A 61,654-nucleotide genomic window follows, 5' to 3' on the forward strand; every position below is an offset into this window, starting at 1 on the left:
TCGTTTATCAACTTTCAAGGCCGATCCTAAGTAATATCTTCATGCCAAGCTTAATTTCACTTCAATGACTTCATAGTTCATACATTATACCGAACTTGTTAGTAGGATTGATATTTTTTCTGGTGTCTTCTGATGTCTCATTTTATATTAGATCTCTCGTTCAAGTTAGACAACTTTATTTCCTTATTTAGGATTATATCATATAATATATATTTTTTAAATTTTTTATTTCTAAACTTACAAATTAAACCAAATATTTACCACTTTCACGTGAACAAATTCAATCCTAATTCTTCTTTATACTCATATCACTTGAACTCGCTATTATTATCTTTAAAAAGGAGCAATATGATCGTGTTATATATAATTTGCTAATATTATGTATAAGAAAAATCGTAGGTGACACTACCACACCTCATTATTTACATATTTATCAAACACATTAGTAGATATAAAAGTTTCTCTTGTATCTAAATCAAAACTTATCATATGCTACAACTCATTTCATTCAAAAGTTTGACATTTCATATCATAGAATTATCTTTTTTCTTTTGGTCGCAATTTTCATTGCTATAATCTAGAAAGTTTTTGGTATCCTACATCATCTTTATTTGTTCAATCATTTGTTGAACTGAATTTTTATGTACATAACATATATGAATGTGCTACGTCTTGTAGAGGATAATAACATTTGAAGACTCATAAAATAAAATAAAAAATCAAAGAAGTAAACAATTTGGTGTTATATAGTATGATATTGGTCTTCTTCTTGGTGCCTACTTGCGCTGCAACATGTTTTATACTAATGAGAAGAGTTTGGTACTACAGTTTCTATATATGGTTTAAGTAATCCTCCCTAAGTGAAAATATATTATTCGAAAAATTATGAACATCATCGGAAATGTAATATAATAAATGTTAATCTCAATTGGATTACATTGTAAAATTTTAAAACTAAATTGACTCAACTGAAATATCAATGACTAAAAATTAATGTTAAAATTAAATAATAAAATATAAACAATCTGAATTTGTGAGATTAAATTTTTTTTTTTTGAATTTTGAATTTTGAATTTTTAAATATCAAACCGCTCCTCTCATGTAGTATTGCAGTGAACTTTTTAGGCCCATCTGGCTTTTAAATGGCCCAGAAATCTAAATTGGTAACTTCATAAAGCATATAGGCCACTATGGCCTATCGTCTGTCAAGTCAACATAGTCATATTGGCGCAGCGCTGCAACGATATCAACGGCTGAAAACAAAGTGACACCGAATCTTTGAGCTGAGAGAATGACGTTTGTAAAGACTAGAAGGGTCATTATGTTGGAATATTTTGAAAGCCAGCATCAACATGATGATGTCTGGCCCCCAGCCATGTCACTTCTGAATGGTGAATGCTTTTCACAATCTAAATGGCTCAGAACCAAATCAAACTAATAGCAAACATATATAAATGACGGTCCTTGCTGGATGGACAACATTACCTTGATGACTCAGAAAAGAGGAATGGAATGGTGTCTGTTGGTTTCAGGTACAAGCAAAGAAAAGCGAAACAGCGCGTCTTCAATGGAGTACCCCACCAAAGGCTGCATATTTCTTTGGAAAAGCCTAAAGGGTGGCAAAAAGTCGGGTTGGCATGGCATTCACCTGTTTTCGAAGAATTTGGGCACAGGAGGAGCTTTTATCACTTCATAATGGTGTGATAATGGTTCATGTATTTCATTCGACTGGACACAATTCAATGGTTGAAAACACACCTACATGCTGTGTTCAATGTTCATTGCAATTAGTCTAATTATAATGATCTGAAGTAATAAAGTTATACTTTCTTCACCCATAAAAAGCACGGCTAAATGCAAACAGTAGAGCACTGAGGTATGTCTGCCTTTCTAAAGGCAAACAGCATGATCGGTTTGTCTTTGCTATCTTTAACACTTGATAACTTCTACAAAGATAGAAATGTGATGTGTTATATGTGCTATATCCAATTCTCAATTATTTCAATTCAGGTATTTCCATTAACAACTATACGAAAGAAGCTTGTACAGTACTAATTACATATGTTGATTTCAATCATGCTTCAACCTTACCAGCTGAAGTTCCAGTTTATGACACACCATACAACTATAAAGTTTTTAAAATCGAGAGATTACTTGTCATACTTTACATTTTCTTTTTCCTTGATTACAGCCGCCTATTAATGATAAAAGGCATCCTCTTGTCCTCTGATCTTGTGTTTGCCTGAATTAAAAACAAATGGGAAATCATTTCAAGTATATAAAGATGAAGTACCTGACTATATCATTAATGTCTGTATTATCTATGAGATACACCGGTGTCTCTGGAAATTCATTATTGAATTCATAGGTATAAATTATAGCACTTACAATGACTTGGATAACATTTTATCTGTAACTCAAGGAATCTTACTAAGTTCTTTGAGGTGAAGGCAGGAATATTACTAACCATTACCAAGTCACAAGATTCTGCTTTTACGGTCAAACAGCATATAGCCTCACAACCTGGTTAATTTTGGCACGGCAAACAGGGCAACCCCATTTTTTGGCTTTGACCTGATTCAAACAAGACATACATCCAGCCATGTGACCACAAGGTACACAAACCCCCTCAACTGGAGCATCCAAACATATCACACATGATCCACCTTCTTTATCTTCTTTCGTTTCACTTTTGCTTGCAGGCAATTCTTCAACCGGGGGGGAAGATATGTCAACAGGACCTAAGTCAATAGATGGGTATTGGATTGGACCATCTTCTATAATCTCATCTGTAACTGGAGGAGCTGACGGGTTTGCATCAGGGACATGAAATGTCTGGGTAACAGGCATGTTATTATTCTGGTTATGGGCCTGCTGAGATAAGTTGCTACTAGAGCTGGCTTCATGTTTTGCCCATTGATCACCACTTGCTTTTTGAGGGAAAGGAGTCACTGGTGTAACCAGACCATTTTGAGTATTAGCATTCATACTGTTATTCCAATTGGTGGATGAACTTGCTCCGTTACTGGGGTGGGGATCAAAATTTGGTGTCTCTCCAATAGCTGACTGGATGGAGGCATTGATTGCCATTGCTAATTCCATGTCTTCTGAATGTGGTGGAGCAGTTGCTTGAACAACAGGAGTCTCAGAATTATGCAGAAATGTGGGGCTCACCTAACGTTCCAGAAATTCAGGTCAAAAGCATTCTTAACAATGGAAAAGTAAATGCAAGGCAATTATACAGTAGGTAGGTTTAAAAAAAAAAAAAAAGAGAGAGAAAGAAAGAGATTGTAGGGTGAAAATGAGAAAAGAAACAGGAAATAAATTGAAGAGTTAGAAGGGGAGAGAATCAGGAAGTGGGGATAGAGAAAATAGATAGAATTGAAGGAAATAGTCAATATTCAATAACCTATTTGTGCAGTAGCCCAAACCTAAACAAAATAGGAAATATAATTCTACTTCAAACACCATAAAACCTACTCAAATAAGAAACCCTAATTAGGAAATGCAAATCTGACTTAGACAAGTAATTAATCAAACTCAAATAACATAAGGCAATATTATCTATTCACAGGTACACCAAGCTCTCTAAGTAAAAGATATTACTAATGCTGCCAATAGCTGAAATTTATGATTTCACTGAAGAAAACCCACATGAGTAAGTTCACCCATAATGTATTGAATTCAGCAACTGCTCTATAGTCTATACACAAGAAAAAGAAGAATAAAACTGTACCATAAAACACGTGCTCTACCTGTGGTATTCCTTTGCATGCATCACAAAAGCGCTGAAGTTGCTGCTTGTCACTTTCGTTTGCAGGTGCAAGTTTAAGACGTGTTTCTGGTAAGAAAGTACATTGAATTCAAGCAGACCACAAAATATATATTGATTCTCTAAGGAGTAAAATAAACATATTTCAGCTAATTCTGAGGATAAAGATGAAAGTTAACCCCCCCTCCCAACCATCTAAGTCTACTTTAACATAAAGGCAGGAGCATGGCGACGGTACAATTCAAATGTTACTAATTTCTTGTATTTACACGATAATTGAACTAATTTCATGACTATTTGTAATTGAAAGAATTCAACAGTTATTATACTTACGCCTAAGTGTTTGAGGCCTACACCTTCGTCTCCGTCTCCTACCTCTTGGGACTATGCATAAACATAACATTCAATTAAAAACTAATAGAGACTAGAATTGAGGGAATATCGACTTCCAAAATGCAGAATAAGCAGTTGCAAAATAAACATTCTAGCATCAAGAAATTACTGTTGGAGTTATCAACAATTATCACTGAAGGATCAGACTGATGAAACTTTGGTCCTTCCAAATTGGCTTTCCATAATGCAATAACTGTCCGTGGTTGGGGATCCTGCTCATTTATCAATTGCAGAATATAAGAAAAACAGAGGTCCATAATTCTAATTTTGGCAAAATGAGCCTGTTAGTTTAAGATTAAAAGAAAAACAATTCAAAACACAACATTTATATTTGTAAATGCAAGCAGGTCATAGTTAGATCAATTTAGAGCTATATCTGTAAACCCTCATAAGTATAATGGACAGAAAAACACTCTATACGACAGCTAACTAAGACGATTATTGTGGTATGATAACGATCACAAACTGTGACAATTTGCACAGACCATAAATGCTTTGTTCAAAACACCATAGAGTATTTTCAATATGTACGCACAGTAAGAATATAGGATGTCAAAGTCTTCGATACTACATGGCCCCAAGTGGCAATTCAAGCCAACAAATACAAATTAATATGTAGTAAATCATTGAACTGCCATTAAGTCATTGAATTGGTAGTAAGTTATTGAATTGCCACAATCATGTAGTAGCACTAGCTCTGTTGTTGCTAAATTCTGTATTGTTTTTTACAAATAAACTGCCTTGAAGAGGATGACGAGGAAGAGCATGAATGAAAAAAATGAAATATTACAAACTCAACAGAGGTTGGCACCAAGTACCGATCCTGAGAAGTGCACCTTGTGCAACAAAGAAAATTTGAAGTAAACAGTAATACAAAGCACCACACAACAATAAGCTACTTTCCTTATTTGTGGCACCAAGAAAGAACCCTAAGAATATGCATCAGTGAAATTCTGCAATAGAATGTAGTAATATAGAAAGAAACCCTGATCAATTCCTGTACATAAAGTACGGAGCAGATTGCACATACAGTCGATGAGCTAGATTCATTTAAAAATCTCATCTGACGAAAAGAATAAAATAAAATTTCAATACTTCAAACCCTCCATTCTAAATATGTAGAAACAAATGAAAATAACCATAGATAAGAAGTTAAACTCTAGATTGATTTTGGTTAACTCAACAACTGTCCTCTGGTAACAAAAGCCTAAACCCAAGCATCATAGTTCACAGCAATGAAGAAGTGGAGGTGGTTAAGTGAAGAAATTACAAAAAGAAAAGAAAAGAAAAAAGAAGACAAATCTGAATCTCAACAGTGATAATGTTAGATAAAAATCAAGCATTTCTGTAAGGCCATAAATATCTGTTGTCAAAAAAGTAGAGAGACGAATAATAAGATCTCTGACATGGAATTTAAATTCAATTTTCAAACAGCGAAGGACAAGCCTACGATTGTAATACCTGCAAACTAGGATATATGGCGAGCTCCAACCTGAAAGGCTTGGTGGGATTGCGAGAACCAGTAGGATAAATGACAACCCATCTGCAAACAATGCAATATTAAATACTACTTTGCAAGAAAATTCCTTGCTTAAGACAAAATATCAGGATTAAAAGTTTTGCATTAGTTTCATCAATGCAACCTATCCAGATATATTGTTCATATAGACAAAATCCTACTATAAAGATAAATAAGAAAGGAACATTGTTTCTACAATAGATTCTAAGAACTTGATACTCACACATTTCTTGAAAGCAACTGAGGAACAAGTATTTCCAGAAATCCTGGCCCATAGAACTCCCGCAACCAACCAGAGAATAAGCAGATATGACTCTATAAATCATCAGATAAAAATGTAGATTCAATTATCATCTTCTTCAACAAAAAAAACAGAAGGGAGAAATGCCCTGGAATAGCAGTGGACATAGAACAACAAAACATAGAAACTTTTTTCAAGCATACCTCAATTGCATGTACAACATTGATGTACCCTTTTCCCCTAGCAACTTCAAGAGGACTTTGACAGTCATCATTCATAAGTAATGCATTTGCTGAAAATTTGAACATATTACTTATTAACCTACTGAAGCAAAGGAAAACAGACATTTTTTGGCTCTAAGTTCAATTTTTAGAACACATTGCACAGCGCACCTCCATTTGAAAGAAGTAATTTAACAGTACTTTCAAGGCCTCTTTTCACCGCATGATGTAAAGGAGTCCCACCATGACGACCTAAAAACAGATCATAAATAAGAAGAAAAAAACAAAAAAAAAAAAAAAAAGGAATAGCAGAAGAAACCAAATACAAAATGAGAAAGCCTTCATCAAGAAAACTTAATAAGCTTACCATTTTGCATCTAAGGATTGTCTCTTTAAATAAATCTAGCACAAAATGAAAAGAATTTCCAACCATTTAAAGCCAAATCCTAGTAAGATGAAATTCAATTCCAGTTCTATAATAATTACAAAGCAAATTTACTAGTTATGTTACATTTAGGTGAAAAAAGAAAGAAAAATTCTCAACTTTTAAAACTCTGGTAAAGGCATGATATATAGTCCCAGATCAAAACAAAATGATATTATAGAACCTTAGTAAGCATGAGCAAAATCCCAAAATCTCTACTAAGATACTACGAGAAATTACAAACTAAACTAAGTAGAAAAAGTAAAAACGAACTCCTGTTCTAAATCTGTAAATTAAAGAGTACTCTTGAAAGCCAATATCATATATTTTTACAACATCAAACAGTTCATTTGTTGATTTTGCGTTCTACACTATACAGCTCAACTATCAATTGTTTCTTTTCTTTTACCATTCCACAATGGGGAATGCAGTCTATTATTGGTCGGATATTGGCCTCACAGATATTTCCAACAGTGAATGTTAAATTAGTAATTAAAAAAAAAAAAAATGAAAAGTTAATGTCAGACACAATCAATTTAGACTATTTAGTAACCTAAAACCATTACTTACAGTTTTCATCTTGTGTCCAATAACATAAAATCCACTTCCACAATAAATTCAGTAAAAATTCAAATAAACTAAAACAAACAATTAACACAATTTCGCACGAAACCAATAATTATAAAGCCGTACCAGGACGATAAGCATTAACATTAGCTCCAAGCTCAATCAAAGTTTTCGCCACATTATAAAGCTCAGGGTTCATACAAGCCACGATCAATGGAGTTTTACATTCTTTATCGATCCACTGCATATAATCATAAGTTTCTTATTAGAAAAACCTAAAAATTTAATTCAGCACCCATCGTTCAATTTGTAAAATTAAAATAAAAAAAAAAATATTAAACCTCTAAGCCTGCGCCGTCTCTGGCAAGAGCTTTGATGCCTTCGACGTTTCCATAATTCACTTGTTGATACAGCAACTCGTCCTTGGATTGCTGTTGCCCCATTCGGTTTGTTTCCAAGGAAAACTCCTCCGCGAAAGCTAGACTTAGCGGTTAAAAATGCAGAGAAAAATAATTAAAAAGAAAGAATAAATTATAAAATTTGATAAAATCTAGAATAGGAATAGATATCTTTTCTTAGCGAAGAAGGATTGATATTGAGTCAATGAATGAAATTTGTCTAATAATTAATTTGAGTGTGTGTAAGTTCTCTGGAGTTTAATTTGGGTGGGCTACCAGGTGAGGTGAGGTCTGACGTCGCTTTCTGGTGGGGTCAACCTACGACTTTATTAGTAGTGGTTGGCTGTGGCCTGTGTAAGAGAGGACTGAATTTAAATGTACGCGCAATCTACCGTATTTGCTACGGTAGAGATATACTATACTATACTATACTATATTACCCGATATTTTCATTTTATTAAATTAAATAATTATTTTATTTATTGAATACGAGAATATTTCAGAATAAGCTTCTCTATTAATATCCATTACAATAATAGTGTGATTTCTTGATAATTTCTTAGATAGTTCGTGGAATAGAAGGTATATATTTTTATAAAAATACTATATTTACAACTCAATCTTACGATCTTCTCTTACAACCTTAACGTGATTGTAGAGTTGATAATATCACATCAATTGACTACTTTGATTAAACATGGGCATTCCTTAAAGACGAATGATCGTTCCTTAAGGACAAACATTATTTTATTTATTGAATACGAGAATATTTCAGAATAAGCTTCTCTATTAATATCCATTACAATAATAGTGTGATTTCTTGATAATTTCTTAGATAGTTCGTGGAATAGAAGGTATATATTTTTATAAAAATACTATATTTACAACTCAATCTTACGATCTTCTCTTACAACCTTAACGTGATTGTAGAGTTGATAATATCACATCAATTGACTACTTTGATTAAACATGGGCATTCCTTAAAGACGAATGATCGTTCCTTAAGGACAAACATTATTTTATTTATTGAATACGAGAATATTTCAGAATAAGCTTCTCTATTAATATCCATTACAATAATAGTGTGATTTCTTGATAATTTCTTAGATAGTTCGTGGAATAGAAGGTATATATTTTTATAAAAATACTATATTTACAACTCAATCTTATGATCTTCTCTTACAACCTTAACGTGATTGTAGAGTTGATAATATCACATCAATTGACTACTTTGATTAAACATGGGCATTCCTTAAAGACGAATGATCGTTCCTTAAGGACAAACCGTATTTTATTTATTGAATACGAGAATATTTCAGAATAAGCTTCTCTATTAATATCCATTACAATAATAGTGTGATTTCTTGATAATTTCTTAGATAGTTCGTGGAATAGAAGGTATATATTTTTATAAAAATACTATATTTACAACTCAATCTTATGATCTTCTCTTACAACCTTAACGTGATTGTAGAGTTGATAATATCACATCAATTGACTACTTTGATTAAACATGGGCATTCCTTAAAGACGAATGATCGTTCCTTAAGGACAAACCGTTCATTCATAAGGAATGAATGTTCCTTGTGAAAGAACAACCATTCCTTATAAATAAACGATTGTTTTTTCGTAAAGAACACTCATTCTCGTTCGTATTTAATCAAAGTCATTTAGTGTTTTAGGTGTGGTGGGAGCTGACATGACAGTTACCAACTCAGTTGCTACATTGAGGTTGTAAGAGAAAGTTGTGATATTAGGTTGTGGACGTAGTATTACTCGTATTTTTAATGTTAACAAAATTGGATTAAACAATAATAACTAACTGCTATCTTAGAAAGTTCATATAATTGATTTTTTATTATTTTTAAAACAAAATAAAAATGTTCAAAGTATCATGAATTCCTTATTGCTAAACTACCTTCGAGTGGTTCGATAGGAATTTTTTGGTGTATTATTCAAGAGGTCTTGAATTCAAGTCTCTCATCAGATGCTAATAGGAGTAGTCACTATAACTCTTACTTGACTGATATTCCTTATTGCTTAGAGCTAAAATAATAAATGTGAGCAATCTTTATTCAATTTATCATATAGTTGAACATAAAAGTTTATTTTATTTTTCCTTATGAGAATTGTTCACAAAGAAATAAAAACCCCCCTTAATAATATCAAACAATCCTTTAATAAATTATCAAAAACCGCTGATAGGAGGTATTTAATACAGGATAGTAATACTATGTTTACAGGAGAAAAAAATAAATAAATCCAAACATAAGTGTTTAACTTCACACACAAGAATTACAAGTTTTCGAAGACATGGTCACATGGGATGAGAGAGACATTTCACCACAAAAGAATACCAACTAAAAACAACAATCACAGTAACTCATGCATGTTTAAGAAGATTTCTATTGTAAGAGACGAGAGATAAAGCTTTTAAACCCACCCCAAAAGAACGGGCAGCTGAAATATGGCAATGAATTTTATATATAAATTTCAAGAAGATAAACTATTTATTAAAAAAGAATGCCAAGGTATCATATGTCCTAATAAGTTTATCTAATGTACACCTACCAAGGTTGAGGTATAGAATTTCTGCTACTACAAGTCCCTCTCCCCTGAGAATGTGAAGTTTCTTCACCCCTTTTTTCTTCTCTGTTGATTACGTCAAGTTAGAATCTTCTATACCATTTTTCTTTATTTTGTGATAAGATCATCATTTCTCAATATTAATACAGATGTATGCGCGAGTAGTTGATTATGTATACTGTGCCGATGGAGAGCGACTGCTTGATCCTACTTACCAACTTTCTACATTAGATAGCAAGAGACTAAATTGTAAACTAAGGTTGAGAAGAAGATGGTGATGCATTTTCTGTATCCTCGGTAGGAACTGGATTAGAGGGCGACACATTGGGGGGTGTTGGATTAGAGGATGATGCAGTTGAAGCAGTTGCATTGCTGCTCGAATGATTGTACCTCTTAAGCACCCTGTCTTTGTTTCTACTCCACCACTCTTCTGCTTGTTGGGAGTCGAATCTTCTTTTACTGCATAAAAGTTTAAGAAAATATGTTAAATGAAATACAATCAAGTTTAGGACTGCTGTGCAATGTAACCAAGAAATGACAGGGCCGGGTGAGGTGATTGTGGGAACAACTATTGCCTCCAGAAGTCTCAAATCTTATTTGAATTTTTTCACCAAAGTTAGGTCCAGCTAGATAATATTGCTACTGAAATATATAGCAGGCTTATGTTGATCCATGCATGTATTTGCAGATGGACTATTGATTTTCAGCTTGATAAACCGTTTACTTAAATACCTGAATCTGACTCGTTTGAAGACTGCAGAACCATCTTGACGTTGAACAAAAGTGATATAAACACCAGGTTCAAATTGCTCTATACTTTCTCTTTCTCCAGGTGTTCCTGATGGTCTGGATTTATGAGGTAAAACCTCTCTTCCAGCATAATGGGACACATCTACTCTGTCTACTGTGTGGTTGCCTAGCATGCTAGAAGTCGCACTTTCCGAGGGATTTCCGTCGGGTGTATTATGGTGGTCATAGTCTGCATTGGATGGCAAATCAGAAGAGATTTCAGATGTTGGATTTGCTTCTACAAAAGCATTAGCTTGAGCACAGATTGCCTTCAATGATTCCTTATGATTAACATCAGCAGGCAAGTTGTCCATCATCTCTTTCAACTGGTTAAAAAGAAAGACAGCAAGTTCATGAACTAATTAGCATGTCATATTATAACTTACTAATGGTAAAACAAACTCAAAAAATTTAATGTGGTATCAAGAGTAATAATTTGGTAAATTGTTTTTGACAAATGTAAATACCAGATCTCTTTTATTAACCTTGTAGAAGGAATAAAATAGTAAGGATTTAATTTATGATTTATGCATAATGATGTAGTGGAAATTAGCAAGATGAGGATTCTAAGCTAGGGGGAGTAGGAATATATTTTTATGCTAAACTATAAAAAATAGAGTTATATAAACTACCTATAAATATTAATATATATCATAATATCTGTAGTTTTATGCTTGTATATCATAAAAAGGTTTTAAGTTTTCCATCATGTATTACAAGTTATTATACTTTATTATATTATTAAAATCTATGACGCACCTTAGTTATTGAGTAAATACATTTTGAATATTTAACTTTAATTTACCACGCATAATTAATTACCTGGTAATGAAACTACTAGATCAGTCTTAAACCATGCAATGGTTTTAGGAGTGTCTACCTGATCTGAGATGGAACTGACTAATTCCTTGGCAGATCTAAACTTGGAAGTTTCCCCTGTGGCAAATATAGTAGCATCATGAGCATTTTTGTGCAGCTTCTTATCTCCACGTCTTGAGTATCACACGCGCTTTAAACTTTTAATCTGAAGTCAGGGAGGAAATATAAAAGACATCAGGTTCATGGAAGGACAGATAAAGTATTGGTGGATGCTGAAATTTCAAGAGTAAAATTCTTACTTGGCTTGCAGTTTTGATACGTCTTGGTTAAGACCTCATTTGATTTCTTGAGTCTTTCAATACACTCCTAAAATCCAGCACGAGGAGGGCTTGGTCTTCTTGAGTATGGTGAAGCAGGTCTTGAGTTAACACCAGGCTGCTGCATCGTTGCCTGTTGTGGTGGCGTGACTACTGAGGTCGGCGGTATCACCATGGGCCACCAACCATTATTTAATCCACTCAATGTACTGGGAAATGCGACATCCTTCAGTTGTGTATGGTGGAACTTGGGATGCTCGAACTTGAAGAATCAGTTCTAGCCCCAGGCTTTCCTGACTTGATCTCAAGGTATTTGACTGCTTCTGTAAGAGGAGAAAACAGAACCCTTGAAGACCTTAATTGCTCTCCCCCTCTATTCTCTCTCGGCCATCAACTGAACGTCGTGGGGCAGTAATTTTCCTGCTAATATTGGACGTATTACCTGCCTCAGCAGCTAATTTTTGCATAACAAGCATCACACACACGATGTGGTTTTCCCGGTTGGAGCTAATGCTGCTCTCAGGCCTTTTTGGAACTACAAGCAGACAATTCACCAGCCCACAATTATAACAGTTGTGCCTCTTCTAGTAAAACCAAATGCTTGCCGGCAACCAGAGCAAACTGATTGGTCAGCTCCTGAGACCCACTATGTATGCATATACAAGAAGTAAAATTTGAGCCACACATGTTCTTCACATGTCTTCTTTCAGTGCTTCGATTACTGTGGGTTTTTCGTCATCTGTGTCCCCTGTCCCATCTTCCTTCGCACCTCTTCCCCAAGTCAATACTTCACTTCTCGATGTCAAACAGCAACATGATGTGCCCCACAAGAGTTCTTCAACAAATTCACCAACCAATTTTCTTGTACCGCAAGGCAGTTTTCCATCAGAATTTGGATTGCCTAGCTGACCATATGCAGTACTACCCATGATAAAGACATGGCCTGATGTAGTGAGGGCATGGTCATTGTATGTCCACATGTTAGCTGTGGAAATTGTAGTCATAAGGGATGAAAAACAGGTGGGAAGCAGATAAGTATCCTTGCTTCCAGTGCCCAATCTGTATTTGTCACCATCCCCCCATGAGACAATTTTCTAGACGACATATTTGCACCGAATGCCCTGTAACCTCTACAATAGCTCAGTATGCCATACTCCACAACAACTTTGATAGTTTTTAGTCCACTCAATATTGGACTTCTTTTGGGTATGTGAAACTTCTCCGATTTCCATGTCCTAAGAACCAAATGACCATCTCCAAACGTACAATTTCCATTGGCAGTGGCCAAGGCTGTATGCCATGTTCCACATGCAATAGATAAAACTTGTAGTCCTTCTAAAGGTCCACAAACTCTTTTTGGTATCCAGTGGCTAACATCAGTGCCATGACCAAGAAGTCCAACATTATGGGTACCATCACCCCAGTGAATAAATCACCAGCTATAGATCAGCACATGAATGATGCTCACCACATGCAACAAATCCACATTATTAACTGCCAGGAAGTCCACAAGTCGAGGACGACTAAAGTCCCTTTCAATTCCATGACCAAGTCCCCACCAGATTCCTCTCCCCAAGTGAAAACCTCACCTTGCCTTGTTACAAGAGCAACATGTCGCACACCACAAGCAATCTGCTGAACATCAAGAACTACATTTGATTCCAGGGCTTAGGAATCAGCACATCAATCTTCGTAGCTGTCAGCTAAGAGAACCATCAGAAGAACCCCATCAGACCAAACCTCACCCCATACACATCCCCTAGTGATTCTATGTCATCTGGACCGGATCCTCCACTTGAACAGCTAGGTGTGCTTGAAACACTAATCCGAAAACCATCTCCACCACTTGTTTCTAGTTGCATATTTGGATGTTCTGAAGCCACATCTGCACTTGCAAAATTTGAAAAAGAATGACGAATCAACGGATGATCTACCGCGAATACTATTACTTAAATCTAGAGGGAGCAAATGGCCGTCCACTTTGAATGATATCACCATGGTATCTGAAATAGAAACATAACTGCTTAAGTTAAATGTTTCAAAACTAATATCACCACAAGATACTTCAAATAATACGGGACAAGAGTATATTGCTCATATTCCGCAATTTTATATTGATAAAAGGATACAATAATATCTGTATAAAGAATCATCAGACTCAATTTAATTTCAAGCAAAATCTTGCTTAATCGGTACTCTTTACAGGCAGAATGTACAATACAACTTATTTGGTTCAAAGGTTGGTCGCTAAGCATACATTAAGCGAATTGTTCTTTCATTAACAATGTATTTTTCAGTTAAACAATCTAAGAACAGAAGACAATGGATCCAATGCTGAGTTTCATGGTATATTTCTAGACAAACCATATGCCTGTTCACTTATTAGTTAAAGCTCTCTGTATGATGCCAACTCAGGATTGTTTAGATTGTTGATATCAAAAGTTCTCTACACTCATTTTTTTTAATACAACAGTTTAGAAGTTGACTTAACTTCTTATGCATCAAAACATTAATGCAACTGAATGCCAAGTACTGATTAGATGATTGAAGATGAACTAACAATGCATGGTAATTATAGACCTATCACCAAGATGCTAATACTCTCCTTAGGGTTAAATTTGCGGATGGCATAGCATCTAGTATAAGTAGACCTCATTGCAGTGAATAATGAATCCAGCTGCCAATCATATTACTAAAAATTACGTTAAGTACTAATTTCACCCAACATTTTAGCAACAGTGAGAGGGTTACAATACAACCTTGCTTCTGACAATTATTTTAGCTAAGCCATCCAATTTTTATTTTTATTTTTTTCAATTTTTTAAGAAATAAATAGAGAAAATTATGTTGGGGATCAAATTTACAATTTCTTGGTGGAAAAACAAATAACAAACCTAGTGCCCGTGCATGCTATGCATCTCTATAATTCAAGAGTTGAAAGTAGAAGCCTTGCCTTCATCAACATTAATCAAACAAAACAGAACTTTCCAATTATAACACGAATAAAATACTCTTGCTGAAATGAAAACTCACTTCAGAAAGGTCACCCCTGGTACGTTTATTAGAATTGCTTCCAATTAATACCTTAAGGCCTACAAACCACCCCTGTCTCAGCTTTGTCCTTGCAGATCTGTGGATGGGAACAATAAGAGATAATCATTGAATTTCGACTTATCATCAAGCTGCAGAAGAAACGATAACTAAAAGTAATATTGTTTGTAGCACTAACCAGATCAAGAGATCTTTCACCGTTATTATATAAAGTGAAAATGACAAGTAATCTTTTTCAGGGCCAAATATCTTTTGAATACAGCCTGTCAAAATACAGTAAAGCATTGGCTATTATTGACATGTTACCTGTAAGTAACAAAAATCTTGGTAATTTAGCGCACAAAAGAAGGTAAACTGAAACAGAACATATATCTTCAATTAGCTTCAAAGAAAGGTGATTAACTCACGGTTCTCTGTCCAGGTATTATCCTTGAGACTGTTGATAACTTCAGAGTTTTTTCTTCTCCATGTATAACCAGATAAGAGTTGTTTCGTCCTGTTAAAACCACTAAAATTGAAATCATTATATACTTGAGAGTATTGACAGATTCATCGTCATAATTTGAGACAAACTGTGAAGATAGATGAAAAGTTAACTTTGCTTAAGCAGAACTCTGTCAATTATATGTAACTGCACGCACATAAACATATACCTACAAGCCTGATTTATCTGTAACCAAAAATGCAACAATGGAGCCAAATTTCATTAAAGATGCAATGTAGGTGTCCAAACATTTCAAAAATTAGGCGGTTAATACTGAATGGTTACTAATAGAAAATGACATTTAAATATATCCTGATAGCATCTATAGAACATATATATTTGTCATCAAGATTTTAATGATGGTTAACTGAAAAAGAATTAGGTTGCTTCTGAAAACCTATGTTTGTAAGAGTTGCAACATAAAATTTAAAAACGTAATGATACTAACAGCTGCGAGCAGTTATTTTGTATTAGCAATGTCATACCATCAATGCCTGAAAATTCCTCCTCATACTAAGGGAGGCTAAAACCGCCAGCATCCAGTCTAGAATTCTTCTATAGCACCACAACAATCTGATAAACATCAATTTGATGTCCTTTCAAGTTGTCTCACTTCAAGTTAAATTCTTCCCAGCAAATCTTTCTACACTCCATTAAAAAAGGCATGGCAGTCTCCCATGTATGTTTAATCCAATGTCCACTCAGGAATAAGTTTGATGGACAAGGGTAGATGTTAACAACATAATCTATTTAAACATCTAAGTAAATAAAACAAAAAAAAAAGAGTGTTTAAGAATCTCCTTCCTTTGTAGAACACTTTATCAGGAAACAGTTCAATGTTTTGTACAAACATGGTGATCCCAGAAGTGGCTGCAACGTCACTGTATTTATTGTTATCTCACTTTGAAAAAAAAAAAATAACTCACCGGAGAAAGTCTGAATGCACGAAATTTAGGTTTCCCTTTCCGGCTGTACTTGACTAACTGTGAACCTTTTTCAAAGCAATGAGAGCCTCAAAGAGAAAAAAAAAAAAAAAAAAAAATCAAAACTATATAGGAATACTCAAAATCATAATCTTAGGTAACAGCGAATACTCAAACTTCTTAAAGGTACAATTTCAGTCTCAATAACATAGAGAACAGGAAGATTTCTCTACCATCCAATATATTATAATTCACATTTTCTTCATGGTTACTTAACAAACTCTCAAGTGCATGTGCAATTAAAATTGTCAGAGACTAGTTATTGACAATGCAAGGCATGTGGATAGTGCTACACTAAGAGACAGCTCCACGGTTGAGGAATGGATAACTTAACATCAATAACTATTTCACTTCAAACAGAGTTTCCTGTTCTTATTTCCTTTTTTTTTTTTCTGACTTTTCAGTTAGACTTTTTCTCATTCATACCTAAGGCTCTCTATTTCAAGCATCTTGTCTCTCAAATTCCTTTTGTTCTTTTATTTGACAATGTATGTAAACCTATTCTGATTAAATCCTGCATTCCGACCATTATTTGTTTTCATCAAAATAATTCCATCATAATTTCCAGCCACTGTTCACCAATTAATCTGACTCTTTACAAGATTACATAATACTATCACAAATAGCTTAATTATCTAAATTCATCCATGAGCGAACTAAAATATTGAATAAAATAGGGACAGAATCTAATAAAATAAAAAAAAAAAAAAAAAAGAGAGAACTAACTTGCTCGATGTTACGCTCAGAATTTGCATAACTAACAAGATCTTCCATCCATGTGAAAAGGTTAAAAGGAAACCACCGAAGAAGAAGTCAACCACAACAACAACTGCAGAGGTGGTGGTGCGGCGGCGACTTTCGTGCCCCTGTCTTCTAGATGCATATATTTTTGTCTTTCTCTCATCAAATCAAATCTACCCATCAAGTATGAGTAAATGTTAATCAAACAACATGAAATAGAAATTGATCCGTTAGCATAATTAATTTAGACGTGAATTATCTAAGAAAATATTGATAATTGGGGAATCAATGCAGATGGAGATTGAAATGTTTGATTTTGTGAGAGAGAGAGACAGGCGAAATGAGAGGGAGGTAAGAGCTATGTTTGCCAGACATGCCGCGCTCTTTCCTTGCCTCCACGTTTTACACTAACTAATTTACTTCCTTTCAAATATATATATTATTTTATGCCACCTGGAATTTTCTAAAATTTCTATCTTATTTCTTAATTAAATGAATTTTTTTTTTTTCTTTTCGTGGGAGGGGCTCAACAGAATGAGTTATAGTAACAGATTGTAAGGAGATTTAGTAATTTTTACACCTCGTTGGTGGATAAAATTTCATGCAAACTGATTCAATGCCACGTGTTCTCCAAAGTGCTTTGTTGTCAGGATGCATGACAACACCCTAAAAGACAACATCATTAGATGCCAACACTTCTCAAAAGTCACGTGTCAATCTATATGTGAAGACGTTCATCTTTAAAGTTGTAAGTTGTCGTTTAAGCTATGTGCCAACTCATATGTGGACTATTTTATTTATAAACCAACGAATATATTGCCACATGTCTAGTTACATGTGGATTATTTCACACCAAGGGTCACCTTCAGAAGATTATAAATAGAGATCTTCCACCTCCAACCAAGGATCTTGCTTCTGATTTTCTGAAGAGACATAGAGCAGTTACCTGTTCAATGCAAATATCTTTTGTAAACACATCAATAAGATAACAGTGAATGTAAGAATTATGTTTTGCATCTAAACCACTTTAAAAACTGTTCTTATATATTATTTCATTTACTTTTACGCATTATCTTTATTATTGCCCGTGGGTTCAATATCATATTTCATTTTTCGGTCTCCCTTAGACCTTTTGCGCAAACTTCTTTGAAAGTTTGCGTACATCTCGTTTGTGTACATCTCGTTGGTATAAAAATATGCATCAACACACCTCAATAATATGCATCAACAGTTCAACACACCTCAATGTAACTAACGTAAAAAAAAAAACAATTTCAGTTCTGATATAAATTAAAGACGGATGATGTTTGATAAATTAACAGTTGAACTTGAAAAATAATTTCAGGCATAAGATACAGATAGTATGAAGATCATGTCAAAGATATCTATATATTAATTATCGAATCCAAGATTACATAATTTGAATGGGAAAGAATTGGAGATAAAGAATGAGCCTGAAAATTTTCTCAAGTTATTACTCTTAAAGGATAGCTGGATCTTTGTATCTCTTGAAAATGGTTTCAATATCTGCCATTACTTCTGCTGGCAACGGCCGCTCAGTTGTCACAAATGCATCAATATCTTCTTTTAGTTGATCGACAGAGGTTGCTCCAATGATTGAACTTGTCACAAATGGACGGTCTCGTGCAAATCCGAGTGCCAGTTGAACTGGGGTTAAACCGTGCTTCTTAGCCAACTCCATATATTTTATTGTTGCCTCCTGAAATCCAGAACCAAAATAATTAAATAGAACAAGCAATCTGAAACGTTTTCCACTCCTAATTGAGGAGTTTGATAAAATGAAAAAGCTCAGGGATCAGTTTACATTTTTTATTGACTGGTCAAGAGAGAAAATTCTCGAAGTAACTTTGAAAATTCCAAGTAGCATAAGTCCTTGCATTTGAGGGTGTTTAAAGCACGTAGAAATCTAACCTCCTTAATGACGAATTACTAATGATTAGATTATCAACATACCTTAGCAATTGATCTATTGTATCTTTCCATGTAACCAGGAAATAGGTTCAACCTTCCTCGTTTCGCAGCTTCAGAATTTATATCTAAATATTTTCCACTCAGTGCTCCACCAGCCAGTGGAGAATAAGCAAGTAAACCAATATTGCAATTATTTGGGTGGCAAACTTCAACAAGATTAACTGCGAAAAATCAATAGCACAGACAAACCGAAATTAGGCAATTGCAGCTTCAGTTCTTGAAACTTCAAAATCACTCCGATAAAGAAAATTTTTTATTCTTTCAAGCTTGTATTCTTGAATAAAGTTTCATACATCTTGAATTTTTCTTCATATATAATTATTTATAATGCCATAAAGATAAGATGATGGCATTTAAATCTATGTCTTCAGATCTAGGACTAGGTCAAAGCCATTACAATGTTAAAGTTAAAAGCTTTTTTCAATTCAAAATTCCAAACATTATATAGAATTACTTATCAAAAGACAATATTTATAGTGACCAGAATAAATAGATTGGATGATAAGATACATAGAGTCATAGACTATGCATCTAAAAAGAAATATAAATAAACAATAACATTAAAGCTTAAAAATCTCAGTCAAAAAGGCTAGATTTTCAAGCTTCCGTCTATGATGATTCAAAAAGATATTAGAAAGAACTTACTTTCAAAATGGCATCTAACTAGCAGACTGTAACTATTTTGGATACTAACAATCTTTGGTAGTCCTTCAACTTTAGCTGCATGAACGAACTCCATCACTCCATATGAAGTCTCATTGGAAACACCAATATACCGTACCTAGAAAAGTTCAAAAAGATGCATACCATATAAGCAATAATCATATAACTTTTCGAAGTTCATTATTCATTTCAAGTATAAAGAACATATCCACATTCGAAAAATATGAGTTTTCTGTCTTCCTTCAAGGTTTAAGGCCCTCAACAATTTCTTTCATCAAGAGATAAATCTCATGTGCACCAAAACAACTAAAATGCTATATTTACCATGTAAATACATGACAGGATAGGAACATTTAAGTTGTTCCAAACATAAAATCAGGTGATTTTCTTGGAAAGCTTACTAGACAGCTATTTGACATCTGAAGCAAAAGTCAAACTCAGTTTAGCAGGCATTACCTTCCCTTCCTCGATGAGGTCTTGAAAGGCCCTTAGTTGCTCCGCAAATGGCACACTTGGCCTCCATTTTGAATAATCATAGGTAAATTCACCAAATAATGCCACATAGCGATCTGGCCTGGAATGAAATTTGATAACAGAATAATTTATTTAAGAAATGTATTATTAACATTCTGGCTCAGATATTCCTTTTGGAAAACAACAGCATGCTGCTGCGACTGTTAGCACATATGATCATACATTAAGCAGACAAGAAGTAGACACTAAAAAATATTTGTCCACAAGGGAGTCAAACTGTTTTATTAGAGGAAACTGGCTAAAGATGATATGAATCTATTGAGAAACCCATTCCATTCATCTACTGTAATGCAAGGTCATCTAAAACTTGATTTCCTAACATTAACATTTCTATCTTGATCAGATAACATCTAAAGTACACTAGAATGTAACTACCCTCTAGCCCAACTAATAAAGTCTCCTAATTATCTTCCAGATAACTGAAATCAAATTTCACCTTCACCCAGGAAGACATTGTGTTAGGAAAGGAAGGTGACAGAAGGTAGCAGTGTCTATGTGACCCATTATCAAGAATCCTGCAGTAGTAGCCACTTCAGCAACTTTATGCAATATAAAGAATTTTCCACATATCATGCTATATAAGAGGAAGTCAGAATGAACCATCACAGCTTCAAGTTTTCATTTGAGTCAACTCAATGTGAAAAATAATCTTAAGGATAGAAAGTAATCAGTGGTAAATCTGTTTAAATATCCAGAACTCCTCTTGTAATTTCTCTATTATCATGTATCTCTCTCCTTTATCTCTTTAAATATGCAGAGATTTTTTTCTGTTGGAACTTGAATCTTGCAAGGAGAACTTAACTAGTCCATCAGTGCTTAACTGATCTGGACAGATGGTGTGTAATACAGAAATGGAATAAATGTGCACCAATAATGTCACAAAATCAAGAGACATTACCATCTGCAAAATTCTATATTCTAAGATGATTATTAATGTGCAAACTGTAAAGTTACCAGTGAATTTGCAATAAATCAATGTAATCTGTGTTGAGGCGTTTGAGGCTTTTCTCCACACTTTCTTTGATGTTAGCAGCATCAACCCGCAAAACTTTTGCATTGTCACGTATATAACTTGAACGCTCAGAGTAACCGCAAACTTTTGTGGCCAAAATAACCTATCCATGAAGTAAACCACACACACTGATAACCTGAAACTATTCAAATTTGGATTTTTTTTCTTCCAGAAAACATGATTAAGATTTCCTCATCACTTCCTCAAAAAAAAAAAAAGAAAAAAAGATTAAGAATTTCACAAATATGTGTTTGAAGCCACTGCTTGGAAATCTAGTATAAGAGTTGAAAAGAAAAGTATATGAACTAGATTAGATTGGGGATAAGAGTGTCATGAAACAGTTACGTAGAATAAAAAAATACATCATATTACCATACTGTTTGAGAACTTAATACTAAGTTGAGTTCTTGTTAGTTTAACCATTTGGGTTAAGTTTACTTAGCATGGTGTCAAAGCAGAGGTTTTGAATTCAAATTCCCACTCACATGTTACACATTTAAATAAGAATTTTTTGTCAATCTGAATCTGTTCCGTCTTGGTCTGGTTTGGTTATTCTCGGCCCATGTAATTAAATTTAATGAGGAAACTCTACACCAATCACATGGATCAAAAACACAACCATAATGAATTCATATATAGGTGGTTATTTTCAGTCCAAATAAATATGGGAAATCCAATATGAGGGGATTCAAGTAGATAAACCTCTTGGGTAAACTAGCTCTGTACCAACTAATTGTTAAACCCAAAGGTTCTGACTAACAGGTAAGGATATTATTTTAAGTTCTTACGGAGGTTATCCATAACAACTTCACAATTCCGGAATACATTTATAGGTACAGATTAAGAGCTGCTTCAAGTTGTAAACTGCAAATCATACATCAATTTCAGGTTCTCTGGCATTTAAAGAAATGGTTATTCTCGGTCCATGTAATAAAATTTAATGAGGAAACTCTACACCAATCACATGGATCAAAAACACAACCATAAAGAATTCATATATAGGTGGTTATTTTCAGTCCAAATCAATATGGAAAATCCAATACGAGGGGATTCAAGTAGATAGACCTCTTGGGTAAACTAGCTCTGTACCAACTAACCGCTAAACCCAAAGGTTCTGACTAACAGGTAAGGATATTATTTTAAGTTCTTACGGAGGTTATCCATAACAACTTCACAATTCTGGAATACATTTATAGGTACAGATTAAGAGCTGCTTCAAGTTGTAAACTGCAAATCATACATCAATTTCAGGTTCTCTGGCATTTAAAGAAATGGTTTGGCACAAAGCATGCTGATTTAGATTCATTTACAACATCAAAGACAATCAAAAGTGTAAGCATGAATGGATATAAGAGAAAGATATATAAGCAATTTGTCCAAACCTTATCACGGGGCAGAGACTTCATCCAGCTGCCAATATAAAGATCTGTTCTACCTTGTGTTTCTTTCTTCATCGGGATTGGGTACTGTTAGAAAGAAGGCAAGACATCACTGTAACTAACTGAGAAGGTCATAGAAAACAGATCTAACAAATTGCATCAATTAAGAATGTAGGCACTAATTAATCTAAATGAAACCAGAACTTACAAAGATTAGCAATATCAATTCAAGATATATATCATAGCTATGACCAGTTTCTATGCAGGAACTTCCTTAATATTAATTCAGAAAAAAAGTACTTATGACAGGAAGATTTTGTTAGGTGAAAAGATAATAGAAGTTTTAGGGACTATGATAAGAGGACTGCCTGTTCACTAGTGTTAATTTAGAGAAGAATCCTTCAGATATGTTCTATCCAACTTCATTGTGAAAGAAAATTAAGCGAAGCACCAATCATGAAATTTTTCATAGTATGAAGACTCTTAGACTCTCTGCATACAGGTGGTTGATCAGGTGGTAGAGTGGTGGTTTGGGGCTTTGCAGGTACATGTGTATCAGTGAATGTGTCGCTGTGTGCATGTGTGTGTATAGGTAACAGGCAACTAGACTTACAGCCTCTGCACTGTCAAGAATATTGATACCACGTTCAAATGCATAACTAAGCATTTCATGAGCTTCTTTCTCTGTATTTTGTTCTCCAAAAGTCATCTGAAACATGGAAGTCATCATCAGACATGATAACACTTGACAGTAGTTCAGTAATACTACATTATTCAATATATGAGAAAAGGCTAGATACTGTACTGAGAAAAATATTGATAACGAGACCAACTTAAATCTTCCTTAGTATTCAACATTACTTGATCATTTCCCGGAATCACATACATTTCAAGTGGAGTTCATAAATTTTATAAAATGGTTCTCCATACATACAAATAACTTAAATATCAACTATTTGGGTCCAAAATAGTACTGCACAGTAGGGTTTATGTATTATTGGTTTTGAATCTTTGAAGAAGAAGTTGTCTGCAAATAACAAGAAAACATATATAAATCAATGTCAAAATTTCCTATCACAGAAACAATCCAAACCTGAGAATACCAAAAATTAACCGAGAGCTACTCCCAATTTAAGTAAATAAAAGCATGTATCATGGAATTCTTTGGAAATGGGAACCAAAATGAAGCAAAAATACGGACTCTATTATGCAAGAATTTGCCTTTTTGCTTGATAAGGAACGACCAATAAAGCTCAAATATTGGATATTGGCTACTATATAAAGTAATTCAAAGATCACAGTTTCCCTTACGATCAAAACAAAATAACATCAAACTATAGTATTTATCTAACATAATTTGATACCAAGCCATGCTTACATTACATCATAAGGAACTCTATCTGAAATGGTAACAGAAAGCACATTTCACATTAAAATATGAAAACAAGAAAGTAAAGTACTTCTTAACGCCAAAGATAACCGCCTATTGCACAGAAAAACCAACATTTCACCACTCAATTCAACCAAAATAAAAAAACAAACATATTACAAATATTACTACTGAAAACCAAAACAATATATACCCATTAACAAGAAAGCGAAGTTCTTACAGTTCCGAAAGTGATTTCACTGATTTCAAGATCAGAGTCTCCAAGCTTCCTGTACTGCAAGGCAGTCTTGTCTGATAGCTTGGCAGTGATGGGTGTTTTAAGAGAACTTGTCCTAATAAGCCTGGTTGTTTTAGTGTTTGGCAATGGCAGTCTTGGGTGGCGTCGGAGGTGAATACGGGAGGTGGTGGTGGTTGAAGAGATTGCAGAGAAGGTAATTGAGGTGGTGGCCATAAGTGAAACAAGTGGCGGTTCTTCTCTGTGCCTGTGGTTGGCCTTATCGGCAGAAAGGGAGAATAGTAACACCCTGAATTTTAGACTAGCTAGCGGTAGAACCAGTGATTACGAATATAACAAATACACCCCTAGAGTTAACAAATAATTTGTAAAGAATATTTTAGTGTATTACTGTACTTTTTAGTTTTTATAGCTTGATAGAATAAGCCAATTTCCTTAATTTTAAAGATATTTTTCGCGTCAAAGATCTTGTCATACATAAAAAGTCACGACTTATGTAAGTTTAATAAATATCTTTTTGTACTAGCTATCAAGCTTATATCTATTTAAATATATTCATACCAATCTTATCTTATTTTAAGAGATGGATGGACGAGAACTTTTTATATATCAAGGCAACTTGCAAGACACTCATTACACTAACCTCAAAGATGTATAAATTGACACTTCTCTTCCCGAAAAGAAAGACTGAACATATGAGAGCTAGACGTAGGTTTGAGCTCAATTTTTTCTCCCTGTAAATATTGTATTTCTTCATCTTTGTATGTCTTACGGGCAATATCATAGAAATAGTCAGAGATCAATAAAATAACAGTGGATGTAGAAGTCGCTTGTTGAAGCATCCGAACCACTATAAAAACCTTTCTTGTTAGCCTATTATTTATGTTTTCTGTAATATATATAATCTCAGCTCCATATTCAAATCTCATGGATCTATCACGTGTAATTTCTAAAACTCTCTTAGCATTTTACACGTGCGAGTCGTTGGCGTCCAAGATCAAGCGTCAACAGATATAATCGAATTTTTTGTAGGAGGTTTAAAAGTTGTTTAAAATAAATATAGAAAACGTTATCAATCATTCACAAAAAATAATTTATTTGGTATAATAAGCTTTATCATTTAAAATATATATTTTATTTTAAAAGGAAGAAAGATGAAGACGATAAATTTAACTTATTTTAATCTTGTGGAAAAAAAAAAAAAAAGTTGACAATTTTGAAGTTTTACGAAGAATGGAGAAAAAAGGGGGTGTGAAAATAAGATAAGTATATATAATAAATTCATTTTAATGTATAATAACAATTTAACATATAAATGAAGAGTTGATGTGATAAATGATATATCAAGTCACATAAAACAAATTTAAATCTATGTTTTATATGATTATAATAAATGATTAAACTTATTTCTATGTTTTTTTTTTAATTAATAGAGTTTCATAACTTATTATAAAAATTTCAATATGTTATTCTTATACTATATAATTCACATGCATGTAAATTATGCATAAGATAGTTCAATAATCTATATTAGTGTTATTATTGAAATTGGTTCGATAATGGATAACCACTTAAATTGATTTCATTATACTTTGTAGCTTAAGTAAGAGTAAGGTTTAAATTTGGGGTAATATATAAAAGGCTTATACCCATTTTCATGTGAATTATAATTTGATAATATACAAATAACATTTAAAATTGAAATATAGTAATAATATATGAACTACAAGATTATAAACAACGACATATTCTTAGTGATGTATCTCTATTATTGTTGTGCGGTAAAAGTCTCCAGCCCGAGATCAGTTATAGTAATACGCCTCTACTTGATGCAGACACCAAACTCGGGAACGGGGGGGAGCCAAGGAGAGTGTAAACGATCAGCAAACGTATATGAACGTGACCTTGGGCAAAACAGGAAAAGGGGCCCGCCATGCGAAAAGACCACTTCACTTAGCCAAGCCATTTTACCACGTATGAGCTATCCCGGTCGGTGGCACACGGCCAAACAAACTTCACGTGTCTTTCATGCAGCTGAAGCTAAAGGGTAGCCTGTAAAGGCACCTACGGTCAAGAGGGACACCATCATTCTCTATGGGGCAGGGGCATGTGAGCCCCTGGTCGTCGTGCGGCATATGACAACCCATCTGACGCCCTTGTCGTCATGACAGTTCCAGGGTTCCATTTAAATAAAGACAGCCAAAGAAGAAGGGATTCCAGATTTTGGAAGAAAGACCTTAAAAAATCTAGTAGAGGGAAAACCATCTCATGTAACTTAGTTCATACTGACATCTGAATAAACACACCAGTGGATGTAGGCTTTGTTTATTTTCCGGCTGAACCACTCTAAAAATGCTATGTTTTTGCACCGTCATCGGGGAGACCCGCTGCCATCATAATCATCACCATGCATGGATTAGCTCATCTCTGCTGACTCCCCAGAGTCACGCTCATACCTTACTCGGTTACTTCCTTCAGGGTGTTAAAAAAAATGCAAAAGTTGAACCGAAAAACCTATTCTATTACGGTTTAAAGGATTCAAAAAACTGAATTTTAGGTTTAGTTTTCGGTTTGGGTGAAAATGCAAACCCATTAACCAAAACCGGTTACTAATATATATATTAAATTAAAAAAATAATGGATATTATATATTAAAATAAAATAAAAATTAAATTTATTTGTATCAATTTTTAATGTATTGTTAGTTGTGATCAATGGAGATGTATGAATGTTTATTTTTATTTGGATATGTATTGTTGATATTTACAATTTAATTCAGGAAAAATTAAAAAAAAAAAGTTTAATCAAATTTGAGGGAAAAACTGGTTCAAAACCGGTTAACCAGTTTTTTCAAAGCAATTAACTAGTTTTTCGGTTAACTGAAAAACCTATTTTCCCCTAAATTGGTTCGGTTTCGGTTCATGAATTTTCCTAAACAAAAAAAACTGGTTTTGTTTAAAAAAGAGGTTAACCGGTTCGATTAACCTCTTTTGAACACTCGTACATCAATCGAGTATCTTTGGTTGTTATAAGTTATTTGGTTGGTACGAGTTATGATCCCAACATTTTAGTCGGTACGGAATTTCACATCAACAATTATAATATACAATATGCTCAATACTTAATAATATAATACAGTGCGCTAACCATAATTAAATAAATTGTCATTATTTTCAGGATATTTTTGTTGGAATGTGCCAAAATTGGTAAAATAATTCAAGGAATTTAGAAGTGGGCTATTTCTAGTAAAAACCCCAATTTATAATTTATATAAATGAATTTATATATGTTTAGTTATACATGTAACCTTAGCTTATGTTTTAACATTTAATTAGATGTCATGCATGTATAAAAAAAAAAAAAAAATGCATAATTAATCGAGAANTGGTAAAATAATTCAAGGAATTTAGAAGTGGGCTATTTCTAGTAAAAACCCCAATTTTTTGTCACGCCAGTTTTCATATTTCTTCCTAAATTTAAGGGATATGTAGAATTAATATTAATATTTGTATATTACTTTTTATAATAATTTTTTTTTTAGGTAAATGAGATATCCAAACCTATATTGGACTCTAATTACAAGCTCAATAAGCTAAAATAATTATACAAATATGGTATATACCGCTCATATGACTCGGACACAACACAAGACTTCTTAAGTATAACTAATTTTAATAACTAAAGAGTTTACCTTCTAGCCATAAGGAAAGATGTTACTTTTTACATATTTTTATAATGTACTTCACTATTTAGCAATGTTAAAAATTAAAAAAAAAAATGTAAAATTTATATAGGTAATATTATACTTCTTAAATAAAATTCTAAATTTCTCATTCAAATGATGTGTAGTCTTACCTGGTATTGACATATGACTTTATTTACGTTTTCATCCTTAAGGTTTGGAGAATATTACACTAACCATAAGATAGGAACAATTTATTCTAGTCTACGAGACTTTTCAATAACAAGTCTATAATACCTAAAATTATCTTATTCACATGTTATTATAAATGATCAAAATTATAAATATAAGAGGACACATTATTGGCATGAGAAATCATTTGGGAAATGTAATTATAAAACATAATACACATAACATAATCAAATATACGTAAATAATATTAACGAAGTTAGAACATTGTACATTAAATATAAGAATAAGTAACATTGAAAGTGAACCTTATAAAATAAAATATAAAATTTTAAAATCGATAGGTATGTATCTACATAATTATCCATAGAGTAGTGGAAGAGTTCTGATACTTATATAATTTATATAAATGAATTTACATATGTTTAGTTATACATGTAACCTTAGCTTATGTTTTAATATTTAATTAGATGTTATGTATGTATAAAAAAAAAATGCATAATTAATCGAGAAACAAGTTAGTTTATTCCTATGGTCAAAATTTTGTCTATTCTCATTGGAATATTAAATATTAGGGAAACGTTTAGTTCCAACAATATTTTATTATAAAAAAGATAGGATTACTAGTGAGATAAATAACTTTAAAAATTAATGGGTATAAATTAAAAAAATAAGAGTATTTGTGTCCGGAATTTTTATTAAATAAAGGTAAAATTGGAATAAAAGTGGATTGCGTGCTGAACCAAACAAAATAATGATCAGATTAAAAATAGATCAAGGAATTGTTATTAAAAGAATAATATGGTCTTAAATTTAGAGAATCAATATCTGGTATACTGTCTTCATATGCATTCAATACTTATCATATATAATGCTTTCCCTCTTCATTTGTTTCTTAACTATTATCAGTCCATCTACGGAAATATCAAATAAAAAAAATAGACAGAATTCACAGAGAAATATTTTGACACACAATATGTTTACAATTTCTAGATTAAATTCGCTCAAGGATGAAGACTTAACCCAAAATTAGAGAATTTTTTCTTCACTATATTGTGAGGCACCCAATTTAAATCACTTCAAACAACAATTTAGAATCGAAGAAGATCGATCAATATACTTTACTACTTTCAGATAACATGAAACGGAGCTGTATCAAAGGTGAACATGACAAATATCGAGCTCTTCACAGAGAATCTTTGCCACCTGCTGCCGAACCAAAAACCATTAGTGGTCTTGTGTCAAAGATTTGAGGTCTGGCAACCATACAACATACGAATGCAGCCAATATAAAAAAGAACTTACTCAAAAATCGATGAAACTTTTAGCCCCTGGAAAAGGATATGGACGAGAATGAACCATCTTCCGCATCCGAGAATATACCAAACTCCGCATGCAATTTTTTCAGCAAAACACCACCACTTACCCCTATCGAATCTATTATGTGTTAACAAGCCAGGGCTTATACAGCGATACACTACACGTAATGACATTTTCGCATGCATGAAAACCAAAATACTTGAACAAAAACATTCGCCACGTTCCGAATCATCTACCACTTTTTTCACCTATAAATACCACCCTCTGTAGTCATCTTCTTCACAACAATCTCTGATTCTATTCTCTCTACCTAGCTAATCATGGGTTACTCTTCTTTGCTCTCTTTTAGTCTTGGCTTTCTTCTTCTCTTTCATTGCAGTTTTGCTCAGATAGAACAGGTTGTAAATTCACAGCAACGACAACAGCAGCAACGCTTCCAGACTCAATGCCAAATCCAGAACCTCAATGCTCTTGAACCCAAGAGGAGGATTGAATCTGAGGCCGGTGTTACCGAGTTCTGGGACCAGAATGAGGAACAACTACAATGCGCTAATGTCGCTGTGTTTCGCCACACTATCCAGAGCAGAGGACTCTTAGTCCCTTCATACAACAATGCTCCTGAGCTAGTCTACGTTGTTCAAGGCAAATTCAATGCTTATTTTTTCTAACGTTAAGATGTGATATACATCTGTAATTACATTTTGATATTATCCTAACATATGAAAATAACATTTTTGTAATGGTCAATTCAGGTAGTGGCATTCATGGAGCTGTATTCCCAGGTTGTCCTGAGACATTCCAAGAAGAATCACAGTCACAGTCACAGTCACGGTCACAGCACTCAAGATCAGAAAGGAGTCAGCAATCAGGAGAACAGCACCAAAAGGTCAGGCATATCCGGGAGGGTGATGTCATTGCATTGCCTGCAGGAGTAGCTCACTGGATTTATAACAATGGCCAGTCCAAGCTTGTTTTGGTCGCACTTGCGGACGTTGGCAATTCCGAGAACCAGCTCGACCAGTACCTTAGGGTAACAAAATCAACATTAATTCTATGAATTTACTTAGTATATATAGCAATATTGTCTATAATTCTGTAAATTATTCATTTTGAAGAAATTCGTCCTTGGTGGAAGCCCACAACAAGAAATTCAAGGTGGTGGTCAGAGCTGGAGCCAAAGCCGAAGCAGCAGAAATGGCCAGCAAGGACAGCAAAGCAACAATATTTTGAGCGCCTTTGACGAGGAGATACTCGCACAATCTTTCAACATTGACACTCAGCTAGTCAAAAAATTGCAGAGAGAGGAGAAGCAGAGGGGCATTATTGTCAGAGTCAAGGAGGATCTTCAGGTACTATCACCACAGAGACAAGAAAAAGAATACTCCGATAATGGGTTAGAGGAAACCTTCTGCACAATGACGCTGAAGCTCAACATCAATGACCCATCACGCGCTGACGTCTATAACCCACGTGGTGGACGCGTTACCAGCATCAATGCCTTAAACCTTCCCATCCTCAGATTCCTCCAGCTTAGCGTTGAGAAAGGCGTGCTTTACCAGGTAATTAAGAAAAAATAATAATTTATTCTATCCACTTTCTCCTTATAAACCCTAATGCAATTCTTCCTTAATTAATTGATAACCTTATTGATTTTTATGCATGCAGAATGCTATCATGGCACCACACTGGAACATGAATGCCCACAGCATAGTGTACATCACAAGAGGCAACGGCAGGATGCAAATTGTCTCGGAGAATGGAGAATCCGTATTCGACGAGGAAATTCGTGAGGGTCAGCTGGTGGTTGTTCCACAAAATTTTGCAGTGGTGAAGAGAGCAAGCAGCGATGGATTCGAATGGGTATCATTCAAGACCAACGGACTTGCCAAGATTAGCCAGCTGGCTGGACGTATCTCAGTGATGAGAGGACTACCACTGGATGTGATACAGAACTCGTTTGATATTTCCAGGGAAGATGCCTGGAACTTGAAGGAGAGTAGGTCTGAGATGACAATTTTTGCTCCAGGTTCAAGATCACAGAGGCAGAGAAACTAAGCTAAGTGTGGTGTGTGATGGTAATCAAAGTCTTGTACTTAACGTACGCTATATATGTATGTAGAGGTAAGACTATGAAATAAACCCTAAGTGAGCATCTTGATCTTAGCTGCGGGAGAATGTACTCAAGTTTTATGGACAAGTTCAATAAATAATAATGTTTTCTCTTACCAATCAAAAATATGTTTCTTCTGTCATCTCTAACCTCTCGCTGAATTTTTATAATTTGATTTTTCATTTTGCGCTTTTGATGCGTCAAATGATGAGGCTCAGCAGTAGTTGGCTCAGCTCAATAAAATTGATATGAAACACAGAATTTTGCAGTAATTAATGAAGACTAATTAGGCAGGAAGGCAATAGGAATTATAGGATGATTAGTTGAAGACCGAGAACAGCATGATGATGAATAATCCATTTTATAGAAGGATATAAGTGATCTACTACTAGATAAGACATGTCTAAAATAAGTAATACAAATTGTGCTAACTTATGAAATCCCAGCCACAAGGGATAGCGAGAGGTGACTTGATTTAAATTTGTAAATTTGAATTTAAAAAAAAATGATATATTTAGAAAATATAGTACAAAAGCGAAAAATAAAAATAGCATATTTAAAAAATAAAAAGGGCTAATTGAAACAGAGAGCCTATAATAAGTAGATTGTAAAAGAGCCATGAATGATTTGAATTCATCAAAACTCTTTTTAACCTCTTATTGAAAAAATATAATTTTTATATATTTTTTCTAACTCATTCTAAAATATCTTCTTTCTAATCTTCTAATTGATGAAAGACTAAGCTATTTAAGTTTAAATAATCTCACCTTTTTAAATAAATATATTTTTTTTAAGAAAAAGTTAAAAAAGTGGTGCGATGAACTCATCAAAAAATATATTTTTTCAAATGTAACATAATCTCACCTTTAAATAAATATATTTAGTTAAAAGGAAGAGTCCGCTATGCATGAAACTTATATGTAAAATATAAATGTATTATTTTTTCTTTCATCCATCTTTTTATCTTTAACAATAAAAGCGATCAACAGTCTTTAAAATGATGTGGTCAACATAGCACAATCTTATACTCCCTTCGTTTCTTTTTAAGTGATGTAGACCTTGCACAATTTTTAAGAAAACAAATTTCTCTCTCTTCTCTTCCCATACTGTCTCTTTCACTGAAATTGTAGTGAGAAAATTTTGATTCTCTCGCTGCTCTTCACTTGCATTTAAAAAAGAAAGAGAGAGAGAAGATAAGGGACAGACATGGAAAAAGAGAGAGTGGAAATGAGGGCAAAGAAAATTGAAATACAAAGGATAGGGGAATTCATCGAGGAAGAAAGAGAGGACGGAGTAGTCAAATGACTTTTATTTTGGCAAAAAAATACTTTCCTAAAACGTCTATTAAAATGAAACGGAGGGAGTATTAGCTAAGTGCTTTATATGATATCTTCATAAAATGATAATGTTAGAAGATATACAAGTCCTCTAATTTTTATATACAAATTAATATAACATAAATTAGTGGATTAATACAAATAAAAAGATACTAAATATTTAGTAAATAGAAATAAAAAAAAATGATAATAAGAAATAATATCAAATAATTAATTTTGTGTATTCTCACTCATTTACGATTAGGCTAAATAAGCAGTAATTTTCAAGTTATTGAAACATGGAAATTAATACAGACAATATCAGGAAGAAGGTACACAAAGATCGAAGAAATCTAGAACACGTCATATGGAACTTTCGGCATTCGAATATGTTCCATTGCCCCCAGAGACTCGAAATCCATCTACATTCATTCGATAGAATGAATATTCCACGTACCCAAAACAATCTATTATGCGTAAGCAAGTTAACCTCAGCAGCAATGCATAACATTTCCATATGCATAAAAACCAAAACACTTGAATAAAACCATTCGCCACGTCCTGAAGCTTCTAATATGTTTTTTACCTATAAATACCATCCCTCTCTACTCCTCTTCTTCACAATTAAAGCTTCTCTTTCTATTGTCTCTAGCTACAATGGGTTTCTCTTCTTTACTCTTTTTTAGTCTTGGTTTTCTTCTTCTGTTTCATTGCAGTTTTGCTCAGATAGAACAGGTTGTAAATTCACAGCAACAACAACAGCAGCAACGCTTCCAGACTCAATGCCAAATCCAGAACCTCAATGCTCTTGAGCCCCGGAGGAGGGTTCAATCAGAGGCTGGTGTCACCGAGTTCTGGGACCAGAATGAAGAACAACTATACAATGCGCTAATGTTGCTGTGCTTCGCCACACTATCCAGAAGAGAGGCCTCTTAGTGCCTTCATACAACAATGCTCCTCAGCTTGTCTACGTTGTTCAAGGCAAATTGATAACTGGTTTTTATATTTCTGTAATATGTATTTACATGTTAATATGTTACTAACATATTGAAATATATATTTGTTACGGTCAATTCAGGTAGGGGTATCCATGAAGCTGTATTCCCGGGTTGTCCGGAGACATTCCAAGATGAATCACAGTCACAGTCCCGGTCAAGGTTCTCAAGATCAGAAAGGAGTCAAACAGGAGAGCAATACCAAAAGGTCAGGCATATCCGGGAGGGTGATATCATTGCATTGCCTTCAGGAGTAGCTCACTGGATTTATAACAATGGCCACTCTCGGCTTGTTTTGGTCTCACTCGTCGACGTTGGCAATTCCGAGAACCAGCTCGACCAGCAATCGAGGGTACAAATTAATTCTACTTTAGCATTATCAGAATTTTGTTCATGGATAATTTATTCTTTCATTTCGATGTGTGTTTGCAGAAATTCTTCCTGGGAGGAAGCCCACAACAAGAAATTCAAGGTGGTGGTCAGAGCAGGAGACAAAGCCAAAGCAGCAGAAGAGGCCAGCAAGGACAGCAAAGCAACAATATCTTAAGCGCCTTCGACGAGGAGATCCTCGCACAATCTTTCAACATAGACACTCAGCTAGCCAGGAAACTCCAACGAGAGAAGAGGCAGAGGGGCATTATTGTCAGAGTTCAGGAGGATCTTGAGGTACTAACACCACACAGACAAGAACAAGAACTAGAATTCGAAGAAAGAGAGCGAAGACAGAGAAACAATAATAGGTTAGAGGAAACCTTCTGCACAATGACACTGAAGCACAACATCAATGACCCATCACGTGCTGACGTCTATAACCCACATGGTGGACGCATCACCAGCATCAATGCCTTCAACCTTCCCATCCTAAGATACCTCCAGCTTAGCGCAGAGAAAGGCGTGCTTTCCAGGGTAAGAAGATAATTTAAGTCATATAGCATATCACAGTGCGCGTGTCCAAATTATTTTGAAATTGAATTTGCTAACTTTTACTTGCAGCTTTCAGAATGCTATCTTGGCACCTCACTGGAACTTGAATGCCTACAGCGTAGTCTATGTCATAAGGGGCAATGGCAGGAAGCAAATAGTCTCGGAGAACGAAGAGTCGGTATTCGACGACGAAATTCGTGAGGGTCAGCTGGTGGTTGTTCCACAGAACTACGCTGTGCTGAAGAAAGCAAGCAGCGACGAATTCGAGTGGGTATCATTCAAGACCAATGGACAGGCAAAGACCAGCCAGCTGGCGGGACGTGGCTCAGTGTTTAGAGGGATACCATTGGATGTGTTGTAAACTAAGCCTAATCTATCAAAACTAAACACCAATACTCAAATAAAATCAAACAGCAAAAGAATCAAGTAATACACAACGATATACCGTGGTTCGCTTGTTCAATATAAAATAAGTTACATTCACATTGAGCTCCAAAATATGGAGCTCGCTGCACTATGATTAATTACTTCTAATGATACAGATTACAATCGAACCCCACTCTCTGCCAACAACACAATCAATCACTCACTCCTCTCCCCTTTATACCCGCAAACCTGTACAACTACTAGAGTGCTTACTACCCTTAAAGGAACTCCCAGCCCTCAATCTAGACTCTATATAGATTCACACAAAGAAGAACCAATTGAGTGACAAACCCTAACCCCAGGTTTCTATCGTGTTTTACAGAGAAAATAAATGAAAACAGACTATAGCAAAACTAAGAAAAACAGCCTCTTTTATATCGTTGACCACTAAGTGAACTGAAGCAGTTAGATCTTGCTTCACTGAAGGGCTGAGATCAACTTGAGTTTAATGAGCAAAATGGCAGCGTTTTACTTGGCTTTAAACGACATTGCAGACTTCACCATTTAACAATTTCCACCTTGAAGTCTGTGGCTGTTTCTCTAGCAATATCTTCTTCTGTGCAACAAGCATTATCCATATTCATTCTTGGCTCTAATTGGTTATTCCACATGCAATAAGTTCAAGCAGTGATTGAACTTTGCAAGTGTTACACCCTTGGTTCCCATGTCAGCAGGATTATTTTCAGTTGGGATCTTCATCAGGTTCACCTCTCTTTTTGAGATCATATCCCTTACAAAATGGTACCTCACATCTACGTGTTTGGTCCTCTCATGGTATACGGGATTCCTTCCCAAGTGAATGACACTCTGATTGTCTGAATAGACAGTCACTGTTCCATCCAGCAGCTTGGCCTCTTTCAGGAATCCTTGAAGCCATATGGCTTCTTTGAATGCATCTGTTACAGCCACATATTCCGCTTCAGTTGTGGACAGTGCTACCAGTGGCTATAATTGAGACTTCTAACTGATACAGTTACCTCCCAGGGTAAAGTGATAGGCTGTTGTGGACTTCCGTGAGTCTCTATCACCTGCAAAATCAGAGTCTACATACCCAACCAGATCAAGTGAGGAGTTTCTTTTACAGAAATTTAAACCAATATGCACAATACTTCTAATGTATCTAATAAGCCATTTTAAAGCACTCCAGTGTTCACATCCAGGGTTTGACATGAACCTACTTAGTAGTGATATTGAATAGGATAAGTCAGGTCTTGTACTAATCATGGCATACATGACAGAGCCTATTGCATTTGCATAGGGTATGGATTCCATCTTTAACCTTTCAGATTCAGTTTTTGGGCTTTGAGCCTTACTAAGGATGAAATGACTAGCTAGAGGCATTGTGGCACATTTAAAGTCATTCATTCCAAATTTTAGCACTAGTTTCTGCAGGTAAGGCATCTGATGGAGTTTTAAACTGCAATTTTTATATTTCTCTCTATTAGCATTCCTAATATCTTCTTTGCACAGCCTAAATCCTTCATATGAAATTCAGCATGCAATTTTCCTTTCAACTCATCAATATGGGCCTTGGATTTACTGTTTAATAGCATGTCATCAACGTATAGTAATAGATATACAGGATTTGTATCCACATATGCAAAGTAAAAACAAATATCATGATCACTTCTAGTGAAGCCTATACCTACTATGAAAGAGTCAAACCTCTTGTACCACTACCTAGCTGATTGTTTAAGACCATACAAAGATTTATGCAGCAAACATACATGGTTAGGAAAGTGTTTATCCCTAAACCCCATGGGTTGACTCATATAAATATGTTCTTCTAATTCCCCATGCAAAAATGTAGTTTTTACATCTAATTGCTCTAACTCTAGATCATGATGTGCTACTATAGATAACATCAGCCTTATAGTTTTGAATTTAACAACAGGAGAATTTTTTTTTACTAAAATCGATACCTGCCCTTTGTGTGTAGCCTTTGGCCACCAACCTGGCCTTATATCTTGGTGGGTCAGTCTTGTTAATGCCCTCCTTCAGCTTATATAGCCACTTGCATTCCATTAGCTTTTTGTCTTTGGGTTTTGAAACCAAAGTCCAGGTTTTGTTCTGCCTTAGAGAATCCATCTCCTCATTCATTGCAGTGAGCCATTTCTTGCTGTCTTTTGAGTTTATGGCATCTTCATAAGAATCAGGTTCTGTCCTCTGAACCTCTACACCAGCAAGTAGTGTTGTGTAGATAAGATCAGCATAGTTGAACCTTGCAGGTGGTCTTATCTCCCTCCTTGCTCTGTCTCTAGCTAGTTGGTATTGGGCCAAGTCCTCTTATTGGACCTTCTCTGTATTTTCCTCATTTTCACCTTCACCATTAGGATCAGTGTCAATGGGTGAGAGCTCAAGTTTAGGTTCTGGTCCATCAGTGGTAGTTCCAGGTTCCTGTTGGTTGATTGACTCCACCTCAAACTGAGTACTCTCGGTTGTTGTGAGTTCTCCACTTGGTGGCTTGAGGTACCTGCATTAGTGTTAGTAACCCTGCAAGGAAACACACACTCGTCAAATACTACATCTCTACTAATGATGACCTTAATCCTTAGAGCCTCTCTCTCCTATAGCCTATATCCCTTGGTCCCTTCTTGATACCCTAAGAACACACATCTAAGGGACTTGGGTTCTAATTTCCCATCTGTGGTGTGTGCATAAGCTGCACATCCAAACACTCTTAGGTGATTAAGTGATGGTTTTCTTCCTGACCATCTTTCTTTAGGGCATATAAAGCCTGTTGCATTGGAAGGTGTCCTATTTACTAAATAGGCAGCAATGGTTAAAGCCTCCCCCCAAAAAGACTTAGGCAGACCAACTGTGAATAAAAGACACCTGACCTTCTCTAACAGTGTCATATTCATCCTCTCAGCAACTCCATTTTGCTGGGGAGTTCTCCTAACTATCCTATGTCTTAAAATTCTATAGTCTCTACAGTATGTATCAAACTCAGTATTACAGAACTCCAAACCATTATCAGTTTTGAGGGCCTTCACTTTTTTCCTCCACTTGGTTTTCTACTAAAGTTTTCCAGCCCTTGAACTTACTTAGGGCCTCATCCTTGGATCTAAGGAGGTATACCCACACCTTCCTACTGTAATCATCTACTATAGCTAGAAAATAACTATTGCCCCCATGTGTTTTGACTCTCTTAGGACCCCATAGGTCAGCATGTAAGTATTCTAGACAATTCACAGACAGGTGAGTTCCTTTTGGGAAACTCAGCCTGTGCTGTTTACCCATGACACATGTTTCACAGAAACCTAGGTTTGACACATTGTCGTTTCCAAAATAACCCTGCTGTTTAAGGGAGTTCATACCAGTTTGGCCTATATGGCCTATCCTTAGATGCCACTTTTCTGCAATTGAAATGTTAGTAGATATGAAAGCAGAATTAACAGTCAGTTTATAGTACTGACCACATAGAATATACAAACCATGCCTCTTAACACCTTCAAGTAGAATTTGATCATTCTTGTAAACAGAAATGTATCCATTTTTAGCCCTATAGCTACAGCCAGCTTCATCTAGTGTGCCTAGTGAGATTAGGTCACGCTTAAGCTCTGGTATATATCTTACTTTGGTTAACATTATGAGTTTGCCACTGTTAAGCCTAATAGTGATATTACCAACACTTTAGACCCTACAGGAGTGGTTATTGCCCATAAACACAGTTTCAGGTTCACCATTTATCAAATTTTGAAACTAGGTTTTGTTAGGACTCATATGGAATGAACACCCTAAGTCTAACACCCATTCATTTGCAATTTCAGAACTAGATACAGTGAGGGCTTCAGTAATTTCAATGCTATTACTAGAGGATGCTATGTTACTTTCAGTACTAAACTGTTTTTGCTTCTTAATCCACTCATAACAGTTCTTTTTAATGTGTCTAGGCTTGTTGCAGTGGAAACATTTTCTTGTCTCTGATTTAGGTTTATTGTTATAGGCTTTCCCTTTCTTACTATTCCTTGAACCTAAATTCTGTTGGATAGTTTTTCCACTATCTTTGCCTAAGTATCCAGTTTCTTGTCTGCCCTTTACAAAAAGATTATTCCCATTTCTTTTTTGTATTTTCAACTCAAGTTCTCTGGATTTTAACCCAGCTGTTATCAGATCAACACTAGGGACTGTTCCAGTGTACTGCAATGCATTTTTTACCATTAAGTATTCATTAGGTAACGATTTTAATAAAATCATTGCAAGACTCGAATCCCCTAATTCCTGATTAGTTCCTTTTAGTACTAGTGTCATTTTTAGAAATTCATCTAAGTTTTCTTCTAATGACTTAGAGACATCCGTTTTGTAAGAAAACAGAGCACCTTTCAAGAATGCTAAATTAGGAGCAGACTGTAATGCATATAAAGTTTCGAGTTTACCCCAAAGCTTGATCGGTGTGTCCAGATCATCTACATTTTGCAAAACATTATCTGATAAGTTCATGATGATCATATTTTATGCTTCTTCGTCTATCTCTGCTTTCTTTTTCACCTTTTCTTCGGACCACTTGGTTGCATCCTTCTCCAGTGCTATTCCCACCTTATTGTGAGATAGAAGAACCTTCATCTTCTTCTTCCAAGTATTGAAATCCATCTTCCCATCGTACTGGGATATCTTTACACGTGTGATAGTGCTCATCATTTTGTTCAGCAACAAACCCTAAGATTATGTTCTCTTGATCTTGGTTGACTTTCTTTGATTTGACCTTTAGAGACAAAAACAACCTTTGATGTTCAAGAATTAAACCGAAGACTGAAGATTCAGGACCCTAGAGGTCAAGAACTTCCCTAAATAAAAAGCCCCCAATTTTGACAAAAAACCTTAATTTCACGACTCTGCCAATTTGGATCGATTTCAAGAATATCTAAACCCGAGAGTGTTGGCTCTGATACCACTGTTGTAAACTAAGCCTAATATGTCAAAACTAAACACCAATACTCAGATCAAATCAAACAGCAAAAGAATCAAGCAACACACAACGATATATCGTGGTTCGCTTGTTCAATATAGAACTAGTTACATCCACGTTGAGCTCTAGAATATGGAGCTCCTTGCACTATGATTAATCACTTCGAATGATACAGATTACAATCGAACCTCACTCTCTACCAACAACACAATCAATCACTCACCCCTCTCCCCTTTATACCCGCAAACCTGTACAACCACTAGAGTGCTTATTACCCTTGAAGGAACTCCTAGCCCTCAATCAAGACGCTATACAGATTCACACAAAGAAGAACCAATTGAGTGACAAACCTTAACCCCAGGTTTCTATCGTGTTTTATAGAGAAAATAAACGAAAACAGACTGTAGCAAAACTGAGAAAAACAACCTCTTTTATATCGTTGACCATTGAGTGAACTGAAGCCGTCAGATCTTGCTTCATGAAGGGCTGAGATCAACTTGAATTTAATGAGCAAAACAGCAGCGTTTTACTTGGCTTTAAACGACGTCATAGACTTCACCATTTAATAGGATGTCGCGAACTTGTTTGATATTTCCAGGGAAGATGCCTGCAGGTTGAAGGAGAATAGGTATGAGACGACAGTTTTTGGTCTTGGGTCAAGGTTAGAGAGAGAGAGAGAGAGAGAGAGCAAACTCTACGCGGTGAATAATTGTAAACAAAATAAGTGCATGAAATAAGTCCTGGTAGTGGTGGGCATGTGATGCGTATTTCCTACAACATGCAAATGTAGCAAGTATACTAATCGCACAAGTAATAAAATGATGAGTAGAGTATCGTTCCCACGAGGATTGTTAGCTAAGCACTAAGTTTTCTACCGTTTTCAAGTTGGAGCAACCGAAAACTTTGGATTGATGGGAGCTAATTCTAATTAAACTTAACAACAACTTTTAAACTAAAATTTAACTAAGAATGCAAAAATGAAAATACGGATAATCAATTCAAGCAAAACGGGTAGGGTTTTGACTTCATTTGGATTTTATGGGTTAAACCTAAAAATTACACTACATTCACATTCATACGCCATGGTTGTAAATCGAACTGACTACGGTGTTAAACATACCCTCTCGGGCTATGTTTTCCTATTCATCCTTATTAACCTTCCGCATCCAACAATTTGAAGGTTAACAATTCCAAACTCATTAAGCAAAAGAATCCTACAATGATTTCATTAATTCATGAATCTATCTCTAGCATCCAATACTATAATGGTGACTACCCAAGAAGCCTAACATGATTCATTTCTCAATCTTATCATGTTCATCACATAAAGCATTAAAACTCAGAGTAAACACACAACCAGAGCATACTCATATGAATATAAAACAATCAAACACTTAACCCATTAAAAATCCAAACTACCATCAAAACCCTAACCCAAAATGGGTTAGTTCATAGCTAAATCAACAATACAAAAACGAATAACGAAATCAATCAAGCTCAACATAATGAAAATGAGATAAAAGATAAGAAATCTCCCCAAAAGATGAATCCCTTAGTTAGAATCAAATCTTCACCCTTATTTGCTCAAAATATCCATTTTAACCTGAAACACAAAATGTCAAGAATTAAGCAAAAATTCAGGTCAAAATGCACTACAAAGTACCTGAAATCCGACTAAAAGGTCGAATGAAAACTGTATAATCCACGGATTATCAGCATGCATGAAGACCTAGACCGCAGGAGAGTGTTAATTTCTAAGTTTTATGGTCGAGTTTTATTGAAAAAAAAAAAAGGTTCTCCTTAACAATCAAAATAAATGTTTTCATCTTTGATTTTTCTCTTGGCTTGCTATACCATTAAGTTCTAATTTTTGTTTTTTTTGGGGGGTGAAGTGAAGACATAGTTAGATACCATCAATTAACATGGATGACCTGAATTCTGAAATAGTTTTAAAAAAAAAAATGATAAGAATTTTCATATTTTTTAATAAAAATTTTTCCTTAATTTTTGTCTTTTACTTTTGCCTGTTACCATCCAAAAAAGAAAAAATAATAAATGAAAAATTATGGACATTCACGACAGATAAAATTTTTCCTCCTTAAACAAAGTGTATAATTTTTCATTTTCCTCAGATAACTGCCTCCCACATAAGGGTTTGCTTACAACATTTCATATTTACTACTCTTAATAAACACTTGGACAAAAAGTAAATTAATTAGTTTATCATTGGCATAGGCATAGGCATTTACTACCTTTCTTTTTTTTCACATTAACCTCAGTGGAAAGAGGGAAAAGAGATTTAAAAGAAAAGGAGAAAATATGACATCTAGTTATGGGATATGGTGAGTGTTACCCCGAATTTTCAAAGGACTCTCAATTACAAGATTAATTTATAATTAATAAAAGGACGCTAAACCAAACTGCATGATATTTATTTACTCATGCAGAAAAAATTAAAATATTGAATATAAGTTAATGTACATCAACTAAATAAAAGGAAGCTAAACCAAAATGCATGATAATCTCTATTAGCTTAAGCAGAAGAAATTAAAATATTAAATACAAGTTAATGTAAATCAACTAAATTACTTATTTAGGAATACCGGTGATGGAAAATACAGATAATCTCGTAAGAAGGAGAATCCCACCAATCTTAAGCAGACCGCTGAAGACTTATATTAGCTGACTTGTTGCTACTTAGAATATTACTCTTCACACCAATTTTTCTTTTTAAATATGTTAATATGGTTTAATTTGAAAACAATTTTTCTCATAACTCAATAGTTTTTGTTCCCAAATATGAACGAAATACAGTTGAACAGAGGAAAACAGGCGAAATACAATCAGGGGCGGATCTAGAGTATACATGGCCCACCCTCAAATTTAAAAAAAAATATTTATATGCAATTTTTTTTTCCTTTTATGTCAATTTCAACTAAAAACATAGAATATGAATATTATATGCTATTACATTTTATTTTGGCCCACCCTAACAAGAATTTCTGGATCCGCTACTGAATACAATTGCCACTTTAATTTTATAAACATTTTCTCATTCATTCCACTAATTCGATAACAATTATAAATTAAACAAGGTTTTTACATTAGATATTTCTAACCTATAACATTTCCACTCAATATTATTTTCTTTCATCAAACCTATTCTCTAATTATGCAAGGAGATAAATAATTTATAAATAATTGCCAACATAGCAAAATTTTATTAATTTCGCGAATTGTATGATCACTATTTAAAATGAATAATATTAAAAGGTATAAAAGTTCTGTATAATACAAAATAAGTGGATGATTACATATATAAAAATTATGTATTATTTAATAAATAAAAATAAATAATATAAAAATAATTTTATTATTAATTTATTTAACTCATCTAATTATTTTTAATATTAATTTATACAAGAAACTTTATGTTGATGCAAGAATTACACAAACTAGAGCGATCTGATTCACCTTGGTGGAATCAGAATCGATGTGTGCATGATTACGAATAATCAGCAATGTAATGAATGTAATGGAAATAATGTAAAGACAAAAAAAGATTTTTAAAGTGGTTCGGCAAGTTAGAACTTGAGCCTACGTCCACAGTTCTTCTTATTTGCTTCGAGAGCTTACAAGAAAATATTATAATGCCTATATCAATTTGTTAAACCCTTTTCCATTGTTGGAAGGGGTTTATATACAAGTTTTTTTTACAAAGGAAAGAACGAAATTAAATGAATTACAATTAAGATTGAAATGCAACTTCGATATTCTGACGATTGAGTGCTAAGCGCTATCATTGCTGTTGATTTGATTTCTTCTGAAATATCTGGGATCTGAGCTTACTTGAGATTTGCTTGAATAACTGTCAAGGTTAGTTGTGACTAGCTTATGTTGGGTCAAGCTATGTCTCGTCTCGACGAACTTATGTTGGGTTAGATAAGTGCTTGAGCCGAATTGATTTTGGGTTGAACTATAACCTTGTAGAACTCTGACTTCTCCGAGCTTAATGGCAAAAACACACACAACATCTACCCCCTAGTGTTTGGTGCTCGTTTCGAGCTTCGAAGATTAGTTGCTTGATTTGATATTAAGCTCGGACTTCACAGGTTGTATGTTGAATGCAAGTTTGGCTAAACTTCATGAATCAAACTTAATTTCAATCGATGTGAACTAGACGTAGGCGTTTTTCCGCTGTGACATTCGCGATAAACTCAGAATTTGAAATGAGGGGCAGGTGAGTAATTTCCATGCGGTCGTGTAGCATTAAATGCAGCCGGCTTTTGTAGTTACTTTTCGTCGCGCATGGGCAACTATAGTTGTCCACGCATGAAGTTAAGGCAACGTAAGGCAACGGTTTTGATTGTAGAAGTCTGACGGTTGGTCGCCCTTGTGGATGATAGACACGTGGTCACTTTGAGCAGTCAAGATTGCTTGATGAATAGAGGGCTGAGATTTGTCGAAGATCGACGGTCAAGGTCGAGTCCCGTCTCTTCGTCTCCTATGCTCACCACTATAAAAGCGGGCATCCTACATCAGAAATTCACACTTGCAAAAATATTCAAACTTTCTTTGCTTTTGCTCCGTCGTTGCTCTCTCAACTTCACGTCGATTTTATGGCGAACTCCCACCACTTTTACACTCCAGTAAGGCTTCTTTCTTCTCTCTCACTCATTTTAAACATTCTTTGCTATTGAGGGTGGCCATTATCGTGGCCACATTAGCCTTTTTAGGGTTTTTTTTTTGTGTGTGTGTATACCCATTGGTTTGGGTTTTAGAAGTGTTTTAGGAGGTGGCCGTTGAAATCCTGGTAGCTTGCTTGTATTTGTTGATCAATGCGAGCTATCCTAAGGGCCTGAACTAAAAGCAAAGTATGGATAGGTCACCAAATTTTTGAGCTCTGACACTTGCTCGCTTATGTTTCAAGTACCCAGAGGCAATCTTCCATCATGTCTTCCTCCAACACCCACAGCATAGATTGACTCTTTGATTCCCCTGCAACCTCAGCTGTTTGTGGGGAAGTAGCCCTAAAGGTTTCTAAGGATTGCATAGTGAAGAGCTCGGACAACGATGTTGTGGGTTCTTCAGATCACACTTCTATAGAGATCCCTCCACCAAAGAAGTCTCTGGTACAAAGGCCTCGGAAGGAACCAAGTTCCTCAATTGGGGCCGAGGATATTGAACACATAACAAACATTTATGCGACTCAACTTCTATCAAGGGCTCCAGGAGATTTCTCCTGAAAAAATCCCCCCGTAGGTTGGAAGACGATTTTAGATACCGTCTTGAGGTGTTGGATGTCTGTTCTCCCTCTTTTTTTCATTGCCAACGTCCTAAATAGGTTTGGTATTACTCCTCTCCAATTGACATGGAACTCGTATATAATAATAATAGGCATGTACATAGCACATATGATAGCTAATCTGGGTGAGCTATATTTAGAAGAGCTCGTCCACTTGTATAGATTGAAGAAGAGTAAGGACCAAACGTACTACCTCTCAAAGGTGAGGAAAGTACATTTTAATGGTTTGGTCGAAGTCCCAAAGGGGATTCTGAACTGGGACTCACAATATTTTTTCTAAAAGTTTGAGGAGACTGGTACTTTTGCTTCAGAAGCTAGTAAGACTCCGATCTTTGTGCGACTAAAGAATATTTCCTAGTCCGGCAATTGAACTAACTTTATATTCTCTTTGTTTTGTAGTAAATGTTGAGCATAACTTTCTTCCTGAAGCGAGATTAGAGCGGCTTCGGCATTTTAGCGATCTTCCCAATAGTGAGTGTGACGTTATCGAGCTCATTACGCTCTCTCAGTTGAAAGCATACTACTGTGTCGACTTAGCAAAGTTTTGTACCATTTTCAAGAAAGGTAAGTGCTCGGTGGCTCGCTGCTTACAATCTTGTCTTGTTAGGCTACTAACAACTTGTTTTTTCTTTGTAGACATGTAGGTTGAAAAACCAAAGGGCTTGAAAAAGAAACCCCAGCTCAAGGGGCTGCCAAGAAGCTGCTGATTGATGACTGATGAAATGATATATATATTCCATGATTTTATGAGTAGATTGTAGGGAACTCATGACTTTCATGGATTATTTTTATGCAAGTTCTTTGTATATTTCTATTTTCCAGAATCACGAGTATGTGTATGAGTTTCAAGTTTTTAGGTGGAAAAAGTGATGAATTTATGCTCACATGGTTGTTGGAGGCTTTGTACGTGCTAAGGAGAGAAGTCGGATCGTCAAGCAAAAGAAAGAATGTGAAATTGCTGGATAGCACTGCGACATGGTTTTTATGTGTCGCAGTATGGTTTTTTTGTGTCGTGGCATGATTTTTCTGTGTCGCGGCGCGATAAGTTGAATTTGGACAAAAAGTTCATGCTGCGGCGTGTGACAAAGTTTTATGATTGCAGAAGAATTTGGTGTCACGGCACTGAAAATCATGCCGCAGCACAAGAAAATCATGTCGCGGCACTAGAAAATCATGTCGCGGCGTGGATATCGAGAAAAATAAAAACCTCACCTTTTTCAATTCCTACTTGAACTTGTATTTTCTCAAAAACTCTCCTAGCAAAGGAAAAGTATAAATAGGACTTTGTAATTTATTTTAGGGATACTTTTTGACCTAAATTGAGAGTTACTTTTTATCAAGAGAAAGAAGGAGGTTCTTCCTAGGGTTTGGATTATTCTTGCTTTTGGGGGAATTTCAGGTTTGCTTTCTTTAATGTCAATGTGTAACTAAACTCCTATTTAGGGATCCAATGTAGCCTAATTGGAAGGCTCTATGTTTAAACATATATTTATTGTTATCAATTCAATGGAAATCTGGATTCATTCATGTATTTATTCTGCCTTTAATTTTCATTGTTGTGTGATGACACTTAGTGTGAATTAGTAGGTTGTTTGTGTTGAGATTATTGAATGAATGATTAGTATTTTGTGCATATGCCTTAATAGAATATTAGTTGGTTCATGATTTCTTGAATAATTAGTGTCTGTGCATATGCCCTGATAGATGCGCCTTTATTCTTGATTTCAAGTATTCCTAAGTTTAATGAGTTTTTAATTCATAGGCTAGATTGTACGCCCTAGCTACTCTTGTGTTAAAAATACTAGGTTAATCACGAACGCCTTACAGTAATAACTTGATTTAGTGACCATAGAGACTGAATTGATAAACAATAGAGAGATGTTTAACATAGAGCTGGATACTTATGGTGAAATTGGAGCCTTAGAATTTGGTCAATTGAGTTTTAGATAATTTTAATAGTTGTTTAATTTTAGTTTTATTCAGTTGTTGCTTTCAAAGTGATCTTCCTTAATTCTTCATTATTAATTCAAGTTATTAGTTTAAATTGAAGCATAGTTATTAGGATTAGTAAACTGCTTACAAATCTCTCTAGGATCGACCCTAGCATTTGCACACTAGACTACGAGAGCGATTCGTGCACTTGCGAGATTATAAAATTGTTCATCACCGATCATCCCGGTGAAGAAGCAAGTCGTGGACATTGTTGGGGTAGTCGGGCAAGGTATCTTGCGACCGACTCTCAAGTACAGCGGCGACAAACTTAGGGAAGGCCCAAGTATAAAGAAGCCCATGATTGCTTCCAAAGTAGTTGGGCAGAAGAGTGCCCCCAAGCCCCCAAAGAGCTTGGCAAAGAAAACCCCAAGTAAGCTGGAGGCTCGGGGAAGAAGAAGATGTCTGAGCAGCAAGAGGGCTTGGGCAAGAAGAAGATGTCCGATCAACAAGAGGGCTCAGGCAAGAAGAAGTCGATTGAGCAGCAGGGAGGCTCGAGAAAATATAAGGTTACCGAGCAGCAAGGAGGCTCAGGTGAAAAGATTGCTAGGCAAGTTGGCGGCTCGAAGGATACCTCAACCAAAAAGAAGTATATTCCAACGGGTGAAGTCATCATCCCCGTTGGAAGTGCACCTAGCTCACCTCTACGATGTGGCAGAAGGCAAGTGGATGAGGCAACTTAGGTCGTGCTTGATGACTTGATCAATAGGCTCACAGAGCATATAGGTGTCGGAGCCTTGGTGGCTTGGGAGGTCATTTCATTATGAACCTACGAGATGCTTAGGACCACCCCTTCTCACCAAGGTATTGATAATTCGCCTTTCTTTTATTATTTAGAGTCTTTTTACTTTACTTCTTGCTAATTGCTTCTTCATTTTTAGGCTTGTGCGGCGACCAAACTCCTCATTGATGAGAGTTATCTCACCTTGGAAGGTAACCATGTGGGGTGGCAAGATATAGAGAAGTTGAAAGAGGACGCCTTGGTGAGGGCCAAGGTGGCGGAGAAGGAGAGAGATTCGCTTCAGGCTGAGCTTAAGTGACTGAGAGAGCAGGCTGAGGCCTTCGAGGTCAAGGAGAGAGAGTTTCTTAACAAACTCAAGGTGAGAGAGGCTGCTCGAGCAAAGGCCGAGGTGAACTTGACTAAGGTTGAGAAGAGTTTGGTACAATAATGGGGTGCCAACAACAAGTTGAATTCTGAGCTTGCCATGGCTCAAAAAGCTACCTCGGACTGGGAGGCCAAATATGTGGAGTCTTCGGGCAATCTCTTCCAAGAAAGGGAAGATCACAAAGAGGCCAAGTTAATGGCCATCTGGCTCAAGGTCAATGCTAAGGAGCTGAGGTCGAAAATTAAGAGCTATGACTGTGACACCTTGGTCTACCTTGTTCAGCAGCTATGGGAAGCCCATCCCTCACTTGACTTCTCCTTCCTTCCTACGGTCTATTAAAAAGAGATCGAGAGGATGAAAGCTAAAGCACAGGGCTTAGAGTTCGTTTATTTAGACAGCTCCGAGTCCAACAACAAAGATGAGGAGGAAATCGAGGAAGAAGAGAAAGAGGCCGAGGTCAAACAAGAGGTTGAAGACCTGACCCTTTTGGCCTTGCTCCCAACTTGACCCTTGAGTTGAAGTACCTTTTGGCTCGTTGTTGATAAGAAGCAATTCTTAGCTGAGACTTAGCCCTATGTCCTTCGATTAGATCTAGCCTTAGACGGAGAAGATCTTCAGTTGTTTCTTCATCGAAGACCTCTCTGTGAAATGAACTAATCCCAACTTCAATTGGGGCCATTGCCTCGCATCCATAAGAAAGTAAGAATGGGATTTATCCTATCGAGCTTCTGGCAGTCATCCTATAGGTAGACATGGAAAAACGGGTGGGTGGGCCGAGTTGGGGTCTTGTCATTATGGGCATGGGTTTCACAGGTACGGGCCCAATACGAGTCAAGTTATACAAGTCCAAAATATTGGGCTCATACCCTACCCTATGTGAGTACGGGTGGACCTGTAGGTGCCCTTTTTTTCTCTCTCCAAGTTTTAGTTTTTTTCACCCCCAACAATTTTCAATTATGATAGTTACACCCCCAAAATTCTGGCAGTTTTATTTTTTACATTTACACACCCAAAATTCCTGTAGTTTTTTTTTTTTTTTCACATTTACACCTCCAAAATCAACTACTTTAAATTCAATTCAATTTAGAATATAAACAAATACGAACCAAAATAAACAAATAACACATAAACAAACACAATAAGTCAATAACATATAATACAAAACTATAAATACTAACCAAAATAAACAAATACATAATCACTAATAGTAATACACATAAACAAACATAATAAGTCAGTAACATATAATACAAAACTAAAAAACTACAAATACTAACCAAAATAAACAAATACATAATTACCAATACACATAAACAAACACAATAAGTCAATAACGTAAAATACAAAACTACAAATACCAACTAAAATAAACAAATACATAATCAAATGTTCAACAAAAAACATTCTTGGGCAACAAATGTTCATCCCACGGTGGGGGTGGTAGAGTCTCTTGATTCCATAGTCCTGAGATTAGTTAATGGCACATCAAGATTATCATCCAAATCATCATTCACATCATCATCTACAAAACAATGATCAACTACAAAACATCATCATTTATAACTGAGATCTACTGTTGATAAAGCCACAAACACAGGACGATATATTAATGCCGTTTCAAGCATTAAAAATGTCGAATTCCATCTAATGGAAACATCCAATCTTAACCCATTAAGCTTTTCACTCCCATTTGTACAACAAGTTCTCCAAACTTGATTCTTCTAGCCTCAGTTGCTTTAATATATTCTACACTATCTCGAATCTTATTTAAAGCGACATTAATAGCTTTTAACCTTTCTTGAACAATAAGATTCAAGATATGTACAGAACATCGCGCATGGAAAAATTCACCCTTACATAACAAAGCATTCTGCACACAAAGTTGGTTCCTCAAGATATCCTCCATCCTATCATTACTACTTGCATGATCCAAAGTAATTGAGAAAACTTTCTTTTCATTCCCCATTCTTGCAAGAAAGTCATAATATTATCTGCCAAAACAATCCCTGAGTGTGGAGGAGGAATATGGCAAAAGTTCAGTATTTTAGTTTATAACTCCCAATCCTGATCTATATAATAAGCCTTCAAAGAAATATATCCCTCAGTTGTACCAGAAGTCCAAACATTAGAAGTTAAACATATTCTACTAGTAAGCCTCCCTAATTCAAACTTAGGTTTTTGCTTCATCCTTACATATAATTTTAAGCAATTTGCCTTAGTGGTGTTCCTAGAATAATGCTTAAGCTTCTTACACACATACGAAAAGACTCTCCTAGTTCATTGATTCTCCACATATGAATATGGATAATTATGTTGAATAATTGATAATGCCATACATTCATGATAAGTCTCTTGACTAATCTTTCTACTTTGCAATTTATAATCATGATCAATCAATAATTGCCCTATATCATGGTTTCCATGTTTTGGACAATCTCCCATATAACACTTCAAATTTTTAGTCCCATGTATGGCATTACCATATGCATAAGTTTTATTGCATGCCTTACACCTAGCCCTCTCATTCTTATTCTCATCAAAATATGTCTCAAAGTGATTCCAAACTTCTGATGTTTTACATTTACTTCTAGAACTAGTTACAAGAATACTAGAATTAGAAGGAGGTGGCATTACCCTAGAAGCATCGTCACTTGCTCTCACGTTAACCATATCCGTATCTATAGTCTCAAAACCCGCCATGTCAATGCTTGACACTACCAAAAAAAATAATAATAATAATTTGAGGGGTTATACCATTTCAATGACAAGTAAAGGTTATTTAGTTGAACTCATTCCAGCTTTGCGATTTTTTTTTTTTTTTTTATTAATAGTAAGAAAAGTTTTAATAATAAGCTAGTTAATGCATAGTTTTTTTTGTATAAAAAAAAGAACTTGGAAGCTGAAGATTATCCAAGTATAATTGTTTTACAATTAATTCAATTAAAAAATTATAGCAAAATTATCAGTAGTTACATGACAGTGTAGATAGACATATGTTTATAAATAAACAATAGATAGAAATCTAGGTAGGACAAATGATTTGCCAAATACATTATATAATTGTGAGAAGAAAATTACCTTCTAGGAGACTAGGACTATGACTCCTTGATATCCTTCTAGGCACTTGTTACAATGCAAAGACAGTTAGAGCCAAATATCTCAAGCAAGGAAGGATTTTACCTCAAAACAAAAACAAGTTACATTAACCAGTAACCCTCTGCGGACTAGGTGATCCAAGTGTTTTCTTTGTGTAATCTCCAATTCTTTCTGAATTTCAGACCTTAAAGCATTTGTAAAAGAGTTCTTCTCCTGAGTCCTAATTGAAACCACACAAACCATAAATTATCTCTTAGAGATTTTTTTCTTCAACAACCAAACACATAAACCAATGTAAAGTTCCTAAAATCAAACCAATGAATTTCTAATCAATCAAAACTCAAGTTTTCTTGAATAAACTAAATCAGTAAAATAAAAAAATAAGATTGAAAAAAAGACATAAAATGCACAAAGCCACCATCGCTACGGTGCTACCACCAACAACACTATAAAACCCACACATCTCTAATAACAATTAAATACAAATTGAAACCCACAGATTTCAAGTGACAATCAAACGTAAATTAAAATCAACAAATCTCTAGTAAATATCAAAGATAAATTTAAACCCACAGATTTCTAGTGACAATCAAACAGAATAACAATCAAACTAAAGTCAAGAAGCAAACCTTTGCCATTGAACTATTGAAGACAAAGGAGAGGAGAGTGGGGTGTGCAAAGATGATAAAGGAATGGGCAACAACGGTGAGGAGACAGGGCTTGTAAATGAAATTAAAGCAAAGAAGCAAACCTTTGCTGTTGAACTGTTAAAGATGATAGAAACACAAAAATAAAAGCCAAACCGAAAACAAAATATCAGAGAAGAAATTAACCTGGAAATTGATGAGAGGTTTCGATGCCTTTGAGAGTGACGAACTAACGGTGGAGTGGAGTCTGGAGAGCAGATTGATGAGAGATTGATGAGAGATTGAGAGCGAGTTCGAGTTAGGAAGTGGAGTGGAAAGTAGATTGATGGTAGAGTGGAGAGTACATTGATGGTAGAGTGGGGAGCAGATTAACGATGGAGTGGAGGCGCAAAAGTGTTAAGGGAAAAGTTAGGGATTTCAGATATTGTGATTTGGGGGGAAAGGAATGATAAAAATTCTTTTAATTTTTTTTTTTTTTTTTTTTACACAAATGAGTACCTGCGGGTTTACCCGCCTAATCTGTTGGCAAAACCGGTGGGGCCGGGTATAGGTCAAAGAAAATGGGTCCAATTTCAAGGACCCGCACCCTATATTTTTTTCCCGGGTATATGGTGGACCCACGGGTCTGGACCCATTTTGCTAAGTCTACCTATAGGACCATAGGGCCTCAGACAGCTCGTCTGCCCATCTTCCTTTGAGAGAGTCAAGCTTCTTTTTGATAGTGTGCTTGATTACTTTGTTAACAACTTATACTTGACCGTTGGCTTGGGGCTGGTAGACAGCAGAGAAGCTTTTCTTGATTCCGAGCCTTTCATAGAACGATTGGAAGTCTTTGCAATCGAACTGTTTCCTATTGTCAGTTATGATGGTATTGGGGATCCCGAATCTACAAATGATGTTCTTGTAGATGAAATCCTTTAGCTTGCTTGACGTGATGGAGGCTAAAGGCTCGGCTTCTGCCCATTTAGTGAAGTAATCAACTGCGATCACTATGAACTTGACACCTCATTTTCCTTGAGGCAATCGGCCTATCAGATCAATTCCCCAGATTGTGAATGGCCTTGGAATTATCAGAGTGGTCAACTTTTGGGGTGGAGCTCATAGAATGTCTATAAATCTTTGACATTTGTCGCACTTTCGTATGATGTTGGTCGCATTGTTGAAAACTATCGACCAATAGTATCCTTAGCGGAGTACTTTGTATGCCAAGGATCTGTCCCCAACGTGACTCCCAAAAATACCTTCTTGTATTTCCTTTAAGATGTACTTCGCATCTTTGTGATCAACACATCTCAAGAGCAGGGAATTGTAGCCTCACTTATACAACTTGTTGTTGATAAGCATATATAGAGCTGATTTTGCTTGATGGGTTTTGGCTTCCTTTCTTCACTCGAGCACTATCCCATCTCTTAGGTATGCAGTTATTGCATCTATCTAGTTGTACCTTTGCCCTGTCACTAAAATTAACTCTTACGATGCGAGGATGCTTGAACTTAGGAGGAATTTAATAGGAATGGAATCAGTTACTTCTTTGCTCATTGCTGAAGCCAGGTGAACTAGAGCATCGGCCACTGAATTCTTTTCCCAGGAAATCTACAAAACTGCATAAGTTTTAAATTGCTTGAGGTCGGATTTTACCTTCCGGATATAGGATGTCATTTTTTCCTCTTTTGCCTGATATTCTCCTGAAATTTGCTGGACCAAGAGTTGAGAGTCACTGTAAATTTTGATTGACTCTACCCCTATTTTTTTGGCAAGGCGGATCCCTGTGAGCATGCCTTCATACTCTATCTCATTTTTTGAGGCGGCGAACCTAAATCTAACTACATCTCAGATTGGATTCCCTTCAGGACTCTTGAGCAAGAGCCCAACTCCTACCCCTTTCTCATTCAAGGACTCATCTACGTACAAGGTCCACTGCCATAAACTATTAAGCTTTGGCCTTGTTGGCTTGTTTTCTGTCGAGGTGCTTGCTTTTGGCGAGCTTATCTCTTCCTCAGGTTGATATGAAAATTCATAGATGAAATCAACCAAAGCCTGTCCCTTGATCGCAGTTCTCGGGATATACTTGATGTCATGCTGACTCATCTCCATAGTCCACTGAATTAACCTACCCAATGCCTTAGGCTTTTGTATTATCTTTTTCAGTGAGAAGTTTGTTAGGACATGTATGGAGTGTGCCTGAAACTAGAGCCGCAACTTTCAAGCTGCTATGATGAGTGCATAGGCGAGCTTTTCCATTTCTGGATACCTTGTCTTAGCATCGAGAAACCACCTGCTCACATAATAAACCGGCCACTACACTCCCCCTTCTTCGTGTACCAAAACTGCGCTGATTGGGGACTTAGATACTGATAAATATAATAGTAGGAGCTCGCCTAAGATGGGCTTTGACAGCAAATGAGGCTGCCCCAAATGCCTCCTTAATTCTTGGAATGCTTTCTTGCACTTTTTTGTCCACTTGAAACCCTTGTTGCCCTTCAAGGTTTTAAAGAATGGCAAACACTTGTCCCTAGCTCGGGAAACAAATCTACTCAGTGCGGCCACTCACCTGTCAAACTCTGAACCTGCTTTATATTAGTCAGGCTCTTCATGTTTAGGAGAGCTTGAATCTTGTCTAGGTTGGCCTCAACACCTCGCTGATTTACTAGGAAGCCCAAAAACTTCCTCGAGCTTACTTCAAAAGCACACTTCAGAGGGTTTAATCTCATTCGATATTTTTTGAGGGTATCGAACATCTCCCCTAGGTGCTCGATGTGGCTTTCGATGACCTTTGACTTGACGAGCATGTCGTCAATGTACACCTCCATAGTTTTGCCAATTTGCTTAGTAAACATTTGATTCACAAAATGCTAATAGGTTGCTCCAACATTCTTCAAGCCGAATGGCATAACCTTGTAATAATAAATACCCCGATTAGTAATAAATGAGGTGTGCTTTTCATCAAGCTGATACATTGAGATTTTGTTATATCCTGAGTAAGCATCCATGAAGCTTAGTAGTGCATTCCCAACTATCACATTTACTAGTTGATTGATCCAGGGTAGCGAAAAGTTGTCTTTAGGACATTCCTTGTTTAGATCAGTGAAGTTGATGCAAGTCCACCACTTCCCATTCGACTTCTTCACCAAGACCCGGTTAGTGAGCCAGTCTAGGTACTTTAATTCTCGAATGAAATTGATGTTCAGAAGCTTATCAACCTCATCCTTAAGCACTCTAGACTGCTCAACATCCATAGAGCTTCTTTTTGTCTAATTGGTTGAGCCCCTGAGTTGACGTTCAATCTGTGGCACATCCACCATGTCTGCATATACCCAAGCAAACACGTTGAGGTTTTTCTTTAGGAACCCTACTTAGACAATTTTCCAGCTTGTCACTTAGACTACTCTCAATTTTTAGCACGCGAGTTGGGTCTTTCTCGCTGTCAGGTACTTCTCGCAACTCTTCTGTAGTCTTTACTGTGGGTGCTTCTTTGTGGACGTGAGGATCTAATAACCATGGTTCTCGAGAGAAGCCATTTTTGTGTAGCATGGATGACCCAATTGTAACATTACCAAAAATCTTTCTCATAACTCTTGATTATTGTGACCCCGCGTAGAGTTGGGAATCTCATTGCTTGGTAGCACACTGAGGTGATTGCGCTTAGATCATCTAGGATCGGCCTCCCTATAATGACATTATAAGTGGTCAGGCAGTCGACCACTAGAAACTCTGCCATCATCATCTTTATTTGAGGCTCTTGCCCAATAGTCATGGGCAACTCGATTGTTCCCTTGGGGACTAAACTATCTCTGGTAAATTCGTATAGTAGCAACGGACATGCCCTCAGGTCTCGCTCTATGAACCTCATTTCTTTGAATGCTCCTAAGAAAATAATGCTCACTATTGATAGACTTATTTTTATATTTTATTATCCTTGCATTTACTTTATTTGGCATGTTTAATATCTTATGGTGCCTATTTTTGATGATCTTTATGTATATGGCATTTGTGGTTAAGAGTTAGTAAAATATACTTAAAATTAGAAGTTTCCAGCATTTTTACTTTTGGATGTTTTGGGCTCTTTGCAGATTTTTGATGGACTTGAGTTATAGTTCGGTTTTCGAACCATCTATGAAGTTAAAGTAGGCATCTTAAGCTTTCCAAGTTGGGATGGAATGTCTAGAGACGACTTCGTTTGGGCCTCCCATTGTTGGTGCAAAGTCAGAGCTGAAAACTGAAATCGAATCCTAATTGGAGTAGGATTTTTGTCCAACCACTGGAGCTTTAAAAGGGCATAATGTTATGTTTACAAGTCCTAAAACACTTGTTAACATGAGTGGACAAGGAATTACAAGTCCTAAAACACTTGCTAATTCGGTTGAATTAAAGAGTTTCATTCCAAGTCCTAAAACACTTGGATTGTGGAATGTGGAAAGCAATGGAGGAAATTCGGCCCAAGCAAGTTCCAAGGAGGGAGAGAGCCCAAGCATTTCGGCCCAAACCATTCCAAGTCCAAGCCCAACAAAGGAAGCTCAAGCCCACCAAGAAAGAAGCCCAAGTGTTGAAGTGGTCCAATCTGGCCCAAGTTTCATTCCAAAGGGGAAGATCCACATTAACCTTTATTGGATCAATTTGCACGATCCTCAAGGCCCAAACTCTTACACCCTTATTAATAGACTTGATTAGGATCATTGATCAAGTTTTGATATAATAAAGTGAGTTTATTTCAACTAATAGGGTGGTTAAAGACATAGATCCTAGAATTAGGGAACCATGTCTCTTTTGCATTAAATAGGCATGACCTTGCTTTTTGAATGAATGACTTGTAATATTTGTTGATTTTATTTCTTCTAATTGTATTTTTCAATTACTTATTTAACCTTGTAATTGCCTATATAAGGGCAACTATTCTTCTTGTAATATTTAGCTTATGAAATATTGAAAATTGGTTTATCCATTTGAGAGAACTTTGTGCTCTTTGTTGTGCATTCTTTATCCAAGTCTTGGCAAGGGGATTTGGTGGTGAATCAATTCAAGTTGGTGGAGCAATCCTTCATGCTTGAAGTGTTTCTACTTGTCTTGGTCCGAAATTGCAAGTAAGTATGACATTGTTCTTGTATTGCATTTGGCCGAATTTTAACTTGGGTTTATGGCATGTTGTGTTTTGTTTTGTTGTTAAAATTGGTTGGAATTGGATCACATAACTTGAGTTTCCAAATCAAATGAGACGATTAAAAGGCCCAAATTGAAGTACACATCCTGAACTATAATTCTTATGAAGGGGCTAAAGTCTAGAAAGCTCGTTGTCCTATCCAAAATTGGCTTGGAAGTTATGGCTTCAGCCTAGAAGCTTTAATCCTTAGCTGATTTGGATTATTTTTGTATGGTTCGTATAAAGACTTGGTCCAACTTCAACAGGGAGTTCAATACAAGTCTGGAGGGCTGGAATTTCGTGTGTATGAGCTGGAATTCACTTGCACAAATTAAGGGCAGGTTTGAAGAGAGAGAAAGAAGTGTTTTTTGGTGCCGTTGCCGGGGACTAGTTGTAATCAGATTCGGTGTTCTTATTATTTTTATTGTTTTGTTTACTGATTTATAAAAGTAGTTAGTGTAATTATTGTCATTCTTACCTTTGATTGTGAAGAATTGTGATTTGCAGGATATCAAAAAATTTTTTTGGTAGTACTATTCACGACAGGATTTTCGGTGGAATTAGGAGCGTTGCGAATTCACATTAAGGATTCACTAGCCCCACCCTCTCGATGCCAAAAAACAACTTTTGATAGGGTTTTCGGCCATTTTTGTGTTTTTGGCCATAATTTTTTTTTTTTTTAAAGATTTTCTAGTCAATTTTCATTATTTGTCATTTTTTTATGTGATTTTTTATTTTATGACCAAGTCATCTCATCTTGGTGACTTAACATTCGATCTAGAGATTGAACGAATTGCACGTAGGTTGAGGAAAGAGGCTTGGCAAAATCGAGAGCAAGTTATTGTTTCATCGCCTGGCATTAACGTAGCCCTTGATTTAGCATCTAACAGTTTGTTTAGTGACACAGAAGAAGAGGGAGTCATGGAAAATAATAACAGAACATTAAAGGAGTTAGCTGCCCCTAATTTGAATAAAAAACCTTTGTGTATTGAGTACCCTAACTTAGAAGCTACATTTGAGTTAAAGTCAGGACTAATACATTTGTTGCCTACCTTCCGTGGTTTTACAGTTGAGGATCCTCATAAGTATTTAAAGGAATTGCATGTGGTGTGTTCAAGTATGAGGCCACAAGGTATCTTAGATGAGCAAGTGAAGTTATGGGCTTTTCCTTTCTCCTTGGCAGATTTGGCTAAGAACTGGTTGTATTATCTTTTGTTAGGCTCCATTAACTCCTGGAATGAGATGAAATGGTTGTTTTTAAAGAAATTTTTTCTTGCTTCACAAGCTGCCAATATCAGGAAGGAAATCTGAGACATTTGACAATATAATGAAGAGACCTTGTATGAGTATCGGGAGCGCTTCAAGAAATTGTGTGTAAGCTGTCCACACCATCAAATACCTGATCACCTCCTAATCTAGTATTTTTATGAAGGCATATTACCAATGGCTAGGAGTACGATGGATGCTACTAGTGGAGGTGCATTGGTTGACAAAACACCAAAAGCTACTAAGAATTTGATTTCCAACATGGCAGTCAATTCTCAACAATTTGGGATAAGGATGGATCATACACCAAAGAAAGTTAACGAAGTTCATACTTCTAGCATGAATGTCAACTTTCAGATTTAACTTCTTTGATGAGGTAAATGGTAGTAAATAACATGCAAGCTGCTAAGGTGTGTGGAATTTGTTCGATTGCTGGTCATGCTACAGATATGTGTCCAAGTTTGCAAGAAGAAGAGCCAATCCAATAAGCCAACATGATTGGTGGTTTTCCAGGGCAGCCTTAGTGAAAATATGATCCATTCCTACAACCTGGGCTGGAGAGATCATCCGAATTTGAGCTACGGGAACCAACCTACTCAAAATTGCTATCAACCCCCATTCTAGACAAGACAACAAGCAAATCAGTCCCCAAATCTATCACTTGATGAGATTGTTAAGGCACTGGGTAACAATACATAGTAGTTTCAGCATGAGACGAGAAACAACATTCAAAATTTTGAGAAGCAGATTAGTCAGTTAGCAACATCAGTGAACAAGCTTGAGGCACAAGGTTATGGGAAACTACCTTCCTAAATAGTTGTGAATCCTCATGAAAATGCGAGTGCCATTATGTTATGGAGTGGGAAAGAGATCGACGCCCCTATCCAAAATCCTCTAGTTTCGGCCAAAGAGACTCAAGTAGACGAGGAGGTAAAAAGTGAAGCTGAGAATTCGTCCAAGGTGACCCCTCTAATAGTAGTGCATAATTCAACCAAATCTACTCCCATCCCTTTTTTCGAGTAGATTGTCCAAGTCTAAGAAAGACGAATAAGAGAAAGAGATCTTGGAGACTTTATGGAAGGTAGAGGTGAATATTCCCCTTCTTTATGCCATGAAGCAAGTTCCAAGATATGCAAAGTTTCTCAAACAGTTGTGCACTACAAAGAGAAAGTTGAGAAATGATGAGAAAATCAGTGTGGGGGAGAACGTGTTAGCAGTAATTTAGCGTAAGTTACCCAAAAAATGTAAGGATCTAGGTACGTTTACAATCCCATGTGTCATTGGTTATACTAAATTTGAACATGCCATGTTACATTTAGGTGCATCTATAAATGTCATGCCATATTCAATTTATGTATCTTTGAATTTTGGTCCTTTGAAAGAAATAGGTGTAATAATTTAGTTCGCTGACCGTTCTAACGCATACCTTGAGGGGGTAGTTGAAGATGTTTTGGTACAGGTTAATGAACTAATATTTCCTGCTGATTTCTACATTCTGAATATGAAGGACAATGGTTTTCCAAACCCCGCCCAATTCTGCTTCGGAGACCCATCATGAAAACAGTTGGGACGATGATTAATGTTCATGACGGTACTCTTACCATGGAGTTCGATAGGGAAATTGTCAAATTTAATATATTTGAGGCCATGAGGTACCCTAGTGATATTCAATCTGCATTTTCTATTGATGTTATTGATGTGTTTGTGTCAGAGGTTTTTGAAATAAGAAATGAAGACGAGTTAGAAGTGGTGCTTAGCCAAGGATTACGAGACATTAATACAAAATTGCAACTGAATTCAAATGTTGAGGAGATGATCATGGCATTGCAATCACTACCTTTAGTTCCAAAAAGGTATGATTTGTTAAAAATTGAGTTACTAGTATCTAACTCAAAGTTGTTGCCTTCTATGGTGCAGGCACCAGTTTTGAAGCTGAAGCCTCTTCCTAACCACCTGAAGTATGCATACTTAGGGGATAAGGAGACATTACTAGTCATCATTGCGAAGAATCTGACTTCAATACAAGAAGAAAGGTTGCTAAGAGTGCTACGGGACCACAAAACAACCATTGGTTGGAATATAGCTGACATTAAAGGCATAAGTCCATCAATGTGTATGCATCGAATCTTGTTGGAAGATGGTTCAAAACCAAGCCGAGAAGCTCAACGGAGGTTGAATCCTATGATGATGGAGGTAGTCAAGAAAGAGATTTTAAAGTTGTTGGATGTAGGAGTGATTTATCCTATATCAGATAGCAAATGGGTGAGTCCAATCCAAGTTATGCCGAAGAAATCTGGAGTTATGGTGGTTAGGAATCAAGATAACGAGCTTGTTCCAACAAGGATTCAGAATGGATGGCGTATGTGTATAGATTATCGCAAGCTGAACACAGTGACAATGAAAGATCATTTTCCTTTACCTTTCATCGATCAGATGCTTGAGCGATTAGTTGGTAAGTTTCATTATTGTTTTCTTGATGGTTATTCGGGTTATAATCAGATTGTTATTGCACCTGAGGACCAAGAGAAAACCACATTCACATGCCCATTCGGGACATTTGCATTTAGAAGAATGCCATTTGGACTTTATTATGCACCAGCAACATTTCAAAGATGTATGTTAAGTATTTTTTCTAACTTAATAGAAAATTGCATTGACGTGTTTAGATGATTTTACGGTATATGGTGGTTCTTTTGATGTTTGCTTGGATAATTTAGCTCGTGTATTGGA

General features: G+C 35.7%; 3 protein-coding genes, 1 long non-coding RNA gene, 1 other non-coding gene and 2 pseudogenes across 6 annotated transcripts; 2 read left to right on the top strand and 5 right to left on the bottom strand.

Annotated features, from left to right (window-relative positions):
* Window positions 1-1,953: 1,953 nt before the first annotated feature.
* Window positions 1,954-7,772, bottom strand: LOC116129452 (putative E3 ubiquitin-protein ligase XBAT35). Of its 2 annotated transcripts, XM_031415190.1 has the most exons (11): window positions 7,479-7,772; window positions 7,264-7,378; window positions 6,318-6,398; window positions 6,129-6,217; window positions 5,908-5,999; window positions 5,627-5,708; window positions 4,275-4,377; window positions 4,106-4,156; window positions 3,756-3,841; window positions 2,468-3,174; window positions 1,954-2,242 (listed from the first exon to the last, which is right to left on the bottom strand). In XM_031415190.1, exons 1-10 carry the CDS (start codon window positions 7,578-7,580, stop codon window positions 2,500-2,502), a joined length of 1,476 nt encoding a protein of 491 aa, XP_031271050.1. In that variant the 5' UTR covers window positions 7,581-7,772; the 3' UTR covers window positions 1,954-2,242; window positions 2,468-2,499. The 2 variants fall into 2 exon arrangements, with proteins under 2 accessions (XP_031271050.1, XP_031271051.1); XM_031415191.1 differs by lacking the exon at window positions 4,106-4,156.
* A 2,183-nt stretch (window positions 7,773-9,955) lies between these two features.
* On the bottom strand, window positions 9,956-14,044 carry LOC116129536 (annotated as a pseudogene).
* Window positions 14,045-15,275: 1,231 nt separating this feature from the next.
* LOC116129573 lies at window positions 15,276-16,583 on the bottom strand. The gene is made up of 3 exons (XR_004127928.1): window positions 16,508-16,583; window positions 15,505-15,593; window positions 15,276-15,360 (listed from the first exon to the last, which is right to left on the bottom strand). It is a non-coding gene; the product is annotated as an uncharacterized LOC116129573 (long non-coding RNA).
* Window positions 16,584-18,596: 2,013 nt separating this feature from the next.
* On the bottom strand, window positions 18,597-24,825 carry LOC116129630 (protein tas). The gene is made up of 8 exons (XM_031415360.1): window positions 24,496-24,825; window positions 23,499-23,594; window positions 22,889-22,972; window positions 21,449-21,609; window positions 20,417-20,534; window positions 19,943-20,078; window positions 19,280-19,458; window positions 18,597-19,025 (listed from the first exon to the last, which is right to left on the bottom strand). Exons 1-8 carry the CDS (start codon window positions 24,724-24,726, stop codon window positions 18,786-18,788), a joined length of 1,245 nt encoding a protein of 414 aa, XP_031271220.1. The 5' UTR covers window positions 24,727-24,825; the 3' UTR covers window positions 18,597-18,785.
* A 5,178-nt stretch (window positions 24,826-30,003) lies between these two features.
* Window positions 30,004-31,937, top strand: LOC116129644 (legumin B-like). The gene is made up of 4 exons (XM_031415375.1): window positions 30,004-30,343; window positions 30,454-30,731; window positions 30,817-31,260; window positions 31,367-31,937. Exons 1-4 carry the CDS (start codon window positions 30,022-30,024, stop codon window positions 31,754-31,756), a joined length of 1,434 nt encoding a protein of 477 aa, XP_031271235.1. The 5' UTR covers window positions 30,004-30,021; the 3' UTR covers window positions 31,757-31,937.
* Window positions 31,938-33,784: 1,847 nt separating this feature from the next.
* LOC116129538 lies at window positions 33,785-45,627 on the top strand (annotated as a pseudogene).
* Window positions 45,628-58,948: 13,321 nt separating this feature from the next.
* On the bottom strand, window positions 58,949-59,055 carry LOC116129653. The gene has a single exon (XR_004127933.1). It is a non-coding gene; the product is annotated as a small nucleolar RNA R71 (small nucleolar RNA).
* Between the last annotated feature and the right edge of the window lie 2,599 nt (window positions 59,056-61,654).

Source organism: Pistacia vera, unplaced genomic scaffold, assembly GCF_008641045.1.
Source record: "Pistacia vera cultivar Batoury unplaced genomic scaffold, PisVer_v2 Contig212, whole genome shotgun sequence".
Taxonomy (NCBI): Eukaryota; Viridiplantae; Streptophyta; class Magnoliopsida; order Sapindales; family Anacardiaceae; genus Pistacia; species Pistacia vera.

Excerpts from the sequence above, each read along its gene's own strand:
- LOC116129644 (XM_031415375.1), top strand. The coding sequence starts at position 30,022 with ATGGGTTACTCTTCTTTGCTCTCTTTTAGTCTTGGCTTTCTTCTTCTC. Across the intron at positions 30,344-30,453 it reads GCTAGTCTACGTTGTTCAAG|GTAGTGGCATTCATGGAGCT; the intron begins GCAAATTCAATG and ends TGGTCAATTCAG. Across the intron at positions 30,732-30,816 it reads AGCTCGACCAGTACCTTAGG|AAATTCGTCCTTGGTGGAAG; the intron begins GTAACAAAATCA and ends TTCATTTTGAAG.
- LOC116129630 (XM_031415360.1), bottom strand. The coding sequence starts at position 24,726 with ATGGCCACCACCTCAATTACCTTCTCTGCAATCTCTTCAACCACCACC. Across the intron at positions 23,595-24,495 it reads GTGAAATCACTTTCGGAACT|ATGACTTTTGGAGAACAAAA; the intron begins GTAAGAACTTCG and ends TCCATGTTTCAG. Across the intron at positions 20,535-21,448 it reads GATTTATTGCAAATTCACTG|GCCAGATCGCTATGTGGCAT; the intron begins GTAACTTTACAG and ends ATTTCATTCCAG.
- LOC116129452 (XM_031415190.1), bottom strand. The coding sequence starts at position 7,580 with ATGGGGCAACAGCAATCCAAGGACGAGTTGCTGTATCAACAAGTGAAT. Across the intron at positions 6,399-7,263 it reads TGTTAATGCTTATCGTCCTG|GTCGTCATGGTGGGACTCCT; the intron begins GTACGGCTTTAT and ends ATCTGTTTTTAG. Across the intron at positions 6,000-6,128 it reads ATGTTGTACATGCAATTGAG|AGTCATATCTGCTTATTCTC; the intron begins GTATGCTTGAAA and ends GATGATTTATAG.